The 72089-nt window shown below is 36.7% G+C and overlaps 1 pseudogene; it reads left to right on the top strand.

Annotated features, from left to right (window-relative positions):
- Positions 1 to 28820: 28820 nt before the first annotated feature.
- On the top strand, positions 28821 to 37803 carry LOC112865589 (elongation factor 1-alpha 1-like; annotated as a pseudogene).
- The last annotated feature ends 34286 nt before the right edge of the window (positions 37804 to 72089 follow it).

Genomic DNA, 72089 nt, shown 5'->3' with positions numbered 1-72089 from the left:
TCCATTTTTTTTAGTAAGGTGAAAAGAAAATATCAGGACCCACATTTCCAAGTTCAGCCAAATTGTTGGCTGTTCCTTCTGTTTTTCTTTTTTAACAATTTTTTAATGTTTATTTATTTTTGAGAGACAGACACAGAGTATGAGTGGGGGAGGGACAGAGAGAGGGAGACCCAGAACCTGAAGCAAGCTCCAGGCTCTGAGCTGTCAGCACAGAGCCCGATGCAGGGCTCAAACCCATGAACTTTGAGATCATGACTTGAGCTGAAGTTGGACTTTTAACTGAGTAAACCACCCAGTTGCCCCACTTCCTTCTATTTTTAACAAACATAATGCTAAAAAACATTCAAATAACACCTGTTTCCCAATTGTTGCTAAATGGTTCTTTGGTAATAAAAACAACTATCTTGGACCTCAGAGGTGGTGTGCCTCATTTGGAAGTGGGAAGGGCACAGAGAGGGAGAGCTCAGTCCATGGTCATGTCTCTGGGGGACAGATCACTGCAAGTGGGCCCAAGTAACTTAGTATAACTTGCTTAACACAGTGGCTCCTGTAGGGAAACTATTACAAGGCAAGGCAGGAGTTAAGGGCCCATAGAGTGGGATTTGACTGAAGATATCTACAATATAATCCTTTCATGACTTGAACCTCTTTCAGTTCCTTACATTCTGTCCCTCCTTTCTCATCAAGTCCACTGAGGTGACATTTTGCTTTTGTTTCAAGTAGGCCCTATCTACTCTTAAACCTTATGTGATAAATTGCCTTGCCTATGTGCTTCAGGCTCCTGAGGTGAACTTGTCTCTTAGTTGCTCTCCCTAAATAAATGGAGCCCAGTCTCCTGACATGTAACTCTTGAAGTTTGGTGAAACAGGAAATAAATATGTGTGTGTGTGTGTGTGTGTGTGTGTGTGTGTGTGTGTGTGTATAAAGAAATGGAAGTGATTTCTAATTTTTCTGGTTTCCAGTTGGATGTTAAATTGTGTTTTCCCATCCTCATAATGTCAGAGAACAGTTTCACTCAGGTAAAACATAAAAAGCCAGATTATAGATGGAGTTTTAACAACAACAAAAAAATGTTCAGTTCAAAGTTATTTCTCCCGACAGATGCATCCTGAGGTACCTGGAAGTTTAAAATGATTATAAGATGAATGGTAACATTAGTGGGAAACTGAACCTTCTCATTTCATTAGGGATGGTTTAATCTGTAATGCATAAAGTCAGCATCTCTAATCCCCTAACCCCTCACCTTGAAAGAGACATTGCATCAAGAAAGTGATCTTTTTTTTATATTAGTAAATTTTTAAATGACCATCATGCTTGAATATACAACCATGCTCTGCTATAGTTAAGGAGATGTACGCTAGAAGCAGGATGTGGTCTATGTCTTGTATTTTCGGACTAATACAAGATTTTTACCAAAATCCCTATATACTCCCTAAAGATTGTAGTTTTAAAATGGATGTAATAAGTTTTTTGAGGGGATGTCAGTCATCGTACACTTTACTGTTTTAAATTTGCAGAGTGTCTTCTTTTATGTTCTGGGTTTATAGAAATGAATAATGTATGAGATGTCAGAGCCCTTGGAGATCAGCTAGTCTAACCCCCTCAGTACCCAGATGAGAATATTGAGACATCAAGACCCACATAACCGATTTTGGTGTCATGATGCCCTCTATCAAATGGAAAACAATGTCAAGCACCAGCCCTCCTCACCATACCTACCATAAATCACTGATATAGGAGTAAATTTGACAAAAGCCTTTGAATTACTGAATTAGAGAATGATATCCAGTGGGTCCCTTGGATTTTTAAAGTTGCACAGATTTATATCCTCTATATAAAAACAGCATATATAAAGAAAATATTTTAAAAATATTTCTAATACCAAATTCCTTAAAATCACACACATATGTCAACACCTGAAAATAACATATAGTATACAGTATACAGTTCAAGCAGCCTGCATTTGATAGTATTAGTAAAATCATTTACTTAGATATAACATTTATTTATATAGATAATTTTTCAAAAGGAGATATTCCTATTTTTTTTGGAGATTCTCTTTCTTCATGATATGTAGTTTAGTGTATTATCCATCCTTATATATTATTCATTCTGGTTTTTATATATATTGCCTGAAAACATAACAGTAAAGTAGTTGGATATATGATCTGAGGTTAAAATGCTTAGTACATGGAAAAGTAAAGTTTTTTTTAAGGCTTTATGTCTTTTTTAAAAAAGCTCACAAATTGTGTTTTACAGTATAAGAGCTAAAAAGTCCTATTAATGACACTTGAAGTTTTATAGTAGCTGCTACTTGCCAGTGATCATTAAGTGAATAAAGCATCCATCAGTGGTATGGAAATCAGCCCTGTTCATAAATCATTCTACTCAATCTGTTACCAGAGGTGAGCTAAATGAACATTTTAGGAACATCTATAAAAATTTAAGACCAGGAGAGATGATTTTCTCAATCTATTTAGTAGTCAGTACTGATAGAAGTCTTCTAAAAAAAAATTTTGTCAATTTCTTCATTTTACATAACATATGATCTAAACAAGTACATTTGTTCTTGCAAATGCCATGATTTTAATACAAACTAAATTTTATTTGCCTAAACAGACTAGTTTTATGAGTGAGAAAAGTGTTCAGTAGGGGAGGGAATGGCACACGCCTCTCTCTGTGCTTAAGTTACTTTTCCTTATTTGTGACTTCTACTGGACCCCAACCCCCATCCCTGGCACCCCAGTGCCCTCATACGTTTTTGGTTTGTATAGAAGGTACTTCTTAGGTCCCCAGAAATTCCAGTTGACTTCTACCTCAGAACATGCTTTATAGGATTTTGAAATTAAGCTCCTCATGCTTGCCTGGTCCAAGTGGTACACATATCTAGCTGTGCAGATTATGAGAGAAAGATAGCCTGACAGTGTGCTAGGTGGGCTTACACTTCCTACTGAGAAATTACAAGTCTCCTTGTTGTTTTGCTTGACTTTTCTGTCCCAAAACTTCTGGGCATCTTTCTTGACTTTACTTCAAAGACACTCTGAATAGAAACTGGACTAGTCCCAACCATTCTTAGATCATTTGCTTCAACTTTCCGAAGTGATATAATTTGTTTTCATTATTTTTACCAAGCAATCAAAACGTTTTTTTCTTTTTATTTTTCTTCTCCTATTTTCCATAATCTGTACCTTTTCCTCCCACAACAAAATCCCACATGATCTTCACCTTTTCTGTCCACCAGACTTCAGAAGGAAGGATGTGATATCTTGTCATGAGTTCTTAGAGAGTAGAAATCACTGGGTCAGCTAGGTCCTTTCCAATTAACACTCTAAATTACATTTGTGAAGTGTGAGCTTCAGTGCTATGTTCTCTGCTGTCAGATCTGGTAAAAATATTCCATCAAAAATAGCCTCAGAGATTCACATGACCTTGGGTATCATTGAAGATGTAAATGCTTTATAAGGTGTTTAGAAAGAATTGACAAAATGCTTCTCTGACTAGAGCTGAAACCAGTAAATCATGATTTTATTTTATTTCATTCCCTTGTTGTGATTTTTTTTTTACAAAGCCTGGGGTAGGAGGGAGAAAATAGCCCATTCCCAGGACAAGCAAGAAATGACAACTATGATGATCAGAAATAAATAAATAAATAAATAAATAAATAAATAAATAAATAAATAAAATTTGGGCCTGAAGAACCTCCATTTTATGAGAGTAGTTTGGAATCCCAATTTAAAAGTGAAATGTTTTCTCACAAATAGGTAAAATGTTTTATGGAGTAATGAAGAGGAGTAGAGTGTCCTGTAGCTTCTGGATTAAATTACATTACGCTTGCTTTATTGCTTTGAGGAAGTATTAGCCAGATTTCTTTTGTATGTCCTTGAAAAAGAAGGATTTTTTTTTTTGTTACTACTATTGGGGGAAAATTAGAGAAGGAAAAATTAGTATGTGTCCAAGCAGAATAAAAAAGCAATATGCCTGCATTTATTCAAATCGTACATATCTGTATATATTTGTAACACATTGTCAGATTGATCTGCGTGTGATTTTCAGTGTGTTTCACTCTTGTGCCCCTCTGTGCCTTTGCAAGTGCTATTTTCTTTCTGACATTGCCTCTTTTCTTCTCTTTTTTATGCCCTGTGTGTTCTTTCTCTATTTTAGACATTGCATTCTAGTATTTTAACATCTGTGAAACCTTCCTTGCCTCTCTGTAATAAATATCCTCCACACTCCTTTTCCTGTACTGCCATAGATTGTTATATAAATCTTGATCAAAGATTATTTATTGTATACTCTAATACTTTTTAATGTATTCATCTCCCCACCCTGACACCAAGCTCCACAAGGCAAGACTATATCTCATTTTCTTTTATGTGTTTTATTTCTAGCACATAATACACATTTAATAAATACATTTTTGAATGTCTACATAGAAACACGCAATTCAATTGTATCATGTAACCTTTTATATGCAAATGTGTGTATACATATATACATATAAAAGGTATTAGGAAGAAGATGCTAAGATAGTGATATAAAAATACAATACAAAAGATATATAGAAACCTAAAAGGACAAAAGGAATACATGTAGATAATTTTAGATACATCATTGTTGCTTAATTAAAGCTTGTAAAAATCTATCACAACTCAGAGCAGAATGCTATAGTTTAGAAACATCACAGAATCAGGTTCACATTCTATTTCTTAGAAAATTACATTTCTCTACATCAAATCAAGGAACTAATACTTGGTTTTCCCACTCATACATTTGTTTTTTCACATGCTCATACTATAATTTGTTACCACCATCTCTCTATTAATTGAGATAAAATACATGTGTCTAACAATCTCCCTAAGTAATCAAATCAGTAGGTAATATGACAAAGACCCAACTCAGTTACTTCTGGTCCACCCTTTCTTCCCCAAATTCCACTGTTTATTTTATATTTGGTTGTATGCTCTGCTCGCTCAATGTGCCTTTATCTGTTTCCTCTGATGTTCATAGTTACCATGGCTCGTCTTCTATTCCATAAGGTGTACACCTTATATAGAATACATACTACAGAGTTAATATGTAATATGCCATATTTCATTCTGAACCAGGAACAACCTTCCATCCTTGTTCCTGTGTAGCACCTAGCCCATTTATATTAATCTTAACAATTGTTGCTTTTTCTCTTTGTTCAAATGATTGTGAAGCAGAATATTTTAATGGAGATATATATTTATCAATTCTAATGGTTGTTCTCATTGTGTCTTGATGATAATTTTCTTTAGGAAAATCGTTTTCAGCTATTTTTTCCTGTGATATTTTTTTCTACTGATTCAGAGAATATAGATTGAGCACCTGCTCTGGTGTAGGCAGCATGCTAGGAACTAAGGAAATAGATATAAAAGTCCAATCCCTACACACCCAAAAGATTTGCCTTCCTGAGGGCCACAGGCAAGCAATTATATGTTTAAAAAAAAAGTATGATATCACCTAGGAGAGAATGTCAGTTAAGGCTTCCTAGGGGAGTTGATTATTTTATTATCATGGTGTTTTTACTTACAGAGCATCTTTTATCAGATGATGTTATTTTTAGTAGTGTTACAACTCTTTTTGTGAAGGACAAAAGCTAGTGGAAGAAATAGGAGTGTCTGAAAACTGTACCATTAAAATCAGATGCTCTTTCATGTTTTTAGTATCTGACTTTATCATTTAAATGTCTTCCAGGTAAATTCTAAGAGTTTTAGATAAATCGTTGTTGAAAATTTTGAAAACCGCTTTTATTTTATTTTTTTATTATTTTTTAAAAAAATTTTTAACGTTTATTTATTTTTGAGACAGAGGGAGACAGAGCATGAACAGGGGAGTGGCAGAGAGAGAGGAAGACACAGAAGCTGAAACAGGCTCCAGGCTCTGAGCTGTCAGCATAGAGCCCAACGCGGAGCTCAAACTCACAGACCGTGAGATCATGACCTGAGCCGAAGTCGGACGCTTAACCGACCAAGCCACCCAGGCGTCCCAGAAAACCACTTTTAAAAACTCTGAACCACTGTATCTATAGCTATAGGTACAGTCATAGCCATCTAAAATATCTATGCACACATGTATCTACATATACACTTACACAGTTTAAGTCTATGCAAAATATTATTGATTACAAAAAAGAAAACTAAATCAACATGTGTTTAGGTAAATGCGTTGGCACTGTTGCACATTTATTCTTTATGAAGACCAAAGGGTAAAACAGAAAACAAAGAAAAGCATGAGCACGTATGCTCATACACACACACTCACACACACACACACATAGACACACACACACACACACACACACACACACAACTACACATGTACACACATACAGGTCAGTACCTAGATACTGGCCATGCATGAGTTTTGTTACTGATTTATAGAGATCATATTCCAAAGCTGAAATGCTCTGAATACACTTGGCCTAGATCACTGTTTGATGGTAATTTGTGCAGTTTAATTTTGTATCATATGTTGGTTGAAATCAATGTTAAACAGATCCAAGGCCAAGGAAAATTTTGTATTGATATTGATGTTCTTTCCAATATAGAAGAGACATGGATAGCAATCTAAAACAATATAGAAAGATTACTGAAATATATAAATTCATATGGTCCTGAAAAAAAGTCAAAATTTCAGGATATATTGAGTGTGTTCTACAAGATAATTTGTCCTCTATTCATATTGTGTTAATGACCAGCACTGTAAGATAAGCTAGTATAACCTATACTATACTGAGTGTAAAATATTTTAATTGCAACGTTCTGACTTATGGGTGTTGGTTGGGACATGCTTAATGGTGTTGTAAAGGAAATGTTTTGACACAGCTCCCATTTTTTCATTTTTGCCTCTAATCAGGAAAATAGTCTTCTCACAAATTGTTTCAGCACCTTAGCATTGTAATGCTTGCTATGAGAACAGAGCGTGGCCTAGTTGGAGAATGGAGTTCATTGAAGAGTTTACATTTAGAGGCAGATTTATGTCATAAAGCAGCCATTATGACTTTTATAGTCAGTGATTGGAAGTTCTAGTTTGAGTCAATGTAAAGATAAAGTCTAAGACATAGAAAGAAGGGTCTGAAGTAATATGCTGATTTCTCAGACAGGCCACATGGGCAAAACTAGCATGAGAAACAAATCAATATCCAGAATGGATCAGAGTTATCAATAGGTACTTGAAATATACACTAGGGAGAAATAGCATTGATAAGAAATTCTCTATAGGTAGTAATCTATAGCTATGGACAGTCAAATGTATAATAATGTTTCAATCAAATTCATGGATGTTTAACCAAACTTCATACTTACTGTGTCGTATAAAAATCTTTAGGCACACCTGGGTGGCTCAGTTGGTTAATCATCCAACTTCAGCCCAGGTCATGATCTCACGGTCCGTGGGTTCGAGCCCCGCGTCGGGCTCTGTGCTGACAGCTCAGAGCCTGGAACCTGCTTCATATTCTGTGTCTCCCTCTCTCTCTCTGCACCTCCCGACTCACGCTTCCTCTCTCTCTCTCTCTCTCTCTCTCTCTCTCCCTCCCTCCCTCCCTCCCTCTCTCTCTCTCTCTCTCCCTCTCTCCCTCTCTTTCTCTCTCTCTCTCTCAAAAATAAACAAACATTAACAAAATAAAATTAAGAAAATCTATAGAATGGATGGTACCCATTTTCTTCTTAGAATTAAGATTCTGGTGCTCATCTAAACAGGTAAGGAGAACATTTCAGAATTGTTTCCCAGTACAACATATTATAGCATTAGTTACAATTAAAGCAATGAACAAAGATTCATGTTAAATATTCAAATCTTTTTTCCACAGTCTCTTGTGGCCAAGACTCTATTATATAGGAGAGAAAAAAACTAACTTGAAGATTTAATATGACTAAGAAAGAGAGAAAAGCTAACTAGTCCGTATAGAAGGCCAAACTAGCACACCTGATTTAATTGCTCTGTAAACTAAGACAGCTAAGATAATTAGAAAAACATACATTCAAAATGCAAGATTAATGGTGAAAAAAATCACATTTTGTTGGCTTACAACTTGCTTAAATTTTGGCTGATAACTTATATGCAGTACTGGGAATACAAAAAATTTAAGTATGTTCCCTATTATGAATAGTTCTCACAATGATGTTCTTTTTGTTCTTTTTTTTTCTGACACTAATGTTCTTATATTTTTATAGTCCATGCTATGTTAGAAAAAAAACTGTGAAAGATTTTGAAATGGAGTAAAAGATTACCAGGTATTCTCTCTAATATTCCAAATTATCCATATCTTTCATTATATTTGAGCTATTTCAAAACTCTGCAAGTTGTAGAAAATTGATAGTAATGCCAATGATTACTTTTCATAAAAATGAAAATGGATGTGTCCAATTGAGGTATGATTGGCCCTTCTCACATCAGTTTTGCATTTATAACCAACTTATTTCTTGTGAAACCATTCCTGATTTTCTATGTATGTGTGCTTACTTTGAATTATCTTTCAAACTAGTTTTAATAGTATAGTTTTAATTTTAACTAGTTTCTTACTAGGTAACTAAAGAGTTAAACAAAATCTTGAAATATATTCACTTTCTGGTTTGACCAGAGTCATTATTTACCTTTCAAAAAATATATGGTATGAATAGATAGTATTTAGGAGCTATTATGAAATATATGCATGACTTCAACCTTCAACAGATTATGAACAGCTACTATATGCCACAAACTTTTTTGATTTTATGATTTCATGGAGCTTATTTTCTAATGAGAGAGACAGATGATAAAAATGCAAAAATATAATATATTTTAATTTAGTGTTAAGTTCAGTGAGGGAGAGTAAAGGAGGATAGGAGGAGAGCAAGTGTCAGTAAACATTATTAAAGACTTTGAAGTGGGAAAATAAAAAAGATTACTGATTGTCCCATCTAGTGTATTCTTCCAAGTAATCTCTTCCTTTCATTGCCTTTGAGCTAATTTGCAACTCTAAAATGTCGAAACTGGTAATAATAAAAATTGCATTCATGAAAATGCAAATAAATCGTATGTGACACAGTTCTATTGATCATTGCCCTATGGGTAGACTGGTTTGGCATCTATTTATAAATTTATTTAAGAATTCCTTATTGCATATATATGTATGATTATTTAAATTCTCCTTTGAACTGCTTATAACATTTTGCTGATCCCTCCCTAATTAATGAATTAAGTGTAATCTTTGACATGTTTTTATAGTTTATATTTTTATGAAAGTCTTTATAAAAGTATGAATGGAGGGCAGGATCATGGTTTGAGATATAGCTGAGTAAAGATTTGCAAGAAATGAGTGTGGACTATGTGGATATCTAGGGAAAGAACATTTAAGAAATAAGTTAGAAAGGAGAAGGACTCTAAAGTAGAAAAAAATAAGTATGCTTGCGAAGCATCAGGGAAGAGTCAGTTGGAAGAGATGTAAACCATAAAAAACAAAAGTTGGGAGATGGTTTTAGAGAGGTGAGCAGCCGCTAGACCAAGCTAGTCATTGTATACCAACATAAAGAATTGGCATTTTCTACCTGTGATAGGATGGGACAAAGGAAGGATTAGATCTTTCTTGCCTTTGAAAAAGATCACTGAGGAAAACTGTGCTGAAAATAGATTTCAGATAAGAATAGCAGAAGAAAAAAGACCCATAGGAACACTATGTTTGTATTTCACAAGAACTGTGGTTGTGTCTTAGACTAGGGTGGTAATACATGGAAAGAGGTGGTCTCATTTGTGGTATATTTTGAAAGAAAAGCCAATCGTGTCAAAAAATTGGATGGGGTATGAGAAGGAGAGAACAAAATGTGACAGTGTTTCCTGAGTGTTTAGACTGAGTCACCAGGTGAATGATGGTGATCTTTATTGATTAATAGAAGACCCATGAGGGAAAAAATAGTTTGAGGCTAGCTTCAAGAGCTGTCCTGGCTATGTTCAATTTGGGATATGTGTTAGACTTCTGAGGACAGATGATAGGTAAGTAAATGCACACCTGAGCCTGGAGCCCTGGGCAATGACATCCAGGTTAGAAGGGGGGAAATGTGGTAATCAATAGCATGTACAAGTAGCATAAAGCCATGGGAATGAAAATGATGACTCAGAGAGTGAATACAGACAGTGAAGAGAAAAGGGCAAAAGATATTGAGAAGAAGCTGACAGCAAAGGAGGACTGACAAGAGTGTGTAGTGCCCAGGATGCTGAGTGAAGCAGGTGTTTCAAGAAGGGGAAGGAAATCAATTTGTCATCACTGCTGAGAGGTCCAAACATATTGGCAAGATGAAAATTCTTGGCTGCAATTACAAGAGCTCTCCCTGGCTTAGTAGTGTTATTGGGATGGAAGCATAATGCAACTGACTTTTGAGAGCAATTAGACAGGTTGGTAGACAACACTTTCAGTAAGTGTTGCTATAAATTGTACTAAATAAAGAGATAGGAGCTAGAGGGGATTCTATGAGAACTAAGAGTGTTTTTCTCCTCTACATTAGAAATATTGCAGCATGTTTATATGATGGTAAGGATAGTCACAGTGGATGCACTGATGACACAGGAGGAGTAGAAGATAGCTGAACGATAAAGTGGAGAGATAGAGGGTGGTAATTTTAGTGGGTACTTAAAACTGTGCTTGTATGAGAAATAGTGCTGTCTCACATGGGAGCAGGTGAATAATAAACGGTGGAGGTAAGTATTGCTAAAAGTGGTCAACTGAAGGAACTGAATCACTAAGGTGTTGGGTGGGTGATACAGTTGAAATTATGAGTCACTAAAAGTACAACAAAAATAGTGCTGGAGAGAGAACTGGATAATATAATTTTTGAGAAAGGAGGGGGAACGATTTGGAGATTAGCAGATAACCACAAAAGCATACAGTGTCTCAGTAGTATAGTGTGAAGTCATGCCTTTTAGAAAGGAAATGGCATTTTGAAGAACAAGGAAGACACCTAGTCGACCCCAGGCTCCCTGGTAGGAGAAATGTTGGAATAATCTACACTGGAGGTGTTTGCAGGTAGGTTTCAGATTGAACAAAATGGTGAAGGCAGCAGAGTTTGGGGTATAGGATATAGTTCACTGATGACGGTCACATACACTCTAGAGGGCATAGCAGAAGGGTTTGAAAAACCCAGAGGGTAGAGCCCCACAGGTATTTAGTTCAGTGGCTAGAGACATAGGAATAAAGGCCCATTTGATGAGGGGCCATTATTGGTAGAATGTACATATGTCTGTTTCCATTTATGCCTGCGCCTATTCATTGTAGTTCTTGATAGTGTTTCCTCCACTTTCCAAAGTGGCCTCATTTGGAAGACAAAGTATAAGATTGCTGTACTTAGAAATGAGTGAGATACACAGGAATAAAAAACCTAATAAGATTTGTGCTGATACTCTTTTGGAAATAAGTGGTAATCAACTCTAATTATAGATTCCTTTTTGTAATTGGTCCTGTAAGTGGTTGATTTGCAGTGATTGAGCTGGAGGTGTCAACACCAGGGAAGGGGTGGTCCCAGCTAAAGCACATGGAGTGCTAGGGTGTCTCTTACGTGCTGCCATAGGTAATATGGGCGTATCTGGTGAGGGCAAATCCTAGTGTTACTAGGATTTAGTGGAAAATGGACGATTGAATTAATATTAGCTTTTAAAACGATTTGTCTGTAAGATTCATTTTCAGAAGTGTTTCCGTATATAGTCTTCTACTTTATAGATGCAGATTATAGTGGTATCCCCCAAATTCATGTCTACCTAGAACCTTAGAATGCAATATCTTGGGGACATTCAGTGCTTGCATATGTGCCCAGTCAGGAAGAGGTCTTATTGGATTCAGTGGGCCCTAAATCCAATGACACATTCTTTAGAAGAGAAAATAGAGGGAGATTCAGAAAGAGAGACATGCAGAATAGAAAGCCACATAAAGACATAGAAAAGAAGGTTGTGTAAAGACAGACGCAGAGATTTAGCTTGATGGTGGTTACAAGCCAAGGAATGCAGGGATTTCTGGGAGTTGCCAGACGCCAGGAAAAGGCAAGGAAAGATTCTTCCCTAAAGCCTTCAGAGAGAACATGACCTTAAAGATGCCTTGACTTTGTACTTCTAGTCTTCAGAACCAAGAGAGAATAAATTTCTGTTGTTTAAAACCACCTGGTTTGGGACTCCTGTGAGGCTCAGTCACTTGAGCCTCCAACTTCAGCTCAGGTCATAATCTCATGGCTCATGGTTTGTGGGTTTGAGCCCCACGTGATACTCTGTGCTGAGAGCTAAGAGCCTGGAGCCTGTTTCAGATTCTGTGTCTCCCTCTCTCTCTGACCCTCACCTGCTCATGCTCTGTCTCTCTCTCAAAAATAAGCACTAAGAAAATATATTTTTTTAGTTAAATAAACACATAAATAAATACATAAATAAAACCACCCAGTTTGTGGTAACTTGTTATGACAGTCATAGGAAACTAGTACAAAGGCCACAAGCTATTTTTTAAAGCCAAATTATTTGAATTTGTATCCCTTGTTAGACATTGTTTTCATTTCAAGGAAAAAGACAACAGTCTTGTTTTCCTATCTTTAAAGAAATTGCCAAATGTTATTATGAATATAGTTTCCTTATCACTGTGCTTATCTTCAGGAAAATGATGTATGGTGTAAATATGGCTTATGGCAAAGGGAATTCAGTATATTAATTAGGTTTCTTTCAGATGCACATTTAAATATTTTTTAATATTTATTTTTGAGAGAGAGAGACAGAGTGTGAGTTGGGGAGGGGCAGAGAGAGAGGGAGACACAGAATCCAAGGCAGGCTCCAGGCTCTGAGCTGTCAGCACAGAGCCCGACGTGGGGTTCCAACCCATGAGCCGTGAGATTATGACCTGAGCCGAAGTCAGAAGCTTAACTGACTCAGCCACCCAGGTGCCCCCAGATGCACAGTTAAAAGAAAGAAACTTTGGGGCGCCTGGGTGGCGCAGTCGGTTAAGCGTCCGACTTCAGCCGGGTCACGATCTCGCGGTCCGTGAGTTCGAGCCCCGCGTCAGGCTCTGGGCTGATGGCTCAGAGCCTGGAGCCTGTTTCCGATTCTGTGTCTCCCTCTCTCTCTGCCCCTCCCCCGTTCATGCTCTGTCTCTCTCTGTCCCAAAAATAAATAAAAACGTTGAAAAAAAAAAAAAATTTAAAAAAAAAGAAAGAAACTTTGAGGCACCCGGGTGGCTCAGCCGGTCAGGCTCTAGGTCTAGAAACTTAGGCTGAGGTCATGATCTCACCCTTCGTGAGTTTGAGACCCCATGTCTGGCTCTGTGCTGACATCTCAGAGCCTGGAACCTGCTTCAGATCTATGTCTCCCTCTCCTTCTCTGCCCCTCCCCTGCTGGCACTCTGTCTATCTCTCTCAAAAATAAATAAACATGAGAAAAAAATTTAAAGTAAGAAACTTAGAGTCAGTAATGCTTATAGACACCAAATACTGTGGAATTTTAGATAAACTAAAAGCTAAATACTATAGAATAGAGATATTTTGTTACTCCAAACGTCAAACTGAATTATAGTATTTATAAGGCAATAAGTTTTGAAGCTCGAATCCCAAATTGAAAGCTATTCCTTAAGCTGTTATCCTAAGTAAGGATAAAAGAAAGGTTTCCTTTAATTACAAGAATACTTGCTTCTAAAAATCAGAGCATACTCACTTATCAGAGGGTGGAGTTCTTGGGGCTATAGTCAAGTATATTTGAGAGCTAAGGCCATTTAGTATGCTATGTGTCAATCAAATCAGGAGAAAACATAGAAATTTAAAATATGCCAATGCTAGAGGTAACATAATGTAGTTGTCAAGAAAAATTAGATTCCTGATGTGTTTCAGTGCCTTTAGCATGCAACCACATGTGTCTGAATTCAAAGGATATGACAAATTACTGAGGGTGGTAAGATTAAGCAAAATGGAAAAATAATTAATGACATATGAAATGTCAGAAAAGTCACCTTGCTAAAGGAGCATTAAGTTGGGGGTTAGCATCAAAAGTATAAGGGAGGAAACTTTCCTCTACAGGGCATGCCCGTGCTTCCTTGGGCAATGACTTATTAATAGGACATGGAGTGGAAATAATTCTTAGAATATTCTTTGAAAATATAACTACAATTTGTTTTTGGTCCCTTAACTCCATTTTGAGCTTCCTAATGTACAGCGATGAATAGAAACCAAGGGTCTGATGGTTAAGATTGTAATTTCTTTTTAGGTAGCAGATTTCTATGGCCTAACAAATTTCTTTATGTGAATAAATATTTCATAAAATGGAATGTTCCCTTAAAAATTAGAATTAAATTTACAACAATTAGAAATAAAAGCGAGTAGACTCAATTCAACAATCACAAATGACTGATTGACTACATTTTGGATTGTAACCCCAAACAAATATTATGCAATAATTCTGCTGAAAATGTATTGGACAGTAAATCATAGGGTGCAGTTAGAGGAAGAAGTGATGAAGGGAACAGGGGAGCAATGGAGAAATTGAGAACTAATAAGATTCATCAAGCTCTGCATTCCCTAATTTTTGTCATCTAATACTAAATTAGTGTTTTAAGAAGTTTGCTCACATTCTTAAGAAAAACACCACCATATTTATGTGTCTGGGCATCCTTTCACACCCAGTTAAAGATGCAAATGAATTGTATTCTAAATTAGAAGAAAGTCCTACAGCAATTCCTCTTAGCATATGTTGATACATTAAACAAACTACGTATTATTTTATAAATATCAACTTCCTCAGTAGTACAATGCTACAAACATTTTCTGTTTTTCTGTCCATGTTTTCCTCTACTTTTTAGTCATTATTTAATTGATGCAACAAATATTTCTTGAGCACTCACTAAGTGCATGGCATTCTTCTAGGCTCATGAAATATTAGTAAACAAAGCAAAGATTTCAGTCCTCTGTATCCTTGATTCCTGAGTCACCGCATGGAAAGGGCTCCATGGAGGCAGCCTGATCTGCCTCAGACATGACCAGAAAATAAACTTTATTGTGATATTTCAGGGTAGTTTATTATAATAACATAGTATATAGCTCATTCTGGTTAATATAGGAATGAAAAATAATTTGTAATTCTACAGTTTTAAAACATTCAAATTTTCATTTAAATTTGAGAAGGTAATAAAAATGTTCTAAGGCATGCCAGATGTTTGAATGTTTGGCAAACAGAAACCTGTTTTGAAAATACTCAAATATTAAGTTTTAAAAACCAGTAATTCAGGTGTGAAAAAAGATATAGGATTAAAGGTTGATCTAATAATTTATGAAAGCGTATTGTTGTTGTCCTAAAACCTCTGATTCCAAAACAAGAAATTATGTCCATAACAACTCAAAAAACAAAACTCAAAATTTTCAGTATGAAAGTTATAAGTGAAATGAGAGAATATTCTTGTAACTATATTGTTACACAGTATAAATATCAGTGGGTAAAATGACTATGTAAGTATTAAGAGAGTAACTGAGAGAAAAATAATATAGACCTAAGATAGAAGAAAACTTGACCTAATCAAGACAAAAAACAAAACAAAACAAAAGACAAACAACAAACACAACAAAAAAGCAAGGGAACAGAACCAAACATGTTCAAAGTGAGTTTTGATATATCAGTCCTTCTATGAATACAGAAAAAACAAATTTATGTACTAAAAAGTATTTCAAATTAATTTTAAGCTTCAACAATATGTTGTCAAAGATGAAAAAAAGAACAAAATTTGATAAAAACTGAAAATTTAGAAAATAGTATAAAGGTGGACAATACAAAACAAAACAAATCTGGGTTTCTGATTGTATCATGTGTTATTATTTTATTCAGATAAAAAGGGAAAAATCAGGGAAGAATTAAATAGAACCTAGTAAAAGAAAGAACTAAATAAAACAAAATCATCATAAAAATAATTGTAATTAACAAAATATTATCTCATATATAAAGCATCAAGAGACAAAGCTCCAGGGGAAATACGGATAAATTAAGAACTTTGAAATAGTTACAAATTTTTAACACAACATTCTCTGAAGCTAGTGGATGGAGAAGAAAAAAGGTGGGGAGGTTAAAGATCTGAATAGCAGTATAACATTAAGACTTTATTTTTATTTAGAGTTCTACACCTGATAATATGCATACTTTTGAATATTCATGAAACATGTTAAAAGATCTTAATCTGATAAAATAAAAAAATACATATAAATAGAAAAACTAGATAGATAGTAAATCAAAAGAGACCAAAAAATCTGTGTTAGAAATCAACTATTATGATATAACTTGAGTTATCCAGGAAATTATAAAAGAAATTAACAAATGCAAGAATAATACATGAAATGTTACTGAAAAACATGTCAATGGAGGATACTGCTAAAACAGAATTAAACATAAATAAATAGTTTATGATCACAAATAATACTAGTTTTTTGTTTACTTTTTAAATAACATGCTGAACTAAAGTATCTGGGGAAAAAAAGCAATAGAATAAAAATAATTATGGGGTGCCTGGGTGGTTGGTTAAATGTCCAACTCTTAATTTCCACTCAGGTCATGATCTCAAGGTTTGCAAGTTTGCCCCCTTCCCCCATCAGCTCCCTGCACACAGTTTGAAGCCTGCTTGGGATTCTCTCCCTCTCTCTGCTCCTCACCCTCCTCCCTGCTCCCTGTCTCCCAAAATAAAGAAATAAACTTTAAAAAAAAAAAAGAAATGAGAAGAAAAAGCATTGGTATGATTTATATTATTAATTATTATTTATATTATCAATGAAATAAAGACCCTCCCAGCCCTGAAAAATAGTGAAGTTTAATAAACTGAAATGGATCTGTACAATAGATACTTCAGATACCTTAAATTCCAATACTGAAGAAGAGATGGTTAAATAGGAACCACACTCACAAAATATAAAATACAATTCATTTATTGAATCTCTGAAGAAGGAAATGCTAAACCACAAAGCCACTGGAAGAACATGGAGTAAGACTCCAGTAAGACTCTGAAAATATCTGGGAACAGGGATTCTACTGTTAACAGCATATTCTTAACTGTTAACATACTGTCTCCCTGTTTTTGTATGTTTAGCTTCTCTTATTTAGCATTAAATGATTTTTTGTTAAAGATAGGCTATTTTCTTTTACTTTTCTGAGAACCTATATAATCAATTATTTTTTTTTCTCATTCAAGAATCACCTACCACCAATTAACTCTCCCCCCCCAACCATTTTCCAGTTTGAAAATCTTAAAGACTGCTCATTTTAATAACCACTCCTTGATGATCATGTCCCAGGTTTTATCTGAGTTCATCAGATAAAAAATAAAGGAGAAGTTCTCAGAAGAGACTGGGTGGACGCTGGTCAGACAATCCTCAAATGTCTGCTCTAGGGGTTTTCATTTTCTTCCATACAAATTAAATTGTGTGAATAAGAATGTTATTCTTTGTATGAAACCATTTTGAAATAGCTCTATCCACACAAGCGTCTCTTATGCTCATTTTAACTCATTCATCTTTTCAAATTGAATACCCATTAAAAATATAGTTTCCAAAGGATTTTAAATAATGATCACATTTTCTCTCTTTTTCATTGCTCTACAATCATTGAACCAATGTCACCCTGTAACGTGGGGGTTAACAGTCATAAGAATTTCCTGACAAAGATGTTTACCTGTGCTTGGTCACCCTTAGGAAATTTGTCCTGCTTCCATAATGACTCTGGAATTATACAGTCGACACTTTCAAAGATGAAACAGTGCTTTCTAGCTAATTTTCTTCAATCTAATGGTTCTGGAACTCCATGGTCTCAAGTCCAGAAAGTTATGACACCCAGAAGCTTCAGTGTTTTTGGTATGACCTTTGACCTCTAAACTAAAGAAATGAAGGAAAATGAAATGGCAACAAAACTTTAAACCTGAGATCAGTTCAAATCCTAACACAGATTCACACAGTAATTTATTAGCCTGATGTATCGCTGAAAGTGGATGCTGACTCTATTTATGGTGATTCAACATGAGAATTCTAAAGACAACTGTAATGCACGATTAAAAAAGAGAATAATTGTGGAAAAATTACAGCTGGTCCACTAATTTTCAAAAATTATACCTTAATCTAAGCAAAGTTACTTTATATTGTTGATTGTGTGAAACTAAATTTTAAAAAGCAAAAATTTCAGGTAGGCACTGAAGTTGACTATGTGAAATAAGCTTTCAAATAAAAAGTAAGTTTAAAACAAATGAAAATGAATGCCTAATTTTATCTCAGTCAACAAACTCAAATATCTTAAAAGCACCTAGACTTAGGGGCGCCTGGATAGCTCAGTCGGTTGAGAACCTGACTCTTGATTTTGGCTTAAGCCCCACCCACATCAGGCTCAGCACTGAGCCTGCTTAACATTCTCTCTCCCTCCCTCTGCCTCTCTCCCAGCTAGCACTCTCTCTCTCTCTCTCTCTCTCTCTCTCTCTCTCTCAAATAATTAAAATGAAAAAAAAATAAAATAAAAAGCAGCTAGACATATACGTGAGGATCTTGTGACTGTAATGTCTAACAATGTCTAAGTGAAAGCCATGGTTGATTTTCCCAGTTTGGCCAGTTTAGATAGCTTTCTTTCCTTCTCTCAGTCTTGATCCATAGTCCTCCAGAATCCATGATTTTCCATGGTAAGAAAAATCCTCCTAAAAGGATTTTTTAGAATATATGTGGCTATGCTTCTAAAATATATGTTGTTAAAATATAAAGGAAATAGTGGAAGAGTAAAATTCATCCTAGAGAAGTAGTAAGACCGAAAACAACAACACATTTCACACATTTTTGTTACTGCATTTTGTTACACATACTTTGATATCTGCAACTAGCTGTCTCAAACTATGAGTTGACAAGCAAGCACAGGCTGAGGGATGGGCTGCAGGTGGGTGAAGGACTAAAAAGGGAATAACATTTGGGGCACTATGAAGCTTACATGTAGGGGTTTTGCCTATTTCCTTCATGGGAACAATCACAGTGTGTGATTATATTTTTTCATTTATTGGCTTAATGGCTTGTTGTCCACCATCCTACAGAAATGTTAATGCTCCAGGGGGATAAGGACCACAGTACTTTCTGCACAGGCTGGATCGCAAAGGAAGGCAGTTGGTGAATCATCTCTGAATTCACATCTTTTCAATTCAGCTTATGCTGTGGTATATCTCTCTTAAGATGAAACATATGGGACAGTTTTTCAGCTTCATGGATTTACAAAACTAGTATGAAGATAGCACAGAGTTCTTGCATACCCCACATGCAATTTCCTCTATTACTATCTTACACTAATATGGTACAATTGTAACAATTAATGAACCAATATTGACACACTGTTGTCAACTAAAGTCCATATTTCATTAAAATTTGCCCAGCTTTCCCTCTTTTCTTTTTTATGTTCTTGGGATCCCATCCAGGGTAACATATTGCATTAATAGTCATATCTAGTAAGACTCCTTTTGGCTGAGACAGTTGGTCAGACTCCCCTCGACAATTTTGAGGAGTTCTAGTCAGATATTTTGTAGAATATCCTTAAATTTTGGTATGTTTAATGTTTTTTTCGTGGTTAGTCTGGAACTATGGGTTTTTGAGGAGGAAGACCACAGAGGTATGTGCCATATTCTTCACATCACATCAAGGGTGCATACTATCAATATAACATATTGGTGCTGATGTTAAACCTGATCACCTGGCTTGAAGTAGTGTTAGTCATGTTTTTGCACTGTTGGTTGTCTCTCTCTCTCTCTCTTTTTTTTTTTTTTCTTTCTCTTTCCATACTGTAGTCTTTGGAAGGTGGTCACTATACACATCCTGTACTTAAGTAATGGAGAGCTTTGCTTCACCTCCTTAAAAGCAAAGTGTTGGCATAAATTATTCAGAATTTTTCTGCATCAAAGATTGGTCATTATTTACTTCTATATTTAATCATTTATATCTATCAGTATGGACTAATGGATTTTTTTCTTTACTTTGGGTTTAATTTTTTTTTTTCAACGTTTATTTATTTTTGGGACAGAGAGAGACAGAGCATGAACGGGGGAGGGGCAGAGAGAGAGGGAGACACAGAATCGGAAACAGGCTCCAGGCTCTGAGCCATCAGCCCAGAGCCTGATGCGGGGCTCGAACTCACGGACCGCGAGATCCTGACCTGGCTGAAGTCGGATGCTTAACCGACTGCGCCACCCAGGCGCCCCTTTACTTTGGGTTTAAATGTCATACACACACACACACACACACACACACACACACACACACACACACACACGTATTCTCCCTGTCCTGTCTCTGGAACTTTACATAGACTCTTGCTTTTGCCTAAATATCTTATGCACCCTCCCCAATAAACATATATTGCTGATTTCTCTGACTTTGGTTTTCACCTCCTCAGAGGTATTATCTTGATTGTAGGATTGCTGAAGAGCCTAAACTTCAAAATGAATTTGAATATCAAAATTTTAGAGTCAAAATTATTATTTGTGCTCTCTTGCAGTAAGATATGTAGATCTGAAAAAAGTTTGGACCTTTTAGACTGATTTATAGGCCGTGGATAAATTCACAAAGGGCTAAGGGATGCAAATATAATGTAAGCAAATGTATACTTTATCCAAAATAATTGAATATCAGCAACTAAATGAGTGATATAATTTGTCGTTTTGAAATGCTCTGGTATGTATATAGGCGTCCCTAGGATAATAAATAAAAAAGTTTATAAATCACAATTGTTTATATCCAGGAGATAGATCCTTTGGAAATTTAAATGAAACCTTCATTCGGGGCCATAGAATATAAATATTCTCCAAAAATTTACTTTTCTTGCTGGGAAAAAAAAAATCCCACATTATATTGAATTCTTAGTATAGTTTTAACCAACAACACTCTTGGGATATAATATCATTTTTAGAACCTCAATTGTTTGGCTTTTTTTTCTCTAAACAAGGTATGATTAACATCCTTATACCTACATTTTATGCAAAGCTTATGACTTTGTTTCAGAATTTTTAAAAATGCAATTTCTTGGGCAAAATATTTATTTATGCTTATGGTCACCATTGCCAAATTTTAAGCCAACAGTTTTCATCCCTATCCACATTGTTGGATAATGTCCTCCACATTGAGCTATGTACTGATCTGAATTCTGAGACTTCAGAGTAAACACATTTTGGGGGTTTCATTCCAGCTTACAATGCCTACTTTCCCTATTTTCTTACCTTGATTGGTCTCCTGACAGGTGTGATGGTACAATTCACTGAGGCCAGTATTGACACCTGACACAAGTTGGGCAAATGAAATTATCAACCTTGGACATTTGGAATTAGGATGAGGAAATTCTAATTTATTTTGGTATAGGTTTTTGAGGAAAGATGGGTAACCTACTTTTACCTGTTATGTATAAGAAGAAGAACAAGGAAAGGTCATGTTCTGGAAGAGATCTTGGAAGCACTGCACAGAGAGAAAGGCAGAGTCAAGTGTTGAAGAGTTCAGCCAATTTTTCAGTTTTCATTTTTAGTTCCTTGCTGAGGTTCTACTGCCATCTTATTGGAATCAGCCCCTAAATCCTTAAAATAAATTCCACTTTTTTGTGTCTACCTGGTCAAGTTGGTTTGGATACTTGCATCCAGAGAATCTTTTTTTTTTTTTTAATTTATTTCTTCTTCAGAGAATCCCATATAATATAGGCAACTAGTTCTTCCCATACCTGGACTGAATTTGTAGATTCCAGACCCTCATAAATAACCCAAGACATCTTTGCTTGTGTTTAAAATTCTGCCTTCTGAATATTACTGTGTACTCTTATGTGGTATTTTAAGACATGATTTTTGATCCAGGATGAAGAGCTATTTCTGATTCTCTTTAGTTGCGTCTCCAGTTGACCTTGTCTTGTCCTTTGCTGCCCTCAGTGACTCCTTCCCCAAGCATTTGTGCCTAAAACACACTAGACATGAAAGAGGTCTCCTTTTCACTGTCAAAACAAAGTTGATGTAAATGCAATTGAATTTACATAATAGTAAAGTGCTATAAGAACTCAGATTATTTTTAGGAAAAGAAAAAAAAATGGAGAAAAGAAAAGATATATGACAGAATTCCTGAAAGCAAGAGAACTATGGGGATTAGCTTTTTCCATCAAAGGACTGAAAGTCCTTGAGTTTCATGATATTCTTTTAATTTAATTTTCTTTGATTGAGTCTCTTTTATTGAGTTTAAAATTGAAAATAACTGATGAGTTTGTTGGTGGATTAATATATGACATTGCAAAGAATATACTGGTATTTATTTAATAATTTGAATTTTTCTGTGGTCTAGTTTCATATCGCCAAAAAACAATACAACTATCTATGATAATATTGAAATGCTAATGGAATACCAATTTAGTAACTTAGATGTCATTAGAAGATAATCACCCACGTTTATTTAAAATGCTGTTTATAGGGGCGCTTGAGTGGCTCAGTCAGTTGAGCCTCTGACTTTGGCTCAGGTCATGATCTCAGACAGTTCTTGAGCCCCACGCAGGGCTCTGTGCTGACAGCTTGGAGCCTGAAGCCTGCTTTGAATTCTGTGTCTCCCTCTCTCTCTGCCCCTCCCTGCTGACATTTGGTCTCTCTGTCTCTTAAAAAAAAAACCAAAAATTAAAAATGCTGTTTATATGTTTACACAGTATTTTATATGGAATTCCTTAGAGAAATTAAATGATTTAATAAAACTAATGGGTCAGTTTCATTAAATGACAAAAATTTCTTGTTCAAACATTTTGTATCAGGTGCCCAAGAGTCTCAGCCAATTTTGGAATTTTCCAATATGGAGAGGCTATGTTGTTTAATTAACATGGAAATAAAAATTAATTGACTTGTGGTTTACTTGAAACATTCTAGCCAAATTGATTCCATGACATTTACCTTAAATCCTTTTCCTTTCCCTTCTAATATAAATGCTTGTTGAGGCATTTAGCCACTGAATAACTGTGTATCGTTCCGTGCAAAGCACTGTGTTGGTTAATTTAAGGGGGAAAAGTCTGAAATCCACTTATCTGAATGCATGTTTATAAACAATGAGAAAATAGAGGAGAAACTGAGGGTTTCCTAAGGAGTCTGCAGATACATGGTTTTAAGAGGTAAGAAGAAGAATGACACAGCTGAGGGAAGATGGAGGCACGTTTAGAGTTAGTTTAATGTCTGAAGGAGGGGCACCTTGGTAGGTCAGTCCATTGACTGACTCTTGATTTTGGCTCAGGTCATGATCTGACAGTCACGATATAGAGCCCTGCATTGGGCTCCACACCAGAGCCTGCTTAGGATTCCTCTCTTCTTCTCTCTCTGCCTCTCCCCTGCTCACACTCTCATTCTCTCAAAAATAAATAAACTATAAAAAAAAAGTATGAATGAGATTTCCAGGTAAAGATATGTGAGGAACTCCTGGTAGGATCAATGTTCCGAATGCAAGAAAATGCAGATAAATCAAGGATGACACCAAGAGCATCCTGTGAGTAATGTGTACAGTGATCACAAGGGATGCAAGAAGGAAAAAAAAATAATGCAGATAAACAGACATTCTTTCATCCTAAGAACAGTCTGCAATTTATAACTCAAATGTAAATAGATGTTTTAGACTAAGATTTGATAATGTATAAATGGCCCAGCCAAATCTGCCCTACAGCCCACTTTTATAAATAAACTTTTATGGGAGCACAGCACTGACTTAATTTATATATTGTTCATGGCTGGTTTGGCACTATAATGCCAAAGTTGAGTGGTTGCAACAGAGACAAAATGGCCTGCAAAGCTTAAAATATTTATAAACTGGCCTTTTACAGAAAAAGGTTCCTGAGCACTGTCCTAGATTTCTGTGCAAATATTAATGATGGGGTTGGTATTAGTTGTCAAAATAGCTCCAAGATATGCTAAAGTTATGGCACATTGAATTCGCTGGAATAGTATCATAGATCCTTTGGCAAATTTCTTACTTTTTCCACACCTAATGTAAAGAATGATTTAGAAGAAGAATCACATAATTGTACCTAATGCATTCTCAATCCTATTTGAAGCCTGAAAAGATGTCTTCTAAATGAGAGAATGTTGGATTTTTTTTTTCTTTCTGGACTTTAGAAATCACAGAAATGCTTTTTTTTTTTTCCCCAAGTAGTTATTTTCTGATGTTATTAATTCAAATATAATAAATGAATATGTGAAAAAACATAGCCTCCAGAACTGCTCTCTGTCTCTTCACTCACAGCTTAGATTAAGACTGGTTTGAACTCTAGATCCTCTAAGGTATAATTTGCACTGGTTGCTTTTACCTACTTTGAAAGTATATCCGTTCCCCAGTGCCATCAACTCTCTTTTATCAGCAATTCTCACACTTCTGAAAGTGTTCATTCTCACCATGTGGCACTGAATCTTATATGTGTATCACATAGTTTGGGGGAAGCTAGCGGTGATGCCCTGGGGTTATTTTCTTTGTGATAGAGAGTTATAACTCTTCAGAGTCCATTTCCAAGGTGAACTTGGCTCCTGTGGTTATCCACCTGCTTCCTTTAGAAGTGCTTCTAAGTCATATGTATGATTGCTTCTGAATACTTCAGAAGACCACTGTGGTTCTGCAAAGAAGGGCTTGAAAACAAAACAAAACAAAAAGTGACTGGTAAATCTATTTTTAGAAAATTTAAACACTGCATCTTTAGCAATGGATAGTAACATTAAAGAAAAAAAAAACAAATGAAAGTCAACTACAAATATTTGGGAGTGATGTGATACTAGAGAAAAATCACTCTCTGAGAGCACAATTAAATGATCCCATTGTTTCACAAGATGAATGCTGGCAAAGGTTATTAAGCAAATATTGGAGCAATATACACATCTTCCTCAACTTATGATGGGATTACATCCAATAAATCTATCATAAATTGAAAATATTGTGAATTGAAAATACCCAACCTACCAAGAATCATAGCCTAGCCCAACCCACCTTAAACATGCTCAGAACACTTACATTAGTCTGCAGTTGAGCAAAAATGATCTAATACAAAGGCTATTTTATAAAATAGTTTTAACTGTATCATGTAATTTATTGAATCCTATACTGAAAGTGAAAACAGAAGGTTGTATGGGTACAGGACAATAATAAGTATATTTTTGTTTACCCTCATGATGCTGCTGCCCAGCATCATGATAGAGTATCACACTGCATATTGGTGTCTGGGGAAAAGTTCAAAATTCAAATACTGAAGTATAGTTTCTACTGAATGTGCATTGATTTCACACCATTGTAACATCAAAAAAATCACAAACCATTATAAGTTGGGGACCATTTGTGAATAGTATAATTCTATTAGAAGATATAAATTTTAGCAAAATGAATTCAACAATACATTAAAATTTCATACACCATGATCTAGTGGGATTTATTCCAAAGATGCAAGGGTAGTTCAACCTTTATAAGTCACTGTCTTATACCACATTAACAAAATGAAAGATAAAAATTAAATGATCATCTCAATAGATGCAGAAAAAAAAATTTGACAAACTTGAACATCCATTTATAATAAAAAAACTCTCAGTGAAGTGGGTACAGAGAGAACTTACATCAACATAATAAAGACCATATATGAGAAGCCCATAGCTAAACATCATACTTGACAGTAAAAAACTGAAAACCTTTCATACTTGACAATAAAAAGCTGAAAGCCTTCATCTAAAGTCAGGACCACAGGATGCCCAGTCTTACCAAGTCTTATTCAAGATGGTAATAGAAGTCTTAGCCAGAGCAATTAGACAAGAAAAAATTTGAAAAAATTCAAATTCAAAAGGAAGAAGTAAAACTGTCACTACTTGTTGATGACATTATATTATATTTGGAAAACCCTAAAGACATCATCAAAAAAATTTAAAAAAATATTAGAACTTATAAATTCAATGAAGTTTCAGGATACAGAATCAATCCACAAAAATCTGTTGCATTTCTATACACCAATAACAAACTATCTGAAACAGAAATAAAGGAAACAATTCCGGGGGTGCCTGGGTGGCCCGGTCAATTAAGCATCTGACTCTTGATTTTGGCTCAGGTCATGAGCTCATAGTTTGTGAGATTGAATGCCACAGGCTCTGTGCTATCAGCACAGATTATTACTTGAGATTATCTCTCTCTCTCCTTCTCTTTCTGTCCCTACCCTGCTCTCTCTCTCTCTCTCTCTCTCTCTCTCCGTCTCTCTAAATAAATAAATAAATATTAAAAAACAGAAACAAAAACAAAAACCAATTCCATGTATGATTACATGCAGGAGGTTAAAATACCTAGGAATAAACTTAACCAAGATGGTAAAAGACCTATATATTGAAACTTCTTTAATGAAAGATATTGAAAACACAAGTAAATGCAAAGATATTTATGCTTATGATTTGGAATGATCACTATTGCTAAAATGTCCATACTATCCAAGGTGATTTACAGATTCAGTACAGTCCCTATCAAAATTACAGTGACATTTTTCAAAACAATAGATAAGTAATTCTAAAATTTGTATAGCAACACACACACACACACACACACACACACACACACACACACACAACCTAAATAGCCAAAGCAATCTTGAGAAAGAACAATACTAGAGGTACCATGGTCCCTGATTTCAAACTATATTACAAAGTTATAGTAATTAAAACAGTATGGTATTGGCATAAAAAGAGACACATAGGTCAATAGAATAGAATAGAGAGCCTAGAACCAAACCCATGCATATATGGTTAAGTAATTTATGACAAAGGGGCCAAAAATATACAATGGGCAAAGGACTGTCTCTTCAATAAAACTGGACCATTGTCATATAGCATACACAAAAATTAACTCAAAATTAATTAAGTCTTGAAGGTAAGAAATGAAAACTAGAAACTCCTACAAGAAAATATAGTCAGTAAGATCTTTGACATAGGTCTTGGAGATGATTTTATTTTTTAAAATCTGACACCAAAAGCAAAAATAAGTGGGACTACATCATACTAAAACATCCTTCACACTGAAGGAAACTATCAACAAAATGAGAGGGCAGTCTGCTGATTGAGAAAAAAAAAAATTTTACAAGTCACTTATCTAATAAAGGGATAATGTCCAAGATATATGCAGAACTCATACAACTCAATAGCCAAAAAACAAACAAACAAAAAACAATCTGATTTAAAAATGGACAGAAAACCTGAATAGACATTTTTCCGCAGAAGATGTTCAGATGGCCCACAGGTACATGAAAAGACGTTCTGCATCATTAATCATCAGGGAAATAAAAATCAAAACTACAATGAGATATTACCTCACGCCAGTCAGAATGGCTGTTATCAAAGAGACAAGAAATGATGATGTAGACCAAAGGGAACTCTTGTGCACTGTAGGTGGGAATGTGTGTAGCCACTATGGAAAGAACTATGGAGGTTCTTCAAAAAATTACAAAAAATACACAACTATCTTATGATCCAGCAATTCTCCTTCTGGGTATTTATCTAAAGAAAATGAAAATAGTGATTTAAAAGCATAAATGCAAAAGAAGATATATGCAACCCTGTGTTCATTGCTGCATTGTTTACATAACCAAGTTATGAAAAAAAACCTGTGTCTGTCAATGGAAGTGGATAAAGAAGATGTGGTACACACACACACACACACACACACACACAGGAATATTATTCAGTTATAAAAAATGAAATCTTGCCATTTGCAACAAAATAGATGGACCTCAAGGATATTATGTTAAGTGAAATCAGACAGAAAAACAAATACCATACGATCTCTCTTCAGTGTAGAATCCAATACAAACAGTTTTATAGATACAAGTTCGTGGTTGCTAGAGGTGGGAGGTGGGGTTGGGAGAAATGGATAAAGAATTATTAAAAAGAAAAAATATATACACAATGCAAAAGAAAAGATTGTGAATAATCTTAGTAAGAAATGTAAATATCTTAAGAAAATTAGGACTATGATATTTTATTAAGACAGGAAAATGTTGAATAAATGATAAATTAAGAATATGGATGGAGGGGCGCCTGGGTGGCGCAGTCGGTTAAGCGTCCGACTTCAGCCAGGTCATGATCTTGCGGTCCGTGAGTTCGAGCCCCGCGTCGGGCTCTGGGCTGATGGCTCAGAGCCTGGAGCCTGTTTCCGATTCTGTGTCTCCCTCTCTCTCTGCCCCTCCCCCGTTCATGCTCTGTCTCTCTCTGTCCCAAAAATTAATAAACGTTGAAAAAAAAATTTAAAAAAAAATAAATAAAAAAAAAAAAGAATATGGATGGAAAGTTTCAGCCATGTAAAGATGTAAACCGTTCTAAAACTAGCTTAGGACTTAGTTTTTAGAACTTGACAACACATTTCTCAAGTTCATCTGAAGAAAATAATTTATATGAGTACCCCAAAAAAATGTTAAAGAAAAAGAAGGACATTCTTCTTTGACAGGTAAGAAAACACACTAATGATAAAAACAAAAACAAAAACACTTAAAATATAAAATAACTATAACCTTTATATTTTCTAAATGTATCAAAAGCTAAAATGTATCTCATAATTTAAAAAGTAATAAGGGAATTAATGAGTAGTCTAGAAAAAAGTTGGAATCCAGAATATAGAAATCTAAGATCCTGGAATGAATAAATACTAATAGATATATTAATACTAATACTAGGGTATAGTAGTTAAAAACCCTTTATGAAGAGGGTTATCAAATACTTAATATTAATTGTTTTTGCAATGCTTTGCAAAAAAAGTCACTAAAATTTTTCAGTAAACTATGCCATAGGACAGAAACCTGAAGACCTGAGGAATAGACAACGTATCAGCCATGTTTCAGTGTAGGAAATGGAAATCACTGCAGATATTTCTAGCAGAAAGAAATTTAAGAAAGGTGCTTTCAAAATTTTCAGAATGGCTAGGGAAGTGGGATTCAGAGAGCTGCCGGAGTCCAGCTCCAGCAGGTCTGGGGGTTACCGAAGGATGAACGGCGTCAGCGAAAAAGTGAAAATAAAATAAAACAAAAATAAAAATGGACACAGACAACAGCAATGTGTTGTACTGGCCACTTTATTGTGGCAAGCGTGGCATTTTATTTGCTATCAATTTCCTTATAGCATGCGTCATCTATGTTTTCTGGCATTACCTAATTCTAAAATTGTTCCTTTGTGTAATCACCCTTTAGGGAATAACATGATTGTTTTCTCATAATGTTCCCTCCTGCCCTTTGCTTATTGATTAATTTCTTTCCTTGTTTTCATTATGTATCTACATTTATCTATAATCTATAAAGCATTTGCTTTGCTGTTTTCATGATAGGTCATTTATCTCTCATACCTCAAGTGGAACAGTTACAGGGACATGACCTCTTAGTTGTTTCCCTGAACCATTTGTGGTTTTGAAGAACAAAAGTGTTCACCTCGGTCTGAGGTTCCAGGAGGGGGCCAAGAGGGCCTTAGGAACCCACGCCTTATGCATTCCCAGAGAGACAATGCACCTAGGAACTAATGAACCATTCTGTACCTTAACCTACTAGGTTCAATCATCTGGAATGCCTCCTGGGGGCCAAGTGGGCCTAGGGGTTGGAGTGACCTGTGCCCATAGATACACTCCTTAGTTACCCGAGTGGGGCTTTCAAATCCGTTTGTTCCTTTCTTGGCTGGGAAATGTATGAGGCTATCCTTCCTTTAGGTAGAGGAGTCTTTATAGGGGGTGGCAAGAGCTAAATGTAGGGCCGCACAATTTCCTTGCGGAACCTTATTTCTTTCCCAATGGTTCTTTTCCCAGGGTGTCTGTCGAGGGCGATTCCCCAACAGACAATTCCCCAGGTACTTTTATTAAGGCCAAATTACACACAAGCAGGAGTGCAAGAAGCTTCTCTGTTTGTGGGCCACCCGGCAGTCCCGATCCGTCCACCACCCGGGCCCTGCCGTCAGGCTGGTTGGACAGCGCGGCTTCAGGCAGAGAACCACAGTAAGATTTTTGCCTTGAGAATGGCCAGGATCCCAATTTTGCTCTGCTAGAAACTTTGCTGTTGATGTCACAAGTGCTCCACATTGATGAAGCTGGTGAGTAGACAACAGAATTTGGAAAATGGGCACTGCCAATATCTACATGCTCTGGAAGCCGCTAGTCTGCTGGTACCACAGCAGAGAGGTGGCATCAACCTCCACTTCCATCAGAACTCATGCTTTCTGATGGGTACAACCCAACTCACATGAAGGGACTAGAGAAAAATACAGATTTTTAGCTTAACCACTATGAACAGGAGAATAAACTAGAGATCGAAAAAGCCTTTGCAATCCTAAAAGACTAAGAAGTTGCTGAAGAAGGAACACGGATGGTACATTTTTATGAGAGAAAGAAAGTTTAATTTTAATTCTCAGTAAAGAAATATAAATTAAAACCAAAATGAATGTGCTGACAGCTCAGAGCTTGGAGCCTGCTTCAGATTCTGTGTCTCCCTCTCTGTCTGCCCCTTCACCGCTCACGCTCTGTCTCTCTGTCTCAAAAATAAATAAACATTTGGGGCGCCTGGGTGGCTCACTCAGTTAATTGTCTGACTTTAGCTCAGGTCATGATCTCACAGTTTGTGAGTTCGAGCCCCACGTTGGGCTCTGTGTTGACAACTTGGAGCCTGGAGCCTGCTTCGGATTCTGTGTCTCCCTCTCTCTCTCTGCCCCTACCCGACTTGTGCTCTGTCCCTCTCTGTTGCTCAAAAATGAATGTAAATGTAAATAACATAAACAAACAGACAAACATTAACAAAAACAAAATATTTTTCTTCTAATATTTTAGTGATGAGTTCTGAGAAGACTCCAGTGGGATGAAAATTCCCATGCAGCACAAAAGAAGTGCAAACAGATTCAACATATTGGATGGCAATTTGGCAGTAGGGTATCTAGAGCCTTAGAAATGACCCCATCCTTTAATAATACAGTAATCTGCTTCTTGGAATCCAGCTTAGGAAATAACATGTCTCCAATTTATGATCTAGAATATCGGTAACAGGAAAAATAGGCAGCTATTTTTTGTAATTGTGAAAAATAAGAAAATAACTAGTGCCCAAAAGTGAATAGTTAAATAAGTTATATTACTTCTGAATAATTGGTTAGAATAAAGCTTTGTAATGATATTGGAAAATGTTCAGGCTAAGTGAAATGAAGTAGGACACAAAAATATTTATAAAATATGGGCCTATTTACACTATTGACAAAGAAAGAAAAAAAGGACATGATTGTCTACTTCTGTTCTCTAACATTTTTATTGACTTTTCATAAATGTCAGCATGAAAAATATAGCATTTTTTTAACTCACCAATATTCCTACCATTGTTCATAGTGTAGCATTTTATTTATTTATTTAACCATTGATAGTATAATAGATTGGGGAAAAGGAAAGCTTTGTGGACCAATAAAATCTTTAATTGGATTTAAACCAAAGCATTTATTTAATAGGAGATATGAACAGAAACATGAGAAAAGCTAATTCATAATCAGCATAGACCATACTAATTCTCTTCTTTGTTCTCAGACATTGGTGTTTGCAAATCCTACAAGTTACCATCATAGTCAATTGTTACTTGCCTTTTCAAGAAATCACTAGGTGCCATGAACATTTTAGAGAAGCTGTATGATTTTAGTATTTTAATTTTATTTATGAACTTTTCTAGACAGACTAGAGAGGCTTTTCTTTCTCCCCGCCCCAGCTTTATTGAGGTATAATTGATAAACAGAATTATAAGATATATTTAAAGTGTACAGTGTGATGATATGACTTGAAACACAGTGAAAGGATTCCCACTCACCCCTCAAGTTAACATGTCTTCACCTATTTACAGTTTTTATTTATTTATTTTTTGTGAGGAAATTGAAGTTCTACTTAGACTTTTCTAGGAATTCTAGCTACTTTTGTAGATCTTTTTTTTTTTTTTTTTGCTTCAAATAGGATACTGGCAAAGTTAGACATGGTGGTAGTAAGAAAAAGAAATCACTGAGTCTGAGTGATTTTTCAAAATTACAGTTAGGGTAGGTGGTGTGACTTTTGCCTGTGTCATTCCTGGTACCTTAACTTTGATCTCTTTCTCTAAAAAAGAGAAAATAAAGACACACAGATCCAAGAATTCAGGAGGACTTCAACTTCCTGAATGCCAGAAAGAATGGTGATTTAGTGACTCCGGTATCAGTGGACTCCATTTGATCAATAGGAGATTCTGATTTGTTGGAGACGGGCATGCTGTATCTGTGTGAACCAGCATCAGAAACTTTTATTTTGTCTAACAACATATTTTCATTTATTTTATGGATAAGAGCAGTCATCTCAGAATATATCTTAGTGGTATTGGAAATGTATTTTGTATCTTTGGGTTCTGACTGGCTGAAATGAGCTGGTTACCCAAAGTGGCCCCATCACACGTCAGGGTGGGTAGGAAGATTTCCCCTCGTAGTGTGAGTTCTATAACCTCTGCCACAGATTCCTTTGGGGAGTGATAGATACTGGAAACTACGCATAAAAACCAAAGGGCAAGCCTATGTTTTTTTAGCAGTGAAATGCAGTGTCACAAGTGGGAATCAGGGCTATAGGTTCTTAGTAGGTCTTTAAAGTGAGTTCTAATGCTGTCCTATGATGAACTCGATAAGCAGACTCAGGGCAAGGGGAGCATGATGACAGTATCAGTAATTGTAAATATAAGGTCTTGGAGACACTGTTTCCTTTACAAAGAGGTTTATATTAAAAAAAAATAGTAGATACTGAGTTTGCAAATGTGTTTTGTCATGGGGCACATACCTCCGAGGTGTCTCTTGTATTTCTGCACAATTATTTTATCAAGAGGCATTGATAGTTCTGCTCCAAACTATCTTTTCAAAGATGTTTTTATAGCTAACAGCTTTCAAAGACAGAGACAGTATCTCCCTTTGGTGCAGAGGACAGATTTGTTACCTGAAGGGTATGATAAAGATAATGTCTCCCTTTGGAGACAGGTTTGCTAGAAGCTTCCAGAGATACAGATTTCATAAACTCGGGGTCCCTGGTCCTAAGCCGCATCTTCTGCCCTACCCCTGTGGGACTTGGGGGCAAGGAGACCAATGTGAATGAATACGAGGCTCATGCTGCTGGGTCAAGAGTAATAAATACCTTTGCCTTTGACAACACCTGTGAAGCTGTGGCAAGCTGACTGGTTACCTTACATGTAGAGCAAAATTTTAGTCTCAGCAATTTATAGCTTTTAATTTGTGAAGATTGTTTTCTGATTGCAAAAACAGTGTCTTTTTTGTGCAAGGAATTTGAAGTAGAAAAGATATGTAAGAAGAAAAAAAAATACATAATCTCCTTACCTAGGGAAGGATAATATTTCAATTTTAGCACAAATTTTAATATTTATCTATGTGTACATATAAGTAATATTATATATACTTGTGATTAGCATAAATTGTATTTTGCCTACTGCTTTTGTCTCCTAAAATTAGGTTGGATATTTCTATGTCATTAAGTTTTTAAATATGATTTTGAATATCTGCTTAATATTCTTTTTTTTTAATTCTATTTTTTTTTTATTTTTTTTAACGTTTATTTATTTTTGAGACAGAGAGAGACAGAGCATGAACAGGGGAGGGGCAGAGAGAGAGGGAGACACAGAATCTGAAACAGGCTCCAGGCTCTGAGCCGTCAGCACAGAGCCCGACGCGGGGCTCGAACTCACGGACCGTGAGATCATGACCTGAGCCGAAGTCAGACGCTTAACTGACCGAGCCACCCAGGCGCCCCCTGCTTAATATTCTTTTATTATAACTAAACTATTATTTACTCAATCATTCTCTTTTTGAATGTTTAGGTAATTTAGAGCTTTTAGTTATTAAAAATAATAATTCTACAATGAACATCTTTTCATACTCATAGTATGCTTCTCTTCTTTACATGTAAAGAAAAAAAAATCCAGGGCTCCTGGATGGCTCAGTCAGTTAAGCATCTGACTCTTGATTTCGGCTCAGGTCATGATCTCACAGTCAGTCATGAGATGGAGCCCTGTGTCAGGGTCTGTGCTGACAGTGCAGAGCCTGGTTGGGATTCTCTCCCCTCTCTCTGTGCCCCCCAGCTCATGTGCACGCTCTCTCTCTCTCTCTCTCAAAATAGATAAGTAAACACTTTTTTTTTTTAATTGGCAACATAAAACTGCTAGGTCTCAGCAATTTTTCATTTAATGTTTTTTCATGTGTGCTTTGGTTCTCTCCGAGCTGAGCCAGAAGTTCTACATAATCAGAATGTGCAGAGGAGGTGGTTTCTCTCATCCAGGTGGTTTCTCTCATCCTTAACCTTATTAGACTCTTAACTGGGTAAATGGCCTTTGTCTTTTACTTCTTTCTCATGCTTTCTTCCAGAAGTTTTGATCTGTTTCATAGATTCCACTGAAGTTATACTTTTTACCTTTCAGTTACTGAGTCACACATCAGGGCATGTGACTCCAATTTCTCTCCATTTCTCTGGCCTCTTCAGCAGATTTCATTTCATCCTTTCAAAATAAAAACACATGGATACAGGGTAGTAGATTTACTTCAGAGTTCTGTCAAAATCTATCTTTAGTTCTTGAGTTAGTTCTTAACATTATTAAATAGCTGTCATTAATAGGTTGATTGTAGCAGATTTTTCTCCTCATGGCTTTGGAAAGGGTAAGTGGCTTCTTATTCTAGAATTAGTGTCATAATGAATGTACTTTACCAAGTTAAATATTCATTCTAGATAATACCATCTTCAGGAAAAAAAAAAAAAAAAAACTACCTGGAAAGTACTCTCACTTTGTATACCTGTCTGATGTCTGCCACATTCTGTAAAGTACTTCTGTTCCTTCTCTAAGAGAGTTGAGTTGTTATTTTACTAACTGGTGGTACAATATGATGGCTTAAGTATATACCCTAGAGGTAAAGTTTAGGCTCTAGTGGACAGGATCTAATTGTATAGTTGTATCAAATTCAAAACAATGGTCCCTTTGCCTCCTCCCAAATCAGTATGAAGGACTATAGGGTCATGTGGCTGACATCTCTGGGGTTAGCACACTGCTGTTCCATCAGCCACTTACACATAAAGTTTAAAGTAGATTTCCCTCTCTAAGAAGGGATGAGCAGAAAGACAAAGCACCTATTCAGCTTTGCATTTGCATGCTCATATCTGAAAGGAATATAAATGAAGCAAATAATTCAACGACCACAAAAAGAAGTGAATAAAACTCTTCTCCTGACACCAAAATCATTGTAAAAAAAACCCAGCCTTCTGAAATTTCTGTTTGTAGCTTTGTTAAGAGAGTCTGGGTCCTTTTTCAGGATTCTGGCTCAGGGAAGATAAATAGCAGAATCAAACAAACAAGATAAATAAATAAAAATAAACAAATGAAAAACTCCTGAGTAAATCATGAAGCTCCAGATTGGGTAAAGCCTTTTTCTCCCAAAGGAATCTTTACTTCCAACATACACTTTACAAATAGAATTTTAAGATTTCTGGCCATTAAAATATAAGGAGCGATGATATTTCATTTTTTTATCCCAACACTCGAAAGACTCTTGCATGTACCAGATTAATGAATAAATGTGAGTTCTGAATCAAGGAATGATGAACGGATGATGGCTGTGTTTTCTTATGAAGATGCAAAATGTGGATGCATATGTCAAAACAAACATTACACTGGGCAAAGTTAAATTGGCAAGGAAGGCTTTATTCAAGAATATTGCAATAGTGGAAAGAGGCCAGAACTCAGTCTGGCTCAGTTCCATTGAAACAAAAGTTGCAAGGTTGTGTTCTCTCTCTCTCTCTCTCTCTCTCTCTCTCTCTCTCTCTCTCTCTCTGTTTTTAGCACTAAGGTGAGCTAGTACAGATAGAGGAGGTTGACTAATGGAATGTGTCCACCACATTGAATTTTTCCTGAGTTTGCAAATGATTTTCTGTGTGAGTAGCCTTGCTAACTGGCACCCACTGAACCTAGGCTCCTGCTTTCTTAACAGAGATGTGTGATACAGGCTCTAATTTTTCTTGGTGATTACAGGAATTGCTTCCAGATACTTGACAATCTTGGGTCATAAAACTGGCAAGATGATTTAAAAAAAAAGATTTGCGTATATCTCAAAGGGACAGGGAAATAATTCACAGTTATCAGTTTTCCAAAATAAATGCTCTACAAAAAGGGAAGTTCCTTTGGTCAGGAAGAAGCCTTGAGTTTAGTCAAACTGAGGAGAATGTTAAAAGCCACTTTGTCACATGCATCTTCTTAATTTTATAGAAATTGATTATGAGGGAAAAATTTCTTCCTGTCCAAATGTATGAGAACTGGTAACTATTTTTGTTATATGAGTATCCTGGGTGGGTCAAATATGAGAATTTCATTACATGCATTCAGTGAGAAATAAAATACAGCTCTTACTTTGTCACAGTGGGTTTGCTGGCAGAACACAGGTGTCATGAAAACCACTTGTAAACCTACACCAAAACGGGAAGGGAAAGGAATCATATCAACATCATTGTCATTAGACATGGAGACTTGGGCAAGTCTACCACTACTGGTCATCTGATCTATAAATGTGGTGGGCTTGACAAACTATCCAAAAATTCAAGAAGGAGGCTGCTGAGGTAAGAAAGGGCTCCTTCGAGCATGCCTGTGTCTTGGATAAACTGAAAGCTGAATGCAGTATCACCACTGATAGCTCTCTGTGGAAATTCAAGACCAGCAAGTGTTTTGTGACCATCACCGATGCCCCAAGACACAGATACTTTCTATCAAAAATGTGATTACAGGCACCTCTAGGCTGGCTGTGCTGTCCTGATTGTTGCTGCTGGTGTTCGTGAATTTTAAGCCAGTATCTCCAAGAATGGGCAGACCCATGAGCATGCCCTTCTGGCTTACACACTCCGTGTGCAACAACTCATTGTTGGTGTTAACCAAATGGATTGCAGTGAGCCACTCAACTGCCAGAAAATATACAAGGAATTCATTAAGGAAGTCAGCAGCTACGTTAAGAAAATTGGTTACAACCGTCACACAGTAGTATTTGTGCCAGTTTCTGGTTGGAATGGTGACAACATGCTGGAGCTAAGTGCTAACATGCTTTGGTCCAAGGGATAGAAAGTCACCTGTAAGGATGGCAGTGCTAGTGGAACCATGCTGCTTGAAGCTTTGAATTGCATTCTGTCACCAACTCATCCAACTGACAAGCCCTTGTGTCTGCCCCTCCAGGACATCTGCAAAATTGCATTGATATTGTCCCTGTGGGCTGAGTGGACACCGGTGTTCTTAAACCTAGAATGGTGGCCACATTTATTACAACTGAAGTAAAGTCTGTTGGAAGCAACCATGGAGCTTTGAGTGAGGCTTTTTTGGGGACAGTGTGTGCTTCAGTGTCAAGAATGTATCTGTTGAAGATGTTTATTGTGGCATTGTAGCTGGTGACAGCAAAAATGACCCACCAATGAAGCGGCTGGCTTCATGGCTCAGGTGATTGTCCTGAACTGTCCGGGCCAAATCAGTGCTGGATATGCACCTGTGCCGGGTTGTCCTACAGCTCACAAATCTTGCATGTTTGCTGAGCTGAAGGAGAAGATTGATCCTCGTTTTTGGAATAAACTGGAAGATGGCCCCAAGTTCTTGAAATCTGGTGATGATGCCATCTTTGATATGGTTCCTGGCAAGCCTATGCATGTTGAGAGCTTCTCTACCTGTCTCCTCTGGGCTGTTTTACTGTTTGTGACATGAGATAGTCACTGTGGGTGTCATCAAAGCAGTGGACAACAAGGCAGCTGGAGCTGGCAAGGGCACCAAGCCTGCCTAGAGAGCTCAGAAGGTTAGATGAATGTTGTCTCCAATATCTGCTACCCCAGGCTTAATCAATGGAGGGAGAAAGGTCTCAGAACTGTTTGTGTCAATTAGCCATTTAAGTTTAAAGTAAAAGACTGTGAACGATCACAATATGTTATAGAGCCTTCAGAAGGAAAGGAGAAGGTTCTGTGGACCATTTGTGTGTGTGTGTGTGTGTGTGTGTGTGTGTGTGTGTGTGTGTGTGTGTGTGTATGTGGCCATTTTAAGTTATTAGTTTTTAAAATCAGTACCTTTTAATAGAAACAACTTGACCAAAATTCTTGGTCAAGACAGAATCTTGAGACCCATTAAAACAAAAGTTGAATGATAAAAAAAAGACAACTATTAAATAACAAATCACTTATGTGTTATTTAATAGAAAAAGAAGCTTAGTGCATGTGGTATTTCTCTGTCTTTAATCAGCTGGTATTAAATACTAATCCCTTAATCTTTGATTTATTTTTTTTATCCCATCACTTCTGTTGGATGATAGCCATGCTGGATTGTAGCCCCTGCTGATTCTCCATGCTACAAAATCTTTCCTCTGATTTGAAGCCTGAGGCATCAGAGGTAAGTGAGAAATGGGTTGTCATTTATGTCAAAACTCCTATCTTTGTCCCTGTTACATTTCACACTTTGTCAGTTCGTGTCTCAGGTCTTCTTGTCATGCATCTTGCATAGCTCTTCTGCTTTTCTCTGTAACAAAAACCAACTTGTTCCTGCATCTTCTTCTTGGCCATAAATGTACATGCTTAACTATGTAGTGGACGGAGGTGAAACTAATATTTCTGATAGTCCTATATTGGTTACACATTGTGCAGAATATAAGAGAAGTACTTGAAGAACAAATATACTTTCTAAGATTATGGCAGTTCATTGTATGGATGAGACTTCCATTTGAGTTCCGTGGAATTTTCTATGCACATGTGGAAATAATTAGCATATGGTTTTGTCTTAAAACTGTAATTGAGGGGCGCCTGGGTGGCTCAGTTGGTTGAGCATTCGACTTTGGCTCAGGTCATGATCTTGCAGTTTGTGAGTTCGAGCCCTGTGTCGGGCTCTGTGCTGACAGCTCAGAGCCTGGAGCCTGCTTCAGATTCTGTGTCTCCCTCTCTCTGACCCTCCCCCATTCATGCTCTCTCTCTCTGTCTCAAAAATAAATAAATGTTAAAAAATAAAAAACAAAACAAAACAAAAACCCTGTAATTGATATAGAGGGCGCCTGGGTGGCTCAGCTGGTTGAGTTCCCGACTCTTGATTTCAGCTCAGGTCATGATCTCATTTTTTGTGAGATCAAGCCCCGCATCAGGCTCTGCACTGGCAGCATGGAGCCTGCTTGGGAATATGTCTCTTTTTCTCTCTCTTTCCTTTCCCTGTTCATGTTCTTTCTCTCAAAACTAAAATATAACTTAAAAAAATTAAACTATAATTGATATAAATTTATAATTATTTTAAAATATAATGAGCACACTTTTAAAATAATTGTTTTAAATTTTTTGTTTGTTTATTTTGAGAGAGAGAGAGAGAGAGAGAGAGACAGAGCATGAGCAGGGGAGGGCCGAAAAAAGGTGAAAGAGAGAATCCAAACAGGCCCCATGCCATCAGTGCAGAGCCAGACGTGGGGCTCAATCTCATGAACCACGAGATCATGACCTGAGTGAAAATCAAGAGCTAGACACTTAACCAATTGAGCAACCCAGGTGCCCCAATGAATACACTTTTAAATTTATGAGATAACATATTGTCAGTGAGCAAATGAGTGAGTTTATTTTTGAAAAGGAAAATTCTAAAGCCTGGGCTTCACCTTCTGTATAATAAAAGTAATGCTTTGATGATACAATGTTGCATTAGAACAGAGCGGATGCCTTGCCCTGGGGCAATGCAAGAGCATATTAGAAACAGACCTAAGATGAAAGTTTATAAAGATAAGAATATTTATTTAAATGTCAACTTTTCAAGGTAATATCTTTAAAAAATTAAGAACGTAAGAAGATCTCTAAGAGTAAGTGCATTGTTTTCAAATGCACTTAAATCATTAGTCAAGTGGCACTGTGTTTATTGCATGATTATGGGTTTCCTCAGAGGAAAAACAGCTTGCCTCCCTCCGATAAAAACATTCCAGGAAGACAATTGCTTCTGGCTTTGTTATAAATAATCCTGTGTTACTTATCTCTTATAATTCTAAAACACAAGTAATTTTTCTTTAATATAACTACAAACATATAACCTTGATTAAATTGGCTTGCATATACAAAGTTGAGCTTTGATATTTTTTTTTTTTAATTTTTTTTTTTTCAACCTTTATTTATTTTTGGGACAGAGAGAGACAGAGCATGAACGGGGGAGGGGCAGAGAGAGAGGGAGACACAGAATCTGAAACAGGCTCCAGGCTCTGAGCCATCATCAGCCCAGAGCCTGACGCGGGGCTCGAACTCACGGACCGCGAGATCGTGACCTGGCTGAAGTCGGACGCTTAACCGACTGCGCCACCCAGGCGCCCCTGAGCTTTGATATTTTATAGAAAGATTTTAAGGATAGTTCTAGGTGGATACTGGAAGCTAATTGGAGATATGCATTACCAACTATAACATAAGTGGGAATTTTGATGGAGTCATAGATGATACAAGGTGGCCATAATTTCCTCAGAAGAGAACTGGGTCAGAAGAAATGCATCCCTCCTAACAAAGCTGAAAAGCATCTACCTGATAGGAATTCAAATAAGAACTAAACTATTGTATTACCTCCAAAATCAAATTTCTGTCAAATCACTTACAAACTGAGTTGAAATTAATTAGAATTTTTAATTTGCTCTATAGAAAAATTCATTCAATTTTATTCATTCTTCTACTCAATCAACCAACATAGAAATGAGTTGGAGTTCAAATAGTAGAATTATTAAGATATCATCATATGAAGTTAGAGAATTCTAAGTTTGAATTATAGTTCTGTATTCCATAAATCATGCTAATGTTTTTGTGATAATTAGGTGACAGAATTTATTGTCCACTGATAATCTGCTGAGATGTTCTGTTTTTGTTATGACTAAGTCAAGGCTTGCACGTGACCGAGTGCCTCTAGGATGCAGCTCAGTGTTCAGTATTTCTTATGTTTTCCTAGGTCACTGGGATCTATTCTACTCTCCGTTGGTGCCTGGTATTCCTAGTATTGTGATAACCCTTTATCACTTTCATGCTGTCTTTTGGAACATAGAAATTATGTTATTATCTCCACATCTTGCTAGAGTCATAGGGGAACCTCAATGAGATCTAACCAGGACCATGGAGCCATTCCCACTATGGGGTACTTGGCTTCCTTCCTGGGCGTAACTTGAGAGAGGCAGCAAATATCCCCTGCCTTTGGATTTTAAAAATACTAGTTTCTGTCATTACCTTCCTCTAAGCTTGAAGCAGGATGAAAGGGGTATGGGGAAAGTAGATGTAGCTTGGGGGACAGTCCCTTTTTAGAAACCCGTTAGCATTTATTCACTCCATATGTCTTCAAGTCTTAGGAGAAGAACTAGTAGAAGAAGAACTAGTACTTTTTCACTAGTCCTCCAAGTCCTAGTTTAAAGAGCAAAAAATGGAGGAGCAAAACACATTAATAAATTTGTTTATGACTGTGTCACGTGTAGCACAGAATTAATTCAGGAATCATTTTAACTGCTTAGTTATGAATTATTCATTTAGTGGAAAAATCACTGAAGATCAGGAGATACTGGTTAACTTAATTTCTGCAGCTTGTGATTTATTACAAGTGATTCTTAAAAAATTATTTAACTTCTCAGTAAAAACAGTATCAAGTAAAATTAATCACTACTTTGAGGAATTACTGTAACCTAACATAGTATTATTAATTTCAGTAAAAATCCTTTTTTTTTTTTTTTGGTTTGTTTATAACAAAACAGAGAGGTTTTAACATCTCTCTCTCTTTAAAAAATGGACATCCCACAGCAATTTTCAGTAACTTGCAAAGTTTATTTTTGTGGACCATTCTGAATCTCAGAAGACTTGGCTTTTTGGTATTTGATGAAATGAATTCTTTCAAGTATCAAGTAGTCTTCCCTGGACATTAGGCAGAAACATAGACATTTGTGTCAGAATAGCCAGGAAAAGGGGCAAGTTAAAGAAAGAAAGAAAGAAAGAAAGAAAGAAAGAAAGAAAGAAAGAAAGAAAGAAAGAAAGAAAGAGAAAGAAAGAAAATGAAGAACGTATACAGAACTCTGGAATAGAAGTTGTCTACGGCATTTTCCCACTCTGCTAGAGGTTCCTTGAAGTTAATTATGCCACCGATTAGATCACCACGTGTCAGAACAATAATCACTCCCTCACCCCACACCTACTTAATCTACTTTGTTGAACTATATTATCCATACTCTCACCCACTCCCACTTCTTCATCGAGCCACCTCAAAGGTTGCATCTTTGAACACAAAGAACACATTACAAAATCAAGGGGTAGCATTAATATTGTTAAGAGTTTCATGTGACAGGATTTTAAATTGACATTCTTCTCATCTCCAACCCCAAAAGAAGCTAACCATCTAGACGTAAATTCTTAAGAATACAGCACACAATTATTTTTAAAACACCTAATACTTTTACATTTCTAATTTTAAAGTGGAAAGATGATTTGCTCCTCAAATATCAAACAGTACGTCTTTCATTTTCTATTTATTGCTACTTGCAGGATTTTAAGATGTGATTCTGACTTGATTTTGAATTCCCAGCCTTCTTTCTTGTTGTCTTCTGCTTGCATTATCATTTTTATGTTATATGATTTATCCCCCGGAGTTCCAAACATATTGCCACACAGAAAAACAATAGTCAAATCCAAAATCTTTTGAATCTTGGAACATGACTTAGCACATTTTCTAAAACCTGAAGGCTTCATCATAGTAGATTTGGAAGTCAGTTTGTGAGACAGGAGAGTAATTATGGATGTACCTGTGTATTTATTCTTCCATTTATATAAGCCTCTCAAGGCCATCTTTAAGGTGCTAAGTAATTTGAAGTATGATGAAAGACAGGGAATGGCATCTTTTTATATGCAAGAATATCCTTGTCATAAAGTTATACAGACTTTGTGAAGTCAAGGTTAAAGCTAATTTAGTTAACATTACGGAATGTAGCTTTCATTAAGTCTTGAATTTTCATTCATATCATCTTTCAAGTGGGACAGATAGCTGTGTGACAATCAGGCAAGCAAAATGTGTGTGTTTATGAGTGACTTACTTATCAGAAGATACTAAGCATTTGTTTTATGAAGTACACATTGCTATCAAACTAACATTTAAGAAGAATAGTTTTATGAGTGTCTCTTTTTCAGCAATGATGTAAACAACCTCTAATTTCTTTCAACCCAAGGGTCTGATTTATCAGCATTGCCCTAATTAGTTGTTGTTGTTATTTTTCTTTAATGGTGTTATTTGGTACAGCTTACCAGGAGCATTTAGAGAATGCTAACAAAGTCAGTGTATCCAGAATAGTCATTTTCAGGCATTTCTGTGTGAGGGAAAGCTTTCATGTATTTCCTGCTAAAAACTGGTACTTATTCTGGTAAGACCACAAAACTGATTTGCTAAACCGACATTTACTACAAAGTTTTGACTCCAGTGGGGAACATAGGTTGTAATGTTTATGTTCCTTTTTTCCTATCCTCACCCTCAACACAAAATGCTCCCAAATGAATTTCAGAATAATTCTGGAGGAAAATAGTTACATGGGGATTCTATAAGCCCCATGACATCCATCCATTAAACACACACACACACACACACACACACACACACACACACACACACACACACAATTTATACTTCTATCATGTTAAAAGAAATGGACTGACAAGTATTTGCTTTCCTGAATTGTGTAAATTCTCAGCTTCAATTTTTATTTGTTCATGAGACACAATTTGGAAAGTATTCAAGGCCTATAATTTTCTTCTAGAACACCTTCTTTAAACACATTGTCTCCATTTAATTTTATATTTGTAGAAGTAAGATGTAAAGCAAAACAAAGAGTGGTATAAAGCAACTTTTTAAGAAAAAATTGAAAATAATTCTCTAATATTAGAGAATTCCATATGATCAAAGTTTCTTAATGATAATACAAATTAACCTTTATTTACAACATATCTAAGATAAAGAAATTTACATTTAAAAATTCTGAATTAAATCTTTCAGAAGACAGAAATATTAAAATTTAAGCAATGAAACTTTTGGATATTGCTAGCCATTGACATACTAAAAAGGCAGAGTATAAAATTTTGTTAAGTGTTTTTGGTCAGGAATTATAAACATGTACTTTTTACTTTCCAAATCAATGTGACACTGACACTGCAGAGTTTTTCATATAGGATGTAAAGAGTCTACTTGTTACAGATTTGATTCTAGTTAGAGTTTGTATGATACATTGTAAAATAATTTGTTTCTGGTAAGCTTTGTTGTTGTTTTTTCCTTCTATACCCCACATGCTGTAGGATAGGGGTTAAGGAATTTGTCCTAGTTGATTCTCATTTTCATATCCAAATTATTGCCACTACCCCCCCACTCCACAAATAAATGAATAATGAGTTATTTGAATCCTGTGACATAAAATTATTGAGTCAACTGAACTCCCCGTCACTCTCCTTCAATCACTGAAGATTTTAATACATGTGTCCCTGTCTTTACCTCAATCACTACTTTTGTCCTTATTCTTGTGGAGTTCACTATCCGTATAAATCACCCACTTTCTCTCAGTTTTTATTAATATTTTTGCCTCCACTAATCTGATTTTCATTTTCACCCTAGTGACTATGCCCACAATACATGCTCCAAATATTTCCATTGCCAAAAACTATGCCATTTCCAGACTCTAAATTTTTCATTATCTTACTCTTTGACTACTCTCTGTCTTTAGGGCTTATTTCCTCAAATACACCAGTCTCATATTGTGATTCCACTATTCTCCGTTTGTCCCCCTGTAGTGTGTTTTCTCACTCTTCTTCTTACCTAATTTAGAATCCAGTGTTCATCACTTTACCCCCTTCTTCACCAACCTTGCCCTGCCTACCCAAAAACCTATGAAATTCATGTATGTCTCCACATGTGCATCCAAACAGTTGAATAGAACTGGAGGAAAGAAAAATAAATAAATAAATAAAGGAAACCCAGTGATTGCCATCTCTTTATTTATTTATTTATTTTTTTAATTTTTTTTTTCAACGTTTATTTATTTTTTGGGGGACAGAGAGAGACAGAGCATGAACGGGGGAGGGGCAGAGAGAGAGGGAGACACAGAATCGGAAACAGGCTCCAGGCTCCGAGCCATCAGCCCAGAGCCTGACACGGGGCTCGAACTCACGGACCGCGAGATCGTGACCTGGCTGAAGTCGGACGCTTAACCGACTGCGCCACCCAGGCGCCCCAGCCATCTCTTTATTTAAAAGCATGGTACATCTGAGGCCTAACTACATTTTGATTGTTTTGTTTTTTTTTTTTTTTACCTTTGTATTATCCCAAAGAACTTCTCCAAGCCTCTCTCCTCAAAAATACAACACCCCTTCATCCATTTTAAATGTGTTTATACATGTGTTTCTTATTCCCTTGGTATACAATTCTAAGACTATCTTCACATCTTTCTGTTATCTAAATCTAACAACTCACCATAATTTATACCTATATAATTTTTGATATTTTTTTCTTGTTGTATTGCAATGAGAAACAATGCAAGTACAATGGCAAATAGAAGTAAGGACAGTGGTTATTCTTGTCTTGCTTCTAATTTTAAAAAAGGTAAAAGACTGTGTCTAATGTGTCTCCTCCGAGATTTTTATCTCTTATCGTCTTTGTGTAAATATTGTTAACTCAGTTAAGGGAATCATTTGCAGATGACTTATAGCCATATCTGGCTGATTTATTTATTTTTCTTCTCCGAACTCCAGTCAGGTCCTACTTGAGTCAATCTTAATCATTGATTCATAACATATTCACTTCACTCATTCACATATGTTCTTCTTTTGTTTATTTAGCTACTTAATTATTATATATCTTTCGATTCAGTAGGAACATAAGAGCCACAGCAAGCATTACGAAAATAAGGATTTTATATAGGACCTAGAGGTAACACCGATGTATGTAGAGTTGGGTGAGAGAACGTCTAGATGGCTGTGGCCAAAAGATAAGAAACCTCTTACTATGATTTTGATCTTAAGCACTCCAGAGATGAGAAAAACAGCCAGTTGGGGAAATCTGAGACTCTACTACAACAATTACAAAGGAGGTAATAGCTAGGTCTAAATAGCTGCCAACGTTTGTAGAAGTTTCTGTATCTTTAGAAGTTAACGTGTCAATCACCACTTCTGACCATAACATCTGACAGCTACAAACAGTTTAGAATAATAACTCAACTTCATGAGTGCCTTCAAACTTTAGGCAGTTACCTCTGGTGAGGAAACTAACCAAGACACATATTGGGAAGGGAGTTCTGAAGTATTAGCAAAAGTGATGATGCTACCTTGAAGCAAATAATTTATTATAATGCATCTCTTTGTCAATGCAGCATTCACACATGCCCCTTATAAATATATGCAATTTCTGAATGAAGACACTAATTAAGCAAATTTTCAGTTTAACTGAATGGAACTCTGTCACATAAAACTAAAGACATGCCAACACTCTCCCCAAAAGGGGTAGACGCAAAGTCCTATAGAATTTCTGGGTGATGTTTATTCTCTTTCCAGTGAAGTTACACTTCCCCTCTGATGTTCTTTAATTTAAATATGAGTTTGAGATTTAACCTCTAATAACACATACTAGAGTTAAGAGAAGAAAAAATAATTATTCGATATATACAAATAATATCAAAGCAAAGAAGAAAATACATAAATAACATAGCAATTAATAAAGTGGTGGCAGAGGACAATTACAAGTTTCTTATTCCAAAATCCATTGTATATCTGCATTCTGATTATGGTATCTCACTTCTTAGGGCAACTAATATGTCTTTATTGAAGTGTTTACACTATTAGTTGTCTCTGTTATATTTGGTTACTGTGGTTTTCAACTAATTATAACCATAAGACTTAGGATACTTGGAGTATTCCCGGAAAAAAATCTCATGGTTCCAGTCACATCCTGGGCTTCTTCTTTCTCCTTGTGGAGTAACATCCTAATTTCCTCATTACAGATAGGATTAATCAGCACAGCACAGTGATTCTTTTCTTTGTGCAGCTTCTGCTTCCAATCAGATGGGCCATGGATTTTACTTGTTAGAAGTATTTCTTTCTTAGATTATAATAGGTAATAAACAAAGCATATGGTTTCCTTGTTTTCTTTCCTGTGACTTTGTATCATGGCTATGGTTTAAAAGATACCAAATATCAGAGCTTCTGGGTGGCTCAGTCAGTTAAGTGCCTGACTCTTAATTTCAGTTCAGGTCATGATTTCACAGTTGTGGGACCGAGCCCTTCATTGGGCTCTGTGCTGACAGTGCAGAGCCTGCTTGGAATTCTCTCTCTCTCTCTGCTCCCCTCCCATTCACATGCACGCGCTATGTGTGTGTGTGTGTGTGTGTGTGTGTGCGCGTGTGCGTCTCAAAATAAATAAATGGACATTTTTTTTACAAAGGTACTATATATCAGTTACTGATTCAGAGCATAAACACTACCTGGCAGAACACTACTGCAGTACCTCGAGGTGTGGTCATTCATTTGCTGCCCTGACAGTCTTCCAAAGGCCATTGAATCCTTCCATCAAGACAGCTGCTTCAGAGTAATGGGGAAAATACTAAGATCTATGGACATTTTGAGCCTGAGAATACTGTTTTTGAATTTCTGTAAAATGTATTTCCTGGAGATAAGCATTGGTGTCTGGAATAGTATGACAAAAGTAAGGCATTTTGTTAATTCTCCAGATGGTAGTTTGGGCAGATGCATTAGTAATACTGAACATGAGTTTTTATCTAGATATGTTCCTATTCCAGAAAGTGCAAACAGTTCCCCTTCAACCAGGTGGCCGCATGGTCTCCTGGGAAGTGATGCTGTATCAGTGTTATTATCTGCTGATGATAAATTGTGGTTATTACCTGCTGAAGACTGTGGTCTGATCAACTGTAGTTGATGGTAATATGCCATGTAGCTTTCTTTGCCCATGATAATTTCCATATTTGTCATAGTGAGTCCAGTATTTAAAGGCAAGGATGGCTAAGGAAAGAGGCTCACTGATATCAGCAGAATCAGTCATTTTTGCCACATGATTTTTGACAGTCCATTGTACTGAAGATATTGTTGGTGAATACATTCACATTAGAATAAATATCCTCACACTCTATGCCATTGACACTTTTCAACTTTATTCTTTCAAATTTTTTAATCTCCAGACCAACTGCTAGACACTATTTATTAATCAGTGTCTATCAGTATCTGTAGCCATTTCCCTTTAAGGTGAAGTGAACAATCATGTACTCTGCTTAAAGTTCTGCCACTTGGAGTTTTTCCTCTTCACTACCGCCTTTCAGGACTATTCCCGAGTGGGACTATAGTGCTGTGTCCACTCACTTTTAAAGGGCTGAAATTCTCTATTAGGTCCCATATGGGCCTACCGAGTTCCCCTTCCCAACATTTCTACTGTCACAGACACTTTATGTACCGTGTGACTGACAGAGTCATATGGCTGAAGTGACAACGCAGCTTTTGGAGTAACCTGAGTCTGTTGAAAAGTCTCCTTTTCCTCTTGGCCCTTTGCGGGTAATTCAGTAAATGTGTTTAAGGAGCATGCGACTGAAATACATGTTAACTCTGAAACCCAAAGATGCCCAGTAGTACCCGTGTTTCTCTTGGTAGTGGTAGGGCATGCCACATGCATCGATTTGTCCTTTCATTAGACCCTTGGCATTTCAGTGAAATGGCAAGTTCCTTAATTATGTAAAATTTTATTTCTACACTTTGGTGCACATGTGTTTCACCAGTGCCTAACCCATATGATATCATCAACACAGAAGACAAACACTTTGTCCTATGGAATGAAAAATGGACAGTGTTCCTGTAGACCGCATTATGACAAAAGGCTGGAAAGTTGGTATAGTCCTACAGTAAGGCAGCAAGTAGTCTCATGGACAGGTGAGAGAAATCTGAATCTGGTGGTTTTTACAAAGATGTAGAACTAAGCCACTCATGAGACTTTGGTTAATGCCAGATGAGGTTGGCAGAGAACCCGCTTCTGGAACAGCAGATGTAAGAATTAACATCTAATTAAGTTCATGATAATCCACTATGGGTTTCCAAAGTGTCTGTCTTTTGTATAGGCCATTTAGAGGTATTAAAGAAAGATATAATAAAAGTCACTACTTTTGTAACTTTTTCTTAAGTTTATTTATTTATTTTGAGAGAGACAGAGACAGTGTGAGTGGAGGAGGGGCAGAGAGAGGGAGAAAGAGGTAATCCCAAGCAGGCTCTGCATTGTCAGTACAGAGGCCGATGCAGGGCTCAAACTCACAAACCATGAGATCGTGACCTGGGCCAAAACCAAAAGTCAGACACTTAACCAGCTGAGCCACCGAGGTTGCCCCCCACCCCACAGCCCCGATATTTGTAACTTTTATGTTTAAACGACACAAAGCTCTGAAATTCCTCCAGAATGTGTTATTGCTACCTTGCTAAATTGGTTACTAAACCAACATGGGGACTATTCAGGTGCTAAATATGTTGACTTCCACAGTATATTCTGGAACTTGGAAAATAACCATAGAATGAGCAATGGTATAACAAATTTCTTCCTCAAGACAACCTATTTTCTCCTGCATTCACAGTGCCCTGGATCTTTGAATTTGTTAAATCTGGGAATTTTGTGAGGGATCATGATTTTCTATTGCCATGATTCAAATTCAACAGCCCAGCAGATATTTTCACTTATATAAATAAGACTTTAGTAAACTGCCCATTTTTTCAGACTTAGAAAATTCTCATAACCAAGGATTTTTATTGGTCAAACAATTCTGATAATGGCCCATTATGGTAACTTTGTTCATATTCTTTCTTTTTAGAGGATAATATGTGGCCTCTACCATTCTGGTATCTCATCATCCCCATTAATGTCAGGGAGCCCATTTCAGTGGAGGCATTTTCTGTTGTGACTCCTGGGCTGCAGATTATAGACACAATAGGACCTTTAAAGGTGCTGTTACTCCCTGATTTGTATATTTCTAGAAATGTCGGTGAAAAAGGTATCCTCCTGGCCTTTGTATAGTATATAATGAGGAGGTAGGTTAGCAGAGAATCCATAATAAATCCATTCCAGCATTTCCATCTCCCCAAACCTTTTAATTATTATTACTTGTTTTTCCTACAAAATACTAAGGAAATTTTGACATCTCAACTTAATTCACTGTATTCTACCATTGGTGTCCAGTCTTCAGAGTATCAACTATCGGAGTCACTTCCAGCTACTTCAAAGTAACACACTAAATCTGGACTGTCGTGTTACCATAGTTTCAATAATAAATTTAACTCCATCCAAAATTGCATTCCTTCCAAAATGGTACAAAACTCTAAAAGTCCATTAAGTATATATTCTCTGAGGTTCCTACATATATTATTTGGCAGAATCTTGCATATATTTTGGTGTTTTTGATATCTCCTCCTGGATCAAACTTAAATGTGGTTATAGACTTAGAAGGCTCTAGCTGCATATGAGTGGGTCCTTAGGGAAATCAGCATTGTAGTGCAGGGCACCTATATCAAGAGATGCTACTTTAGGGATTTAAATAAGGAGAGGCTGTCCTCCTTAGACAAGGGAGAAATTTGAGCCCTGCTTTCATTTGTAAGAAAGGCTTACTAAACATTTTGGGTTCAAGGTCTACTGTTTCATCAGAATCTGCCTGTATCTCTCTGTCTAGACAAGTAGTTTTACAAGCAGTGACTTAACTTCACCATATGATACTTATGAAACTATGATTTTAGTTTTTCTTTATAATCCAGTCATCTGAAAGATAGAATTTGGGGTTTAGTTTTCAGAAATCTCAACCCTGTGGCTATGGGAGATCAGTGTTCATTTTGTTCTGTCTATATCTGGATTCTCTGTAGTCTATTTTTTTTTTTTTTTTTTTTAAGAAATCTTTGTAGAGATTCCAGACAAAAGGACAATCTTCCAGCAAAAGCCCATCCCCTTTGCTATAGAGAAGGAAAGGTGACTGATTACTTTAAATCAAAGAGACAAAGCCCAGTTGAGAATGGGTAGCAGATTTGGTAAGGGTCAGTCTGTTTGTTTGTTGTTTGTTTGTTTGTTTTTATCAGTTCTTAGAGGATAAGCTTCCATGGCTTCCAACCAAGAATCTAGTTTATTCATTATGGTCTCTCCTTATGGCTCCTCCTGAACACTAATCTCTTATCTTCCTAGTTTGGCCAGACTCTCAAAATCTGTATTCCACTTTTTCACATGCTTTCACCTTTACATTATATCGCCTTTCCTAAACAGCTGCAGATTTTAGTCAATGCCTTGAGGGGAGAATTGCCTTGTGTCAGGCTCAGTTAATCCTCTTTTCCCTGGATCTTGACCACCTATGCTCTCAAAAAAAAAAAAAAAAAAAAAAAAAGAAGAAGTTTTTTCTTTTCCCATCATAATTAGCCAAAATTTCAGCTGGTTTTCCTGTGTCCCTGAAGTAGTCCTCTTTCAGGGGTAGACCCAGATCCTTAACTTGTTGAGTGAAGCCAGAATCAGAAAACAATCTTTAGCCAAATTGCACCATGATTATCCCTTTCTGTAATCTTGGTCTATCTAAACCCATTGTTTTGACAGTTCTCTGATGACTTCATATAGATTTTTGTTGTTGCATGCTTTTATATAGCTTTGCAACCTTACTTTTTTTTGGAAAGACTATTTGCCTATTGCAAGCTACTTTAGCAAAAAGCCAAACTTTATATTCATCTTTCATTTTTGGCCATACTCTCAGCATATTTTCCCCAAGTAGAGTCTGTATTCATATCCCACCAAAATTACATGAAAGTACCCATTTTCTCTCAACATAGTCCTCTCTAAACTTCATTAAAATATTTTCCACTATTTGCCAAACAAAAGAATGGAAAACTGTCTTAGAATTGTTTTCATTTGTCTTTTATGAATTCAGGTGAAGTTGAGTATCTTTTAATATTTATTATTTAATTTTCCTTTTTTATCCCTTCCTTCCTTCATTCCTGTCCTCCCTCCCTCTCTTTCCCTTCCTCCTTTCTTTTTTTTTTTTCCCTTTTGTATTTTCATTTCTTTGAAAGCTTATGTTCTTTGCCCAAAATTCTCCCATTTTTCTTATTGGTTTGTTTATTTTGTTTTGAGTGTGTTGTAAGTTTTGCCTTTGAATATAGTTTTCTCTACGTTATGTATGTTAATAGTTTTCCATATTTTTTTGTTTGTTTATTTATTTATTTATTTTAGATTTCCTCCTGCTCTATCTTTGGATTTTCAGTGGTATCCTTTCACTCAGAAAATTTATTTTATGGTTTTTTTTTAATCTGTCATTTTTTTCAATTATACCTTGAAGTTTTTATGTCCCTTAATTCATCAGTAATAATTTGTTACTGTGAGCTATATCATGTGTTTTCACCTACTACATAATGATTTCTAAAGTAGAGAATCATTACATGTAGATATGATCAGTATTTCATGGACATTACATGGGTGTTGCTCAAAAACAATGCAAATTAAGACAAAGAAATGTTTTTTTATCTTTTTTAAAAATTTGGTTTAGAGAACTGAGTATATGCAAGAAATTCACTGTAATATATATATGTATTAAAATTATATATGTATCAGAAATTATATGTGTTCATTTAAGGCAACATCAGTATGTATTAAAGTAGGCTTTTCACAGTTGAAGTAGCTTAGACTTAATTTAGGATAAAATATCTGTTCTTACATGATTATTGCTTTAGAGAGACCCCCCCTTTTATCTTGAATTGGAGTTGGCCATGGGCTCTTAGCAAATGTAATGCAAACAGTGGCAGAACAGTATTTGCACCTTGGGACTTGTTCTCTTTTGCTCCTTTAGAGAATTCCCCCTAAACACACCAGAACTAGTCTAAATTATAATACGATATAAATAGTCAACTCATCTCTTTGCTTAGCTGACATTGAGCCAGTTACCAAATGTTGCATGACCTGGTCATTACTTTGACCAGGCCAAGCCAAGGTGGCCCAAAGGAAAAAAAAATCCTCAACCTAGTAAGCAATTATAAATGTTTGTTGTTGTTTTTTGGGGTTGTTGTTGTTGTTGTTGTTGTTGTTGTTGTTTTAGAGAGAGTGTGTGTGAGTGAGCAGGGGAGATGGGCAAAGGGAGAAAGAGAGAATCCTAGGCAGGCACCACGCTCAGCACGGAGTCCAATAAGAGCCTCAGTCCAACAATGTTGGGATCATGACCTGAGCTCAAATCAAGAGTCAGACATTCAACAGACTGAGCCACCCAGGAACCCCTAAGTGTTTGTTGTTTTAAGTCACTAAGTTCTGGGGTGCACTGGTTTGCATCAAAAGCTGATATGGTGTTCTCACTAGGCATATGCTTATTATGTTTCAGACACCATGCAATGTACACATAGCTCTGGAAAAATAATTAACGTGATAGGTTTTGCCTCATTTCAGATTTCTTTCCCTTTAAAGAAAAAAAGCCATTTTGCTCAGTCTGCATGTAAGATTCTCATTAATTTCTGGGGCGCCTGGGTGGCTCAGTTGGCTGGGTGTCCGACTTCGGCTCAGGTCACGATCTCACAGCCCGTGAGTTCGAGCCCCGCGTCAGGCTCTGGGCTGATGGCTCAGAGCCTGGGGCCTGCTTCCGATTCTGTGTCTCCCTCTCTCTCTGCCCCTCCCCCGTTCATGCTCTGTCTCTCTCTGTCTCAAAAATAAATAAACGTTAAAAAAAAAAAATTAAAAAAAAAAAAAAAAAGATTCTCATTAATTTCCAAAGCTGGTAACTTTCCTCTCACACTCGAAAAATGGACTCACTTCATACTTCACTGATAAAAAAGAAAATATCTCATAGAAATTTATTTTAGTATACTTAGTTTAAATGCCTTTGTATGTCATTTCTTCCATATATAGTTAGGTGACAACCTTTCTTTTGATGCATATATTGCATGATCACATTGGTTGACATAGACACCATCTTCAGAAACAATTAGTAGTGATTGTCCTCACTTATTAGTACATATGTGGTTTTATGTTTTAGTCTTTGAATGTGGTTTTTTAATCACACAAATAAACTCTTAAGAGTTTCAAAAAAGATAAAGGTGGTCACGGATTACAAGTGACAGTTTAAATTTTGTACAATACCTCTAATAAGCATAGTGATTTATATTTGATCCCCACAGTGAGCCTCTGTTTTAAACTCTGGTGAGGCACTTGGGGCAAGGACAACACTCTACGGTCCCAAAGTTTTAGCTATCTCATGTTTCACTCGTTTGTTTATGAATAGTAAAATTCTTCTCTTTCAGCACTTAAAAAAAATAAAGTACATTTATTGACATATCTAGTGGCTTTATAATAAAAATTAAATGGCAACCTCTCCATTCCTTCTTCATGATCTTTTTCACCTTTGAATTTCCTGTGGTTATCCCTCTCAACAACCACAGTCTTCCATCACTGTCACTGACCGACCTTATGGCGTGCTGCTTGTGGATTAATTTGCCACGCCATCTGTCTGATTTCCATAGTTTAAGTATTTCTACATCATATGCCCTGGCAGTAAACTGCATTCGTTCAGTCAGGAGCATTAGTTTAACATGTGAAAGATGCGGCAATTTGTCTGGAAATTCCAGCTGGTGTAATGCAAACATCAGCACCAGGCAGATGATTTTTGATCCACATAGATGAAAGTAATTCTCTTTTTATTATACTTATTTATGCTTTCCTCTATCTTTTATTGCTCTATTACTACTATTCTTTGTTCTCTGTCGTTGTTTGGGTTTTTCTCATAATGCCATTGTATGGCAAAACCTTTTATCTAGTGAAATTATTAGCTGGTACCTCTGATAGAAAGTCACTATTTTGATGAAGTAATAAATATGTGGCAAAAGATGTGAAAGCTCTGACTCAAACTCTCTTTACTGATAGCTTTGGATATTGAGATTTTCATGATAAACTAAGCAATTCAATGGATTTGGAGCTTTAGAAGCATTATTATTAAACACTGTTCTCAAATGCCAACTATTCTCTTTCTTTATCAAATTATTTTCAACATAAGGCCATTTATTCCATGGGGATATGGTTGAAACCCCAGAAATTCACTGGTAGGCTAATCACTATTCATCATCCTCAGAAATATGGAAATTGGGAGCTGGGAAATTTTTGTTACAATGACATTGTCTTTTAATTCTAGAATGTTTAGAAGTTCCCCTGACATTTATCCGCTACATGTCAGAAGCACCAACATCCCACTATGACAAATAAAAACTTCTATGTTATTGCCAATTGTCCATTAGCAGAGGGACAAAATCACCCCAACTGAGAGCTTGTGGTCCACAGGATTAAAAGCTGGTTTAAATGAATGTGAGAGAAGGTAACATTAAATGGGAAAGGGGTAGAGGAACATTGAAGAAAGATGGAGAGGTTGTATCCTTTTAGCTGAGTATAAAAATGTGAAAATGCACTGGGAATTCTTGTTGCATTTAACCAGTGACAGTTATTCTTTACATGAGATTTAAAGGTACATGTTCATATATATATTCAAGATGATCCCTTTTGAGGACCAGATCTTTTCTTTGTTTCTTTTTTTTCCCTCCTGTCCATTATATGTCACACATCCTGTGCCCATATTCATTTTAATAACATCTGCCTACTTTCAAGTCCCATGGCCCACTGATTGTCCTGGTGCTACTGATTATAATTTCTCCTTTATCTTCTCTGAATGACTGTCTTTATATAATCTGCTTCCAATTCACCCTCAGTAGCTGAAGAATCTACAATTATATCCCCCAAATGGCTGGACTCCTAGAAGCTGCCGTTGGAATTTCCCTGAATGCCTATTAAAAATTCCAATAGTACTTGGTAATCAGCTAATGTTTTCTTAGTCTTATATAAAGTTGCATGTAAAAACTGTTGGCAAGGGCCCCAGTGCTCTTTATTACAAACAGTTGATGCAACCAAGCCAAGAATTCATTGTCTAGTGATTTTTACCAGATACATAGATGTTCTTCAGAAAACACAAAAATGAATATGCTTCCCACAAGACTGCCACATTTCACTGGATGTGTGTGATGCCGGCCGGGTGCCAGCTTTTACCAGTCCATCAGATTTCCACGTCCTTAATTTGTTCATGGACACCCATGTCCTAAAATGTCATATATAAAAAATTAAGTGTTTTTGCAAAAGTCTGTTGTAGTTAAATTTTGAAATCAACTTTCTGCTGCAATAATTTCTAAATGTTTCCTCCCTCATTTATTTTTGTATTTCCTCAGTTTCTGACTCATTCCAAACTTATTTATTTAATCCTGCTATATTTCACACACTTTTGGATACTGTGTAGTTAAATTTTGAACCAAAAAGACATGCATCTTGCTGTCATAAAACTTTAGAGGGAAGATACAAATAAATGAGCATTACAGTACAGAATGTCGTGCAAGCTAGTAGTGGGAATATAAAGTGTCAGAGAAGTAGATGAGGGCAGAATAAACAAAACTGGGGCAAGGACTAGCACTTCTTTTCCTTTCTTCCTTTTGTTTATATCTTATTTCAAAACAAAATTGATGTCTAAGCTTGGAAAGAAGGATAAATAGAGTGTAGCTAAATAAAGAAGCCACAGAACATTATTCTGTCTCCCAAGGATTAGGATACTCAAAGGCTTGAAAGTTATAAAGAGCATGATCCATTTTTAAAAATGAAAGAACTTCTGGAGTGTCTGGTTGGCTTGGTCAGTTGAGCATCTGACTCTTGATTTCAGCTCAGATCATGATCTCATGGTCTGTGGGCTCAAGCCTCATGTCAGGCTCTGTGCTAACAGCATGGAGCCTACTTAGGATTCTCTCTCTCTCCCTCTCTCTCTGCTTCTCCCCTGCTCACTCACACACGTTCTCTCTCTCTCTCTCTCTCTCTCAAAATAAACATTGTAAAATAATAAAAAAAAATAAAAAATGAAAGAACTCATGTATGGGTAGAGTTTAAAATACATAGAAAGAAGTATAAGAAGGAGTTCACAGAAATGGATGAATCACCAAATTATGGAGACTTTTATGGAGAATTTGGATTTTCCTTAAGGAGGATGGTGAGCTGTGTAGCTGAAATGGGGACAGAATATTTTAGAACTATAACTCTGACTCTTCTTGATGGTAGATTGTGGAGCTTGGAAAACTAGAGGCAGGAAAACCACTAAAACTACTGTTTCACTGTTCTCATTTTAGAATGTGAGTTCCAAAACTCTTCTTGCATGAAGTTCTCAATTTCATGAAGTATGTTAACCTACTGACTGACTTTAAACCCTGTTTCCGTCAACTTTACACATGTTTTGGACATCCTCATTTTTAAAGGTATTAAGTTTAAAGGCATATGTTTGCAAGGGTGTGAGGTCTTTCCCCCTAGCCCTGTCTTTTTCTCCCATCTGTGGGACGCTGTACCGTAAGAGGAATTCTGGCCCATTTCCTGCCTCCCATATTGTGTCTGCTCCTTGCTATGAACGTAAAAGTTGGCTCTGCAAGCAAGAGAGTCATATTCTGGAATTCTCTGCTGGAGAGCACATTTTCTCAGCTTTAATGCAAGTTCTCAAATACTAGCTTCAGTAGAAATGAACGTGGCATTTCCCTGATGCGTTATTTCTAGGTTTTCAGTCAGCCTCATTTACATTCTACTGGTTTCAAAACTCAGAGGGTGTACTTTCAGACCCCCCATGGTAATACTTTCCAATAAAACCTAAGATAGAATCGTGTTGGATGTTAAGTGCTCAACTAATTGATTTTACTTTCATTTACAAACACACATGCAAATATCAAATGATTCTTTAAAATTAATCACATGACTGAAGAGCTTTACTTACATCAACTACTCTCACAATTCCAGACTGTCCAACAGGGGAAAAGAAAAATCACCAGACTTTTTTATTCTTATTTGTTTTGTAAATGTATGTGCAATTTAATATATTAAAAATATAAAATGTTTATGAATCATTAAAATATACAGATTTGTGGATTGTGTTTTCCTTAATCATTTTCATGGAAACTTTTATTTGAATTTAATGTTCTATATGAATAGTCCAATGTTTTTCAGATGGAACAAAATCACTTTTACTATCCAAATAAAATGGCAGGACTCTCACATAAATGCACTTAATCCTGAAAATGTAATTATGAGAACTTAATGAGAAGAAAGTCAAGTTAATTGCTTTACTGTTTCTTTCTTTCTTTCCTTTTTTTTTTTTTTTTCTTCCCCCCTGATGTCCTTGTGAGGCCTTATTTTGATATCGGTGACATTCAGTAAGAGACCAATTACTACAATTTTAAGCTGTTACTCATTTTTTTTTAAGCAAAAGCTTTGCCATTTAACTTCACTTTTTTTTCTGTTTGAAATAAAAGACCAACATTCTAAACTTGTTATTATATGTGATTTGAAGCTTAATCCATACTTATTTACTGCATTACAACTTGATAGATTCATGTTCTAACATGTTGTGTTTCTTTTGTAAAAGGTATATGGCAAACAGCATTGGAGAAAATTGTGTTTCCTTTTATTTTTACAACTATGGTCTCCTTGCTGTGATTACTTGCTCCGCCTATGACTTAGGATGTCATCATGTGCCTGTCAAACATTCTTTGCCATTACAATTAAAAATACATAACATATATGTTAAAGTCACAATGCAGACTTTCAAGTATCATGACCAACCTTAAGATACTTAATAGAGAATTCATTGTTGTGCTATCCTTCTGCTCTTGGGGTGCTCTTTTCCTTCTTTTACTATAAGATGTCTATTTTCAAGTGCTCAGTGATCCACATTCACATTTGTCATGACCTATGATCCCAGGAGAACTTTCTAGTTTGACTCTTCACCATTTCATTCTGAGATAAAAGAAATAGAGCATACCTAGAATGTTTGGATCCCTTCTTTCTTTTGCCGTGAATACCCTTCTCCAAATCTCGTGTTCCAGGCTTGTTTTTACTCTTTTTTTTTTTTTCATGTGTCAGCATAAATGTTAACACCTTTGTGAATTTGTAGCAGAGTATCAGCCGTACACTTGCTTATGGTTTTTCTACTACATTTTCTACCTTGGTCGAATGATAATGCTTTCACAATACAATGGAATGAGTTCCTTGCAAGTGTGTATTTTCCAGACAGTTAACTTTGTAGGGTATGGATCGTTCTGTATTCAATTTTGAACTCAAATGAGTTGATATATAATATGCATAGACACTGTTTGTTGAAAAAAAAAAAAAAAGTACCTAGCTTTCTGCTACTTTCTACCAAATATCTGGTATCAGACATTTTGGGCCTCAGAAGGAATATACTGCCATTCTCAAGGATATTTACATTTGAAAGCATAGCTCTAAACAAATTTAATGTTATAATCTTGTCTTAGAAATTAAGCATTCTTTATCATTGTCTTGTAACTTTAACAGATTATTTGAAATGTCAATATTAAACCTGGAGTAACTTTGTAATTGGTCCTTGTGAACAGCTGTCATTGACAGTAAATTTTTCCATTCATGTTTAATCCTCTTATTACAGCTTTTAAATATGTTGTTTTATCATTTAACTCTGAGTAACAAACATTCCTGGGGCACCTGGGTGGCTCAGTCGGTTGTGTCTGACTTCAGCTCAGGTCATGATTTCACAGTCTGTGAGTTCGAGCCCTGCGTCAGGCTCTGGGCTGACAGCTCAGAGCCTGGAGCCTGCTTTGGGTTCCGTGTCTCCCTCTCTCTCTGCCCCTCCCCTGCTCATGCTCTGTCTCTCTCTGTCTCAAAAATAAATAAAAACATTTAAAAAATTCAAAAAAAAAAACATTCCCCAAATCAAATGTTATCATTTTAAAGGCAAATGCCTGAAAAACCTGTTGTTGTTGTTGTTGTTTTTCCTCCAATGTTGTCACTGAAATAACTAATTCTTGTACTTAAGATCAGTAGAAATCAGCAGTTGTCAGTTGCCATGCATTGGGCACCTTATGCAGCATGATGAGAAGAAGCACTCTCTCAAGACCAGAATCTTAACTTCTTTGCAGTTGTCTGAACAATCAAATGGGGACAGAAATGGTACATCTCTTGTGTGTTGTTAAGAATTAATTAAGCAAGGAAATGGATGCACTTTGCTTAAATGGTTAATTATTTGCAACTCTCTACCTCTATTATGACCATTATTTGGGTCTTAGTATTTTACTTTGTTCATTATTATTATTAAGTTAACATTTTACATTGAGAGGTTGAAGGCAAAAATTAGGTTGGAAACCACAGGATTAAAGCATTTTTTAACCTTTTCTTTTCTTGAGTAAACAATCTTACTTGAAAAGTACAGTGGGAGGTATGTTCATTATAATTAAATGTGTTGTTTTAGTTTTCTAAAATATATTTTAATAATAACACTCACGAATATATATTTTAAATTTACATTACAGGAAATGAATATTTAAAAAAATTAACACAATATGCATTCCTACCATTTTTTTTTTTAACGTTTATTTATTTTTGAGACAGAGAGAGACAGAGCATGAACAGGGGAGGGGCAGAGAGAGAGGGAGACACAGAATCTGAAACAGGCTCCAGGCTCTGAGCTGTCAGCACAGAGCCCGACGTGGGGCTCGAACTCACGGACAGTGAGATCGTGACCTGAGCCGAAGTTGGACGCTTAACCAACCGAGCCACCCAGGTGCCCCAACTACCATTTTTTAAAAATGTTTTATTAGGGCTCAGTCTATTTTCCATATATACATATATGTATATATATCAGAATTAGTTTTTCTGATTTTGATAGATTGGAATCATATATAGTGATTTTGCCTCATATGAACTTTTGGAGAATTTATTTTTAATTTTTCAAATGTTTGCTTATATTTTTATCATATGGTTTAAATATAACCTATTTAGGTTGAGGTAAACATTTTATTATTATAAAGATTATGAGAGTGAGCATATCTGTTATGAGTGTGTATTTTTAATTTTTGCTTATGTTAAAGTAGAAAAAATTATATTTAAAAGGTTTTTTGGGGGAGTAGATTTTATATTGCTAAATTGCTCTTCAAATTATTGTTTATTTTACACTCCTGTTTTCACTGTCATAAGATGGGTATGCCTTTATATTCATACACCATCAAACATTTGATGCTACAAAAAGAGAGAGGAGGGGGATCTTTGGATCCTACAAATGGAAAGAACAATTTAAAATAATAGCAAATTAATTAAAATAAGAGCATCAACAAGCATGATACAGCAAGTATTATACAATGGTTTTATCAGAGAACAGATTATATGTGGAATAACCATTACCTCAGTGGAGAAAAACCACAGTCAATAGCTTTTTAGAGTAGATAAATTGAGAAAAGGGTCAAATTGTCCTCTGAATGCCAGTTACTATGGGACTTAGAAGTATCAGGTACCAAAGAGGGGCAAGGTTGAGGTAAAGATCAGGAAATGTTTGGGTTAATTGGGAGTTTCCATGTTGAAAAAAGTGGTTCCATCTTTTTCTTCTTTAGCTTTGCACACCTAGTAGCTGAGAGGGTATCCGTCAGGCAGAAGATGAGAAGGGTTATCTCTAGGAAGTCTGACTTGATCAGAGAGAGTACCTCTTTATGAAGATATTGGGTGCCCCAGTGAAACGGTTGCCTCCCGGAACAAGCTTTAAATAATGATGGAGCCCACCAGTTGACATAGCGCCAAGTAGATAACTTAGTCCTAATCCTTAAGTTTCTTAGAATGTTAGTAGATAACCAAAATAAAGACCCACAGAGAAAAACCCAGTATCAGTCAGGTTCATATCAGGAAAAGGGAAACTGAAAAATGGGTTATGCAGGTTTTACCAGTACTGAAATGGCCAAAAGAAAACACTGATGTAATATAGGTAGCAATAACAGAAACAACGACCACTTCACAGGGCTGGAGTAAAAAGAAAGATGTTGGGTATATGAATACCTAGAATTTTGGAGGAGGGACTCTGAAGACCGAAGAGGGCTGTTCTTAGTAGGTGTTAACTCTAGAGCTCAGGGAAAAGGCTACTTGGAACTGGGACTCAGATCTCTGAAGAGGAAATGCTGTCTGGCTGCTACTGGTTTCTAGGAAGGAGCAGGATGAGGATGGGTCAAATATGTGAGGAAATAAATATAAAACAAACAGGAAACCTGGACAAACTGCATTTGCTAAAATGAGGAGACATTGTGAAGGTGATGCTGGAAAGGACATCCAAGGGTCATTGACAGTTTCTTCTTTGCTTTCGGGGCCAGTTCCCTCTAGTGCCCCATGGTGGTGGATCAAAGAACAAACCAGAGTCTAATCAGAAAAGGGTGTAAAGGGGAGGAGGTTCTGGAGCCGGTAGGGGGGAAAAAAAAGAGCCTAATAAGTGATATAAGAACTGGAGAAGCTGAAATACAGCAAGGAATAGAAGGCTTTAAAAATGCTATTTATATTCACAGAGCAAATAGAGAAAATGTGTCATTCATATATAAATATATATATATATATATATATATACACACATACATATATATATGTATATATATGTATGTATATATATGTATGTATATGTATATATACATATATAGACAAGAAGATACTAGTAAAGTTAGTGAAGGGAATGGAATTCACCACCCTAAAATATGTGTCTTTTTTGCATAAGGATTATTTTAGGTTGATTATTTTTAAGAAACAGCAGACATCGGAAAGCTCTGTAACCAGTATCCCCCTCTATGTATCAGGAGGAGAAGGATGACAATACCTAGACACTCTTACCAATGGGGAAGACAGTGGGCTTAACCTACATAATAACCTTACCTTTGGTTACAGAGCTGTACCTAGTAACCTCTTATAACTACCCCCACATCTTTAGTTTTTAGCTGGAGATGATATTTAAGGTGGTGGTTTGGGGCACTTAGGGGAGGCACTCAGGTTTCCTGGGTCTCTCCCATGTAAACAGGAGATATACATATTATAAGATTTCTGTTTTTCTCCTGATAATCTGTCTTTTATTACTGGGAGCTCTCAGCCATGAGCCTGAAAGTTTAGAGAGAATATTATTTTTCCTCTTCTGCATTACTATGTATAAACATTAGAATGTATATCCAAAAAACAAGACAGTATCTAAAACAAAATGTGTACCTTGTACTCATCCTCCAAAATGCATTAACTTTTTTAATGATTAAGTTGAAGAATTTTCAAAAAAGAATAATCAAGCAACGTAAGAAAAACAAGAAAAAGCAAGCAAACAAATAAAATGATAGGATTTGGGAAATAAATCCTGGAGACCGAAAATTAAATTGAGGCAATAAATTTGGGGTTGGAATTACCAAAGAAATTATAGTAGGAACTATCCCAAAATAAAGTATCAGTTCTTAGTAGTTTTCTGAAAGATGACTAGTTTCTTCCATTCTTCTTCATATATTCCTTCTGACGTCCATTGTTGTTTAATCGGTGTTACTTCTATATATTTTATTAAACTTTTCTAATGAAGACCTTGATATTCGTTTAAACTGCCAGATCTTATCACTTAATTTGTATATTCTATAATTCCCACCTTTTATATGATGTAATATAAATCATATCTGCTTATTCTCAATTTTTCTCTGGCTTTATTGAGATATAATTGACTAAAAACTATATATGTTTAAGGCACGTGACTTGATGATTTCATATACATATATATTGGGAAATGATCACCACAGTTCATTTTACTCTTAAGTATTTCTTCAAAACTTCATCTATGCCATCTAGATAATCTTGTATTCAGACAGTAGCTATCATTGAAATGACTTTGAAATATGGCTCATGTTTTAGAGTATCCCTTCTTGTTGTTTTTCTTCTAAATTTCATCCTAGCTTGACTTTTTGTTGTGACCTTGGGGGAAAACCATTAACTCTAAGCTTCATCCTTGAATGCAGAATATGAAATTGAAACTGGATCTCTACTCTTCCTTTAACCTAGAACATTCACATTTCTTTTGTTGGTGGATCATGTGTAGGTAACATTCTCAGTGGAATGCAAAAATATATCCAGGAAACTTAATAAAATATGGAATCAGAAATAACTAATAAAAGGCAAAGTGAATTATTTATAAAGTTTAACTCTTCAATGTACAGGGATATGTCACTCCTAAATGAATGATCCCTTGTGACAGATTATTAATCTTAGCTCCTGTGGAAGGAAAGGAGTCTATTAATTGTTAGAACATGTTTAATCACATTGGAAACTAAATTATATGATAGATGCTGGAGAGGATGTGGAGAAACGGGAACCCTCTTGCACTGTTGGTGGGAATGCAAATTGGTGCAGCCACTGTGGAAAACAGTGTGGAGGTTCCTCAAAAAATTAAAAATAGACCTACCCTATGACCCAGCAGTAGCACTGCTAGGAATTTACCCAAGGGATACAGGAGTACTGATGCATAGGGGTACTTGTACCCCAATGTTTATAGTAGCACTCTCAACAATAGCCAAATTATGGAAAGAGCCTAAATGTCCATCAACTGATGAATGGATAAAGACATTGTGGTTTATATACACAATGGAGTGCTACGTGGCAATGAGAAAGAATGAAGTATGGTCCTTTGTAGCAACGTGGATAGAACTGGAGAGTGTGATGCTAAATGAAATAAGCCATACAGAAAAAGACAGATACCATATGTTTTCACTCTTTTTTTTTTTTTTGTTATATATGAAATTTATTGTCAAATTGGTTTCCATACAACACCCAGTGCTCATCCCAAAACGTGCCCTCCTCAGTACCCATCACCCACCCTCTCCTCCCTCCCACCCCCCATCAACCCTTAGTTTGTTCTCAGTTCTCAACAGTCTCTTATGCTTTGGCTCTCTCCCACTCTAAACTCTTTTTTTTTTTTTTTTGTTCCCCTCCCCCATGGGTTTTTCTTAAGTTTCTCAGGATCCACATTAGAGTGAAACCATATGGTATCTGTCTTTCTCTGTATGGCTTATTTCACTTAGCATCACACTCTCCAGTTCCATCCACGTTGCTACAAAAGGCCATATTTCATTTTTTCTCATTGCCACGTAGTACTCCATTGTGTATATAAACCACAATTTCTTTATCCATTCATCAGTTGATGGACATTTAGGCTCTTTCCATAATTTGGCTATTGTTGAGAGTGCTGCTATGAACATTGGGGTACAAGTGCCCCTATGCATCAGTACTCCTGTGTCCCTTGGATAAATTCCTAGCAGTGCTATTGCTGGGTCATAGGGTAGGTCTATTTTTAATTTTCTGAGGAACCTCCACACTGTTTTCCACAGTGGCTGCACCAATTTGCATTCCCACCAACAGTGCAAGAGGGTTCCCGTTTCTCCACATCCTCTCCAGCATCTATAGTCTCCTGATTTGTTCATTTTGGCCACTCTGACTGGCGTGAGGTGATACCTGAGTGTGGTTTTGATTCGTATTTCCCTGATAAGGAGCGACGCTGAACATCTTTTCATGTGCCTGTTGGCCATCCGGATGTCTTCTTTAGAGAAGTGTCTATTCATGTTTTCTGCCCATTTCTTCACTGGGTTATTTGCTTTTCGGGTGTGGAGTTTGGTGAGCTCTTTATAGATTTTGGATACTAGCCCTTTGTCTGATTTGTCATTTGCAAATATCTTTTCCCATTCCGTTGGTTGCCTTTTAGTTTTGTTGGTTGTTTCCTTTGCTGTGCAGAAGCTTTTTATCTTCATAAGGTCCCAGTAATTCCCTTTTGCTTTTAATTCCCTTGCCTTTGGGGATGTGTCGAGTAAGAGATTGCTACGGCTGAGGTCAGAGAGGTCTTTTCCTGCTTTCTCCTCTAAGGTTTTGATGGTTTCCTGTCTCACATTCAGGTCCTTTATCCATTTTGAGTTTATTTTTGTGAATGGTGTGAGAAAGTGGTCTAGTTTCAACCTTCTGCATGTTGCTGTCCAGTTCTCCCAGCACCATTTGTTAAAGAGACTTTTTTCCATTGGATGTTCTTTCCTGCTTTGTCAAAGATGAGTTGGCCATACGTTTGTGGGTCTAGTTCTGGGGTTTCTATTCTATTCCATTGGTCTATGTGTCTGTTTTTGTGCCAATACCATGCTGTCTTGATGATTACAGCTTTGTAGTAGAGGCTAAAGTCTGGGATTGTGATGCCTCCTGCTTTGGTCTTCTTCTTCAAAATTACTTTGGCTATTCGGGGCCTTTTGTGGTTCCATATGAATTTTAGGATTACTTGTTCTAGTTTCGAGAAGAATGCTGGTGCAATTTTGATTGGGATTGCATTGAATGTGTAGATAGCTTTGGGTAGTATTGACATTTTGATAATATTTATTCTTCCAATCCATGAGCAGGGAATGTCTTTCCATTTCTTTAAATCTTCTTCAATTACCTTCATAAGCTTTCTATAGTTTTCAGCATACAGATCCTTTACATCTTTGGTTAGATTTATTCCTAGGTATTTTATGCTTCTTGGTGCAATTGTGAATGGGATCAGTTTCTTTATTTGTCTTTCTGTTGCTTCATTGTTAGTGTATAAGAATGCAACTGATTTCTGTACATTGATTTTGTATCCTGCAACTTTGCTGAATTCATGTATCAGTTCTAGCAGACTTTTGGTGGAGTCTATCGGATTTTCCATATATAATATCATGTCATCTGCAAAGAGCGAAAGCTTGACTTCATCTTTGCCAATTTTGACGCCTTTGATTTCCTTTTGTTGTCTGATTGCTGATGCTAGAACTTCGAACACTATGTTAAACAACAGCGGTGATAGTGGGCATCCCTGTCGTGTTCCTGATCTCAGGGAAAAAGCTCTCAGTTTTTCCCCGTTGAGGATGATGGTAGCTGTGGGCTTTTCATAAATGGCTTTTATGATCTTTAAGTATGTTCCTTCTATCCCGACTTTCTCAAGAGTTTTTATTAAGAAAGGGTGCTGGATTTTATCAAAGGCCTTTTCTGCATCGATTGACAGGATCATATGATTCTTTTCTTTTTTTTTGTTAATGTGATGTATCACGTTGATTGATTTGCGAATGTTGAACCAGCCCTGCATCCCAGGAATGAATCCCACTTGATCATGGTGAATAATTCTTTTTATATGCCGTTGAATTCGATTTGCTAGTATCTTATTGAGAATTTTTGCATCCATATTCATCAGGGATATTGGCCTGTAGTTCTCTTTTTTTACTGGGTCTCTGTCTGGTTTAGGAATCAAAGTAATACTGGCTTCATAGAATGAGTCTGGAAGTTTTCCTTCCCTTTCTATTTCTTGGAATAGCTTGAGAAGGATAGGTATTATCTCTGCTTTAAACGTCTGGTAGAACTCCCCTGGGAAGCCATCTGGTCCTGGACTCTTATTTGTTGGGAGATTTTTGATAACCGATTCAATTTCTTCGCTGGTGATGGGTCTGTTCAAGCTTTCTATTTCCTCCTGATTGAGTTTTGGAAGAGTGTGGGTGTTCAGGAATTTGTCCATTTCTTCCAGGTTGTCCAATTTGTTGGCATATAATTTTTCATAGTATTCCCTGATAATTGTTTGTATCTCTGAGGGATTGGTTGTAATCATTCCATTTTCATTCATGATTTTATCTATTTGGGTCATCTCCCTTTTCTTTTTGAGAAGCCTGGCTAGAGGTTTGTCAATTTTGTTTATTTTTTCAAAAAACCAACTCTTGGTTTCGTTGATCTGCTCTACAGTTTTTTTAGATTCTATATTGTTTATTTCTGCTCTGATCTTTATTATTTCTCTTCTTCTGCTGGGTTTAGGCTGCCTTTGCTGTTCTGCTTCTAGTTCCTTTAGGTGTGCTGTTAGATTTTGTATTTGGGATTTTTCTTGTTTCTTGAGATAGGCCTGGATTGCAATGTATTTTCCTCTCAGGACTGCCTTTGCTGCGTCCCAAAGCGTTTGGATTGTTGTATTTTCATTTTCGTTTGTTTCCATATATTTTTTAATTTCTTCTCCAATTGCCTGGTTGACCCACTCATTCGTTAGTAGGGTGTTCTTTAACCTCCACGCTTTTGGAGGTTTTCCAGACTTTTTTCTGTGGTTGATTTCAAGCTTCATAGCATTGTGGTCTGAAAGTATGCATGGTATGATTTCAATTCTTGTAAACTTATGAAGGGCTGTTTTGTGACCCAGTATATGATCTATCTTGGAGAATGTTCCATGTGCATTCGAGAAGAAAGTATATTCTGTTGCTTTGGGATGCAGAGTTCTAAATAGATCTGTCAAGTCCATCTGATCCAATGTCTCATTCAGGGCCCTTGTTTCTTTATTGACCGTGTGTCTAGATGATCTATCCATCTGTAAGTGGGGTGTTAAAGTCCCCTGCAATTACCACATTCCTATCAATAAGGTTGCTTATGTTTATGAGTAATTGTTTTATATATTTGGGCGCTCCGGTATTCGGCGCATAGACATTTATAATTGTTAGCTCTTCCTGATGGATAGACCCTGTCACTATTATATAATGTCCTTCTTCATCTCTTGTTACAGCCTTTAATTTAAAGTCTAGTTTGTCTGATATAAGGATGGCTACTCCAGCTTTCTTTTGGCTTCCAGTAGCATGATAAATAGTTCTCCATCCCCTCACTCTCAATCTAAAGGTGTCCTCAGGTCTAAAATGAGTCTCTTGTAGACAGCAAATAGATGGGTCTTGTTTTTTTATCCATTCTGATACCCTATGTCTTTTGGTTGGCGCATTTAGTCCATTTACATTCAGTGTTATTATAGAAAGATATGGGTTTAGAGTCATTGTGATGTCTGTATGTTTTATGCTTGTAGTGATGTCTCTGGTACTTTGTCTCACAGGGTCCCCCTTAGGATCTCTTGTAGGGCTGGTTTAGTGGTGACAAATTCCTTCAGTTTTTGTTTGTTTGGGAAGACCTTTATCTGTCCTTCTATTCTAAATGACAGACTTGCTGGATAAAGGATTCTCGGCTGCATATTTTTTCTGTCTAGCACACTGAAAATCTCGTGCCAATTCTTTCTGGCCTGCCAAGTTTCAAAAGAGAGATCAGTCACGAGTCTTATAGGTCTCCCTTTATATGTGAGGGCACGTTTACCCCTTGCTGCTTTCAGAATTTTCTCTTTATCCTTGTATTTTGCCAGTTTCACTATGATATGTCGTGCAGAAGATCGATTCAAGTTCCGTCTGAAGGGAGTTCTCTGTGCCTCTTGGATTTCAATGCCTTTTTCCTTCCCCACTTCAGGGAAGTTCTCAGCTATTATTTCTTCAAGTACCCCTTCAGCACCTTTCCCTCTCTCTTCCTCCTCTGGGATACCAATTATGCGTATATTATTTCTTTTTACTGTATCACTTAGTTCTCTAATTTTCCCCTCATATTCCTGGATTTTTTTATCTCTCTTTTTCTCAGCTTCCTCTTTTTCCATAACTTTATCTTCTAGTTCACCTATTCTCTCCTCTGCCTCTTCAATCCGAGCCGTCGTGGTTTCCATTTTGTTATGCATTTCGTTTAAAGCGTTTTTCAGCTCCTCGTGAGTGTTCCTTAGGCCCTTGATCTCTGTAGCAAGAGATTCTCTGCTGTCAGCTATACTGTTTTCAAGCCCAGCGATTAATTTTATGACTATTATTCTAAATTCACTTTCTGTTATATTATTTAAATCCTTTTTGATCAGCTCATTAGCTGTTGTTATTTCCTGGAGATTCTTCTGAGGGGAATTCTTCCGCTTGGTCATTTTGGATAGTCCCTGGCATGGTGAGGACCTGCAGGGCACTTCCCCTGTGCTGTGGTGTATACCTGGAGTTGGTGGGCGGAGCCGCAGTCAGACCTGATGTCTGCCCCCAGCCCACCGCTGGGGCCACAGTCAGACTGGTGCGTGCCTTCTCTTCCCCTCTCCTAGGGGCGGGATTCACTGTGGGGTGGGGTGGCCTGTCTGGGCTACTTGCACACTGCCAGGCTTGTGATGCTGGGGATCTGGCGTCTTAGCTGGGGTGGGTAGGCAAGGTGCACAGGGGCAGGAGGGGCAGGCTTAGCTTGCTTCTCCTTAGGTGATCCACTTCAGGAGGGGCCCTGTGGCAGCAGGAGGGAGTCAGATCCGCTGCCGGAGGTTTGGCTCCGCAGAAGCGCAGAGTTGGGTGTTTGCACGGAGCGAGCAAGTTCCCTGGCAGGAACTGGTTCTCTTTGGGATTTTGGCTGGGGGATGGGCGGGGGAGATGGTGCTGGCGAGCGTCTTTGTTCCCCACCAAACTGAGCTCTGTCATCCGGGGGCTCAGCAGCTCTCCTTCCCTTTGTCCTCCAGCCTTCCCGCTTTCTGAGCAGAGCTGTTAACTTATGACCTCCCGGACGCTAAGTCGCGCTTGCTGTCGGAACACAGTCCGTCAGGCCCCTCCGCTTTTTGCAAGCCAGACTCGGGGGCTCTGCTTGGCCGGCGAGCCACCCCTCCGCCCCGGCTCCCTCCCGCCAGTCCGTGGAGCGCGCACCGCCTCGCCGCCCTTCCTACCCTCTTCCGTGGGCCTCTGGTCTGCGCTTGGCTCTGGCAACTCCGTTCTGCTAATCCTCTGGTGGTTTTCTGGGTTATTTAGGCAGGTGTAGGTGGAATCTAAGTGATCAGCAGGACGCGCGGTGAGCCCAGCATCCTCCTACGCCGCCATCTTCCCTAAGCGCCCTGTTTTCACTCTTAAGTGGATCCTGAGAAACTTAACAGAAACCCATGGGGGAGAGGAAGGGAAAAAAAAGAGGTTAGAGTGGGAGAGAGCCAAAGCATGAGAGACTTAAAAACTAAGAACAAACTGAGGGTTGATGGGGGGTGGGAGGGAGGGGGGGGTGATGGGTATTGAGGAGGGCACCTTTTGGGATGAGCACTGGGTGTTGGATGGAAACCAATTTGACAATAAATTTCATATATTGAAAAAAAAAGGAAACTAAGTTATATGGAAATTAGCACATGTAAAAGTAACAACGTATTTTAATAGAGAAATAGAATATATTTAAGTAAAAGATGTTATTGTGGCTCACTAAGATGGAAATGTTAATGATTCCATTGTATATTTACCTTTCATTTGAATTTTAGGACAAATATAGTTGTTTACACTGGGGAGTTGTTTTAGTCTCTTACATTGAAGCATATTTTCAACATAACTATTATTATAAATGGATAGCTTTTTCCCTTTTATAAGTGACAATACATTTTCTCCATCATTAAATATGACTGATTTTTTTTAACAAAATTTCTATTGAAAATTTACTCCTATTTCTTCTTTCCTTATCACTTGGGAAAGAAAAGTAAGCAGGGAGGAGAGGAAGGGGAGAGAGGGAAGGAAGGAGAGAGGGAGAAAGAGAGTGAGAGAAACACCATGATGAGGAAAACTGGACATAAATCTTTGGCTCAGGAACTTCAGTATTTTGAAAGCAAAGAAATTAAATTATTTCTTTTTTTTCAATATATGAAATTTATTGTCAAATTGGTTTCCATCCAACACCCAGTGCTCATCCCAAAAGGTGCCCTCCTCAATACCCATCACCCACCCTCTCCTCCCTCCCACCCCCCATCAACCCTTAGTTTGTTCTCAGTTCTCAACAGTCTCTTATGCTTTGGCTCTCTCCCACTCTAACCTCTTTTTTTTTTTTTTTTTTTTCCTTCCCCTCCTCAATGGGTTTCTGTTAAGTTTCTCAGGATCCACATAAGAGTGAAAACATACGGTATCTGTCTTTCACTGTATGGCTTATTTCACTTAGCATCACACTCTCCAGTTCCATCCACGTTGCTACAAAGGGCCATATTTTGTTCTTTCTCATTGCCCTGTAGTACTCCATTGTGTATATAAACCACAATTTCTTTATCCATTCATCAGTTGATGGACATTTGGGCTCTTTCCATAATTTGGCTATTGTTGAGAGTGCTGCTATAAACATTGGGGTACAAGTGCCCCTATGCATCAGTACTCCTGTATCCCTTGGGTAAATTCCCAGCAGTGCTATTGCTGGGTCATAGGGTAGGTCTATTTTTAATTTTCTGAGGAACCTCCAAACTGTTTTCCAGAGTGGCTGCACCAATTTGCCTTCCCACCAACAGTGCAAGAGGGTTCCCATTTCTCCACATCCTCTCCAGCATCTATAGTCTCCTGATTTGTTCATTTTGGCCACTCTGACTGGTGTCAGGTGATATCTGAGTGTGGTTTTGATTTGTATTTCGCTGATAAGGAGCAACGTTGAACATCTTTTCATGTGCCTGTTGGCCATCCGGATGTCTTCTT

This window comes from Puma concolor, chromosome D1 (genome assembly GCF_028749965.1).
Source record: "Puma concolor isolate L17-30 chromosome D1, mPumCon1.1.hap2, whole genome shotgun sequence".
NCBI lineage: Eukaryota > Metazoa > Chordata > Mammalia > Carnivora > Felidae > Puma > Puma concolor.
Note: the sequence above shows the minus strand (reverse complement) of the source record. Positions and strands in the feature narration are given on the sequence as shown.